Source organism: Ursus arctos, unplaced genomic scaffold, assembly GCF_023065955.2.
Source record: "Ursus arctos isolate Adak ecotype North America unplaced genomic scaffold, UrsArc2.0 scaffold_26, whole genome shotgun sequence".
Lineage (NCBI taxonomy): Eukaryota > Metazoa > Chordata > Mammalia > Carnivora > Ursidae > Ursus > Ursus arctos.
In genome coordinates, this window is record NW_026622941.1 from 43,996,338 (window position 1) to 44,068,426 (window position 72,089).

The window sequence follows — 72,089 nt, forward strand, 5'->3', positions numbered from 1 at the left end:
GGAAGCATTATCAAAAATAAAATGAATTTGAAATTATAATTAAAAATGAGAATGCATACTTATACATCTCTAAAACCTTCAGCTATATTAAACTTACCGTGAAAACCAAGTGAAGAGCTAAACAGGTGTAGAGAAAGAATGCTTTATGCGTAGATGTCACATGTGCTATAATGGGAAGAGCCCTGGGTTTGGAGAGTCACAGTAGAAAACCATGCGTTAGGTAACTTACATGTTACGTGCTGATGGGCAATCACAACATGCCTTAGATTTAGTTTCTAGAAAAGGGCACCACACATCCTACCTAACACAATTGGCTGGCAAGTAGGTGATGGTAACACAAATTTCAATGTCTTCCATAAGAGCAAAAAGGATAGTTTATGATACTGGGAAATAGAAAGTTCAGTTTTTAACCTCATCTTGTACCTCTTAGCAGGTTCTTGGCATGAGCGACAAGGGAGCAGGCAACCACTCAGATGTAACTGGCTTCATTCTCGTAGGCTTCAGGGTCCGTCCAGAGCTCCACGTTCTCCTTTTTCTCGTATTCCTGCTGGTCTATGGCATGGTCCTTTTGGGGAACATTAGTATGATGGCAATCATTGTGACTGACTCCCAGCTGAACACACCAATGTATTTCTTTCTAGGCAACCTCTCCTTCATTGATCTCTCCTACTCCACTGTTATTGCCCCGCAAGCCATGGTCAACTTCCTGTCTGAGAAGAAGACTGTCTCCTTTGTGGGGTGTGCTGCCCAGCTCTTCTTTTTTACCTTCTTCATCGTAACAGAAGGGTTCATCCTGGCAGCCATGGCTTATGACCGCTTCATCGCCATCTGCAATCCTCTTCTTTACAGTGTCCACATGTCAAGACGCCTTTGCTCTCAGCTGGTGGCCGGTTCCTATCTCTGTGGCTGGCTCAGTTCCATCCTCCAAGTCAGCATAACATTCTCAGTGTCTTTCTGTGCTTCCCGAGTCATTGACCACTTCTACTGTGATTCTTACCAAATTGAGAAGATCTCCTGTTCCAATCTCTCTGTCAATAAGATGGTATCTCTCAGTTTGGCCGCCTTCATTATTTTGCCTACAATAGTTGTTATTGTGGTGTCTTACATGTACATCGTGACCACAGTCTTGAAGATTCCCTCCAGGGAAGGGAGAAAGAAAGCCTTCTCCACCTGCAGCTCCCATTTGGGAGTGGTAAGTTTGCTCTATGGGACTGTCTCCTTTGTGTATCTCACACCTCCAAGCAATCCTGAACTTCGTAAAGTGGCGTCAGTATTTTACATATTGGTCACACCCATGTTAAACCCCCTGATCTACTCTCTAAGAAACAAGGATGTCAAACAAGCTTTGGGAAAAATCCTGTGGAACAAAAAAGCTTTATATTAATTCCACTTTCTTATGACTTCCTCATTAATGGGCTCATTGATCATTTCATCCTAAATGCTTTTAACATGGTGTCAAGTTGAGTCACTTAAGAATCCTTTAAATTGACCATCCCAGGATGACTGAATGGTTTTCATGGAAGGAGTAGTAGCAATCCTCTCTTCCCTAGGAGCAGTGTTAGATACTCAGCATCAATAAAATTTACAGCCATTCTATCAACATATTATACTCCCCACTCTTTGTAGGTATAACTCTATGATAGTGGGGACAGTAGGGAAAGGAGGATTTAATTTTATTATTATTTTCCTTTGGGTCTACTTAGGTAATGGGCAGAAAAATTACTTTGCTAGAAAGTTAACCTCAGAATTAGTAGTCTCTTATGATCAGAGGAAGTGTCAACCCAAAGCAGGATGATTTCTGAGTTGTAATATTTAATTTTTTATAAATCTATTCACAGTGCCTTAATTTGTGGCCCATAATTCTTGACTATAAATCAAGGTGTAAGATTTTTTTTTGTGTGCCATCATGAGGTTAGCTCAATAAATCATTGGTGTTTATATCTGATTGTATTTATTTTTAATATTGATTGGTATTGATTTATTATCATATCAAAGAGATGGAGAAAGATATTTCATATCCAATGTACTAAAAACTGGGCAGCCAAATCTACAAAGGGAAAGTCTTTAGTACTGATTTTCTATCTTGAGGAGACAGAAATTGCATTGGATATTTCAAATCACATTTTCCAGTTTGTACTAGTTTATTTTTTCTTTGATAATTGCTATTTACACGTACAAAGTTTTTATTTGCTTTGTATTTGATATTTTATTATATGTGATCTTTTTGTTTTCCTAATATTTGTTAATTGGTGTTGTAATTATAACGAAGTTATTTACATTTGGAAAGTGATATCTTTGTTGTCATGTTGCTATCTATAATTTTTAAATTTAGGTTGTGCTTTCCAATGCAAATTGTAGGCAATTCAAATCTCCAAATATAAAAAATCAACAGAAAAGATTGCAGGAAAAAAGAAAGGGTTCACTCCTATTGTATATGTTTTATTCGTGTACCATGAGGTAAATTTAATGTTGATGGGAAGATGCAGAGGCAGAAGTGAAAGGGTGGTGTAAAATATTTGATGTTCGGTGTGTGTTGCCTACTTCCACAATCTCAGGGTATATTGATATAGCCAATCAATTATGAAAAATCCCAGTGATCTTAGGGAGTACACAACTTGTGAGGTTAGAAAGGAGAGGGCACAATAGGCAACGGGACGGGGAATGGTAGAGTCAAGTACTCTGGTATATAACTTAGTATTAATAAAAATAAGTCTCTCTTTCAATTCTTACCAAACCAACTTAGAAAAATTCCTTTACCAAAGACTACTTTGATATTTTTCTTATAGGACAAAGTGTTTTTTATACTATTCTGAATGTCATCTAGAATTAAAAATAGATTTTCTTTGCTCCAGACCAATATTTCCAATAAATGAATTATTATTATTTCACCATCTTCTGCACTCCAGCTACAAGGATTCCTTTTTCATTTGTTTAATCAAGTGTATAGTAGTCCCCTCCTTACTCATGGTTTCACTTTCCATGGTTTTTGGTACCTGTGGTCGACTGTGGTCCAGAAGCAAATGATCCTCCTTCTGACATCACATCAGAAGGTGAGTGGTCACAATGCCTGAGTCATTCACCTCACTTCCCCTCATCACGTGGACATTGTATCGCCTAATGCCATCACAAGAAGAAGCGTGAGTACAGGACCATAAGATATTTTGAGAGAGAGAGAGAGATTACATTCACATGACTTTTATTACAGTAATTGTTGTAGTTGCTCTACTTCATTACGAGGGTTTGGTTTTAATATTTCCCTACGCCTGATTTACAAATGAAGCTCTGCCGTAGATACATGTGTATAGGAGAAAGAACAGTACATACAGACTTTGGTACCACCTGCAGTTTTAGGCATCACTGGGAGGCTTGAAATGTACCCCGCTGGACAAAGGGTGACTACAGTGTACAAGTTAGGTTTATTTGTTCGTGAAACATTGAAAATTACTTTGGCTAATGTAAGCAAGGGAAATTTATTAGAAGGCTATGTAGGGCACGTGAATGGGTAAAACAACTAGGGAACCAGCCTTATAACTGGGTAGAAACCAAAGAACGCCAAGGGATGAAGAGATCAGAACTGTAGAAGAGCCTGCTAGCAGAATTCAGTCTCGTTGAAGGCTGCATCTGGAATATGGGGACCCCACGCATTTTCAAACCTTTTTCCTTTACTATAAATTAAAATTCTGATATATATAGGTGAAATTTTAAGTACATATGTACCTCCTTACTAGGGGATGGCTAGACTCTTGATTATAACCTTATTTAATTACAAAAAATTGAATCTCCAAAATATAATGGCATACCTATAAAATGGGTGGAGCAATTAGGGACTCTCATTTATTGCTCATGAGGATGGAAGACAGTACAGCAGACAGTTTGGCAGCTCCTCATTAATTAAACACAGACAAATGGTGCAAACCAGCATTCGTGTTCCCAGGTATCTATCTAGCCGATTTGAAAACTTATGTGCACATGAAAATCCAAGGGATAAGTCAGTGTTGGAACCACACTTAATAGGGCTACTGTGGTGGATACATGACTATGCATTTCTCAAAGCCCACAGACCTTCGTGACACAAGTAATGAACCCTCGCAGACACAAATTTTAAAAATTAAGGAGGTCAAGGGATCCGCACATGAAATGTGGACTGTGATCAAAGAATCATACTGCATTACAAATATATGACTTAATTTTAATGAAGAAAATGAGGATAAAGCTGCTGGCCTAATAACTTTAGAAAGCAGTGCTTTGGCTGGAAGATATAAGAATAAATACAAAAGGAACAGTGCATAAACACTGCAGTCTGTTTGGTAATACCGTTTCTCACAGAGAGATATGGTTACAATCTTGAAACTTGAGTTGGTGCATAGTGGAATGGATTACATTAAAGTAAATGCATGGCAACTGGTGGAGACCATCAGATTTCTCACTATTGAAATGGGAGGTTACAGATCAGCAAAGGAGAAGGTGAGGAGAAATCGTGTGGCATGGAATTAGAGTTGGGCCATCAGTATGAGCTCACCTCCAGTTTAATATCGATGCAGAGGAGTAGTTGTAGAAACGATGATAGATTTTTATGTAAACATAGACGTGTGTGTGTGTGTGTGTGGCTGCTTGTTGAGAAAGTCTAGAAGTAATGACATCTCAGTAGCAACCAATATATCTAACAACCTGATTCTGGTTTCTAATTACATTTTCTAGCAAAAGGAACCAGGAATCATTACACAAATGGCTGATTCTAGGGTTGGGCAAGGGACATCCAAGATGATTCTGAAGAATCTTATAGTGCCAGAAAGTAAGGGGGTCCTTAAATCACAAAGAAAAACATGGGGCATTTTAAAAGGACACAGGGATCAATTTGAAAGAGCTCCAAATGACCCAAGGTGGAAACACTTGAGCCAAAAATAAAGAACACAGTTTTATATTATAACTCAAAGTATTAAATAAATATCAAGTCCTTAATACATAATGATTTGAGAATTAAATAAATCTGAGAGAGGAGACAAATTTCTGTACAGAAGAATTCTCAATAATTTACGTAGATACCTTCCAATGTCAAGAAAGTGGAACTTGGCCCCTTTAGTATGAGATGCTCTTAGTGAATCACTTGTGGAGAAGATTTCTATGGAAGGTATGAAGATAATTTGATACTGGAGAAACCTGGAAAACACTGCCTCAGCCAGAGGACCATAGTTTACATCATCAGTGATAAGTCATGTTGCTAGTATGAATTTGCTGATATGATGTGATGAAAAGGGCGCTTTACCTCTCTGATTTTTCTTCTTGTAACCCACACTCAGTTTAACCAGGATAAAAGCATCAAACGAAGCCAAAATTGAAGGACATTCTGTAAATTACCTGACCAGGGCTTCTCAAAACATAAGATCATCCCAAACAAGAAAAGTCTGAGAAACTGTCTGAATCGAGAGATGCGTGGGAGACATGAGAATTAATGCAGTGTCCTGGATAGAATCCTGGGACAGTAAAAGGACATTAGAGGAAAATACGTTTGTGAAATCGGAACTAAGTGTGTTTAGTTAGTAGAAATATACCGTTCTTGCTTCCTTTGCTATGACAAATATTCCATAGTAATGTAAGGTGTTAACAGCATGGGGAGCGTGGCAAGGGGTATGTAGGAACTCTCTGTACTATCTTTGTAATTTTTCTGTAAATATAAAGCTATCATAAAGGAAAAAATTTATTTAAATAAAAGTAATGAGGGGCGCCTAACTGGCTAAGTCAGTAGAGCATGCGACTTGTGATTTTGGGGTTGTGAGTTCAAGCCCCATGTTTGGGTGGAGCTTACTCAATAAACAAACAAATGAATGTAATGAACATATATTTAGGAAAGGGAAATTGACACCAGGCAGGCTATTTTTTTATTTTTTAATTTAGTACAGTCCCACACTTTGAGAGCCCACCCCAGCATGCCCATTCTGAAACATATATTTCTGTTCCTGATACCCAGCAATTATTCTTGGGACTGTCAGAAAACAAAAACAAAATAAAAACTCTCCAACGTGTCCTAAAAAAGAAAAATATTTTGCAACTTCCTGTATTCAGAATCAACTCAGAATTTTTGGATGATATCTATGTGCTTCTCTCTAATTGCATTAGGCACCTATCTTGACATACTGTCATCTGTGGAATAAATGGTAACTATAACTAGTATTTATACATACCATGTATAGAAGGGAAAATGAGGAGGAAAGAAGATATATGATACAATAAGTATGAAAATCACTAACTACATCTATGTTTATCTTTAGATTTGATCACAGATCCATGGCTTACTTTGTCCGGGTTTACTGGGCCATTCTGAGACTCCTAAGATTGGTCTCAGTCATTCATGGTAACTTCTTGTATCCATTAGTGTCCAATGTCCAAGTCCAATATCATGCTCACTAGCCATTACCATTAGATATAATAATATAAAAGAAGGTAACTTATATCACCTTTAAAAATCCAAAATTTTTCTTCTCCACCTTATAGTACCTCTCTATTTCCCTTGATATTTAGAGTTGATCATCTCAATCTATTCCATAATCCACTTCTTTATCTAGTGGCATTTGGAATCTAAAATTAGTACACATTTAGGTGGCTCAGTTCGTTAAGTGTCTGACTTCATCTCAGGTCATGATCCCAGAGTCTGGGATCAATCCCTACATCAGGCTCCCTGCTCAGCAGGGAGTCTGCCTCTCCCTCTCCCTCCGCCCTTCCCTCAGCTTGAGCTCTCTCTTGCTTTCTCTCAAGTAATTAAATAAAATCTTAAATGAAATTAGTACACATTTTAGTTGCTGCTTTTAGTTCAACTGAGATACATTGTGTCTATTGGTAGAAGTATTTCTCCAATGGGTCCTAAAATGTCTAGAGCCCTAGACATAGGAATCTGATATTTTTAAACGGGTTTTTTGGTATAAATGAGAGATACCACCATATCTTTACTTCTTATTCCTCAAAATAGTATATTCTGGTTATCAGTGTAACAACATTATGTGCTGGTCATATAATCAGAGAAAATAATTGAATAATAGTGAACAGCTTGCTAATCTTACAACGGTTTGTTTCTTAGCTGAAGAGCAGTGGTAATTCAACAATTCCACTTTATAAAGCCAATTCTTCTGAGTGGTTGGGTACTTAGGAAAACAAGGCATCTGGAAAGCAAGTTTGATTTTTTTCCTCAGTCAATTTTTCATAGAAAACACTCAAAGAAGCCATAGATATGTGTTAATGAAGGGCCAACCACGTGGCAGAAGCTGGTATGTTGGTAGTGTGAATAACCTGTTAATAGAAATTGCTTATGATCTCAGGCTCTGTTAGTTTCCAGTTCCACTAAACAAAAGTGTGATGATGGAGCACTTCTGGAAATGCCTACTTTATAGTTCAGCTTAAAACGCCCGGTTTTGGTGAGCAGCTCAGGTGCCAGGGTTGCCTGGTGCTTTGCGAGCAGGCATTCAGACTCCACTCCATTCAGAGCTCTGTTGAAAACCAGACTTTTTCTCAAACAAGTACTTGCTTTTTGAGGGAGAAAAAGCTTTGCTTCAAAATGTAAGGTTCTTTTTATTTAAAATCTTATTGGGGCATATCATGGCTCCACCAGGCATATGGATCTGCTATAAAAAGTTGTAGCTTTATTGGACTTACACGACCAGAAGAGCCAAGCAGCAGAGCCTGGACCATGGGGTAAGCTTATTTAAAAAAATTCCAGGTAGGCCAAGTGATTTTTCTTGATACCTCTTAGTAAAGATCACAGGAAACAGTTGCTTTCAGCTAAAAAGGCCCCAATCCAGGTTCAATACTTTGTCCTACATCAAGGGTTTATCAATTCCAGCCCCTTGTCACAATTTAGTTTGCAGGGATCTTGAAAACCTTTCCTTTCCATAAGATATCACACTGTTCCATTACATTGATAACATTAGGCTGATTGGCTATAGTGAGAAAGAAGCAGCAACCAGGTTAGACTTACTGGTAAAACATTGCGCGGCAGAGGGTGGGAAATAACCAACTAACATTCAGGGACCTTCTATGTCAGTGAAATTTATAGGGTGTGGGGCATATCAAGACAGCCATTCTAAGGTGAAGGATAAGTGGCTGCACCTGGCCCCTCTTAAAACCAAAAAAGAGGCACAACATCTAGTGGTGCTTTAGAATTTTGGAGACAACGTATTCCTCATTGGGTTTGTTACCCTGGTCCATTTATGGAGTGACCTGAAAAGCTGCTAGTTTGGGCGGGACACAGACCAGGAGAAGGCTCAGCGACAGATTCAGGCTGCTTGTGCAGAGAGCTCTGCCACTTGGACCACATGGTCCAGCAGATCCAATGATGCTTGGAAGGTCAGTGGCAGATAGAGATTCTACTTGGAGACTGTATGTGGGTCACAGGGTAGGCCTTTAGGATTTTGAAGTAAAGCCCTGCCATATTCTGCAAATAACAGTCTGACCTGGTAGGGCCACTGCTGAATGCTTTTGAGAAACAGCCCTTGGTCTGTTACTGGACCTCGGTAGAGACGGAACATTTGACAATAAACCCCCACGTAACCATGCAACCTCAGCTGCCAGCCATGAACCAGGGGTTTGGCTGACCCAGGAAGCCCTAAATTTGCATGTGCACAGCAGCCCTCCATCATCAAGCGGAGGTGGTATATATGTGACCAGGCTCATGCAGACCCTGAAGGCACAAGAAAGTACCCTGAAGAAGAGGCCAAACACCCACGTTCGCCACTCCTGCTCCCCTGCCGTCCTCTCCCAGCCTGCCCCTCTGTCCTTGTGAGGAGTTCTCTGTGGTCAGCTGGCAAAGGGAAAGACGTCTTCGGCCTGCTTTACAAATGCCCCTGCATAATATACAGGGCTCACCTGACAGTGGAAGGCTGTAGCTCTACAGACACTTTCTGGGACATTCCTGAGGGACAATGGCGAAGAAAAATCTTCCCAGTGTGCAGAACTTCAAACAGTGCACCTGTTTGTTCCCTTTGCGTGGAAGGAGAAATGACCAGGCATGCAATTACACATATTCATGGCTATGTCCAGTGGTTTCCCTGAATGGTAAGGCACTTGGAAGAAACGTGATTGGAAAATGTGTGACTAGGAAATTTTGGGAAAAAGTATAAGTTCCTTGTGTGGAATTCCCCCCGGTGATAGCTCCCTTTTCCTTTTTTTCTTTCTTTTTTTTTTTTTTTAAAGATTTTATTTATTTATTTGACAGAGAGAGACAGCCAGCAAGAGAGGGAACACAAGCAGGGGGTGTGGGAGAGGAAGAAGCAGGCTCATAGCGGAAGAGCCTGATGTGGGGCTCGATCCCATAATGCCGGGATCACGCCCTGAGCCGAAGGCAGACGCTTAACCGCTGTGCCACCCAGGCGCCCCCATCCCTTTCCCTTTTCTGAACCCAGTTGACATGGAGAAGAAAGAAAGATTCATGAACAGCAGAAACAGCTACCATGCATGGTATTTATACATCATGTCTCCATTTCCCTTTCTATTTTCCCCTTGGGGATGGCCCAGACTTCAGAAAAGTGTGTTTAGTTACTGACTGGAGAGACACAGAAACTCATTTCAAAGGGTTTTAAACTCGTAATGATTTTGCCTGTGTTCAATTTCAGTAAGTTTCAATGAAAAGACCACTGAGTGTCTCCACTGAGCGAATTTCCCTGAACTTGTCTGTGGGCTGACGTTACCACAGTTCGGATAATTCTTTGCAGTATTTTCTTTGAATATTGCTTCTGCCTTATATTCTCCCTCTTATTCTTCTGCGATGCCAACCTCCACACATATTAGAACTATTGACTGTGCCCCACACTTCACTTATCCCCCATGTTTTAATTTTCTGTCTTTATTTTGGGCATTCATTGTGTACCTATCTTCCAATTTACAGTTCCAGCCTTGAATTGCTGTTAGAATGATTTATGTTTTTACATTCAGATGTTGTATTGTTTAATTCTGTTAAGCTCATTGATCCTTTTATATAGGTTTCGAATATCTGTTGCAATTTCCATATTGTAATAATTTTATTCATTTTTCTCTTCCCTTGAGCATACTATTAATAATATGATCATAACATCCTAACTCTAATATCTATATCATTCAGTACTTTTTCTGTTGTCTTTTATTGGTCTTATAACTCTATATCTTTACTTGCTTATTTATCTGTGTTCAATGTCAGACATTGTTTTTAAAAATCCTCGTGTGTTTCTGATAAGTTCCTGTTTTCTTTGATGTGAAGAATAGAGGCGAGGCTGATTAGCTTAATCCAAACAGGGATTATTGCCTTGCACTGAAGCTGATTTATTTAGTTAGACCCAGCCTATCTCTGGCTCACTCTTATATCTGATGTGTTGCTCTCCAAAGACTCCAATTAATTGTCTGAAGTGGGGATGGGATGCATGAATTTTTAGCACACAGAATCTGTATACATTATATATATATATATATAAATGTAGCGATTAGGTCCTTAGGACTCCTGCTCTGGTCATCTTCAAAATTTGGCAAATAGTTTGAGGAGGAAACTGCTGGATTTACTTAACTCGTTAGCTTTGAATAACACACAACCTTAGAGATTGGCACAGGTCTTTAGGAGTAAAATTAGCCATTTTTTTGAGGTGTTCAATTTTTCAAGTTTTCACTCTACTTCTACTGCAGTGCCAAAGTGTTTTTGATTTGTTTGACTCACAAAAGGAGTTCCTTACCACCGCCGGACCCAAATTCTCATTTTGACCAAAGGTTGGGTGTAGCAAAAGATCCCCGTGCAAAACACCTGTGGACACTGGTCCCTTCTCTGAAAGTTTCTTTTCTTTCTGGAATTTTAATTTCTCTAGTCCACATTGCTTCTGCAGAAATTTGCCATCTTTAAAAGTAAGACTTCCCCTTGTCTCACATCTGGCTTTCTTCTGAGCTGCCTGCTTTCCCCCTTCAATGTCAGGGGTGCCACCGGAAACACAGTCAAGAAGCTTCTATGGATATGTATTTCTTTCCCATGAGTTCCGTAATCGTGCATGGCCAACTAGGTTTACACCTTCAAAATTTTTGAGGGGCGCCTGGGTGGCTCGTTGGTGAGCATCCAACTCTTGATTTCACCTCAGGTCATGATCTCAGGGTCATGGGATGGAGCCCCAGATCGGGCCCTGAGCTCAATGTGGGATATGCTTGGGATTCCCTCCCTCCTGCCCTCTGCCCTCTGCCCTCCCCCTGCTTGTGCGTGAGCTCTCTAAACAACAAACTAACTAAAAAAACAAATAATGTTAAGAAGAACAAAATAAGATAATTTTTAAATTCAGTATCCCTCATAATAGATTGCTTCCTTTACCAGACTCTAACAAGTATTCCATCCTTCTCTGCTGTTTTCAAAGCCCATGTGAAGAGGTTGTATCAATACCTAAAAAGTGAAAAAAAAAAACTTGTTAGTTTAGTATTTGAATTTTAGACATTTTCTAAAATGATCTGTTTCATGGATGGAATGGAAGTTCAGTGAAAATAGGGACTTTAATTAGTTCAACATGTCATTCTTAAGGCTTAGTGCCCTCACTAAATGGTCCGACGTAGTGCTCAATAATATTTGTTAAATAAATAAATAAATTCAACCCTAGAATTATGGTAGCTTTAATTTAAAATATTATTTAATTTCATTAATTAATTTCATTAATGTACTTACTCAGAAATTTTCTTCAATAGTTTTGTGGTTTTTGTTAACAGTAAGGCATATTCATTATTTGTAAGGCAATGTCTTTTATGTTTAGACTGAGGTTACTGATAGCTCATTTTAATTGCCTTTTTCAATTCAATCTTATAATATTTATCTCTAGTTTTTTGTTTTTAGTAACTATTACACATTGTTCATCATAGTTTAATATCATAGTTTTACGTAGTTCAACATAGTTTATGTATATCTTTGCCTATCTATCATCTATGTACCTATCATATACCTATCATCTATTATCTGTTTTTGTAATTATATTTTGCTTATTCAGTCTATTCCTGGTAGGTATCTGTGTTTTCTCCTCTTTTCCGTTGCTTATTTGTTCTACTGCTGCATGCTGTGTTTCCACATTTTAAACTCTCCATTGTTTTCCACATCTATTAAATTATTTCCTGTCATTTACAAACATTCTGAGTTTTGAGGAAGTTCCTTTATGTATAGTCTATTAATCACAGCCTTGAAAGAGACAACATAAGAATTTTGGGACTTTTATTCATTTGACTTGTGATTCTATTTTTGTTTATATATTTGCATAACTTTCTTTTATTATCAATCTTTTAAATTTTTTTCTTATATTCTTGTTTCCTTTTACTTTTTAGTATCATTACCATAATTAGATTGTTCGTTGTTGCACGGCTTTATATCTTTCTTTTAAGTTAACACTATGTGTGTGTGTGTGTGTGTGTGTGTGTGTGTGTGTGTGTGTGTGTTTAAGATATTGAACTTGCCAAGCAGTCTTTCAAACTTTATTCTGGACTCATGAATTTTCAGAAGTAGCTTTTCCTTTTTTTCTCCTTTTACTTGTTTCTTTTCTTTTAAAGTTTCTTTTTTCTTATTCTCCTTTCTTTTCTTCTTTCCTCTCCTCTTTTTTTTCTTTATTTTTTGAGTGTGTTGGATTAGAGCTATTTTCCATATATTTTCTTTTTTCTTCCATTTTTTAATATGTTCTCCCTTAATTTTTTCTTCCTTTCTTTTAATATTCCAAATAATATTTTGTTGTCTAGCTGTAACCAAGTTTATTTATCCATACACCTACTGAAGGACATCTTGGCTGCTTTCTAAATTGTAGCAATTATGAATTAAGGAGCTCTAAATATTTGTGTGCAGGCTTTTGTGTAGACATAAATGGTCAACTCCTTTGGGTAAGTACCAAGGAGCATAATTGCTGATTTTATGGTAAGAGTATTTACTTTTGCAAGAAACTCCAAACTGTCTTTCAAAGTGGCTGCTCCATAATGTATTTCTACCAGCAATGAATGACAATAATTGTTGCTTCACATTCTCACCAGCATTTGATGGTGTCATTGCTCCGGATTTGCTCTCTTCTTCTCTCTCTCTCTCTCTCTCTTTTTTAGCAGTTCACTGCACTTATAAGGCAGTATGTTTTATACAGCTCCCATTACTACTTTCGTGTGTGACTTATTCTACTGTGCCTTCTGCCTGTTTATTTGATCGTCTGAATTTAAAGGAATCAGTAAAAAAAAAAAAAAAAAAGACTTACCCACATAGTGTATGGTCAACATTTTCCCCAAAAAAGCTTGTGTATGTGTGTGTTATACATATCAAAATCCAATCAGCCAATACCAACGCTGCTTTCCATACAAATGCACTCTTTTTACATTTTCTTTTAAAAGTGTGATGTATCTGTCTGTTGGCAATACATGATTAGTACTAAAACATCATTCTGATTATTTCACACATCAAAACTTAGGGGATAGAAAAGTGGCCGTGAATTTTCTTGCCCCCCGCCCCGCACGGAAGATAAACAAACAAACAAACAAACAAACAAACAAACAAACAAACATCCTGTTCTCTAGATAGCTGTGTTTTTCCTCCATCTGGATTATTTCAAGATATTCTTTCTTTTTTCTGCATTTTGAATATGGATAGTTGTGGAGTTTTTTGGGGTATGTATCCTGTTTGCTATTCTCTAATTTTCCATTTCTGTGTTTTAGTTTCTGTCATTAATTTTGAAAAGTTCTACAGCCACTATTTCTTCAGATTTCTTTTCTCTTTTCCCTCTTGTCCTCTGGTACTCCAATCATGTGCATGTATATGTTACAAGTTGAGATCGTCCCATAATTCTTGGATGCTGTGCTCTGTTAAGTTTTTCTCTTTTTTCTCTTTGCATTTCAGTTTGGTAAGTTTCTATTGGCTGTCTTCAGGAATCACTGATTCTTTCCTCTGCCTTGTTCAATCTACTAACGTGCCTATCAAAGGCATTCTTCATTTCGGTTACAGTGTTTCTGATTTCTAGGGTTTCTTTTGATTCTTTCTTACTGTTGCTATTTCTCCATCTATATTGGTCATCTGCTATTGCATGCGTTTTTCTTTAGAGCCCTTACCGTATTCATCATAATTATTTTCAATTCCCTGTTAGATATCTCCAACATCTATGTTCTATGTGCTCTGGTTCTGTTGCTTGCTTTGTCTCTTCAGAAGGTGGAGTTTTTTTCTTCCTTTGTTACACTTTGTAACTTTTTTGTTGAAAGCAGAACACGTTGCATGAGAGCAGAATCTGATGTACACAGGCCATTAGTGTGCAGATTTATGATGGTCTTGGAAGGATGTGTTTAATATTCGCTGTGGCTGAAGCTCTAGGTACTTCTGAGAAGTAGTCATGTCTTCTGGTGTGCTTGCTCTTGTTTCCTCTTTTAACTCGGCTTCTATAAGTATTCTTTCTCAGAAAGAAAAGGGCTCTACGGCTGTACGTCACCATATTATACTGTATATTGTGTGGTGGTGGTTGTGGCAAAGGCAAAAAATGTTCTGTAATCTTATGTTTATACCTCAATATTTTAGGCCTGTGTCCCCAAGCTGTGATTTTCCCAACCATTTCCCCAGTGGTATAGTCGTCCCTCACCACTGCCTTTGATTTGAGAGATGAAGTTCAGAGAGCACTGGCGCGTGGGTGACGTCCTTTCCCCAGTTGGGATGAGGATATGGCACAGTTCACTGAAGAGTAGGTCTTTGTAATGAAGAACAATTTGGATGTGTTTCAAAATGGTTACTTTTCAAGTTCGTCAGCATGAGGGGATTTTCTTGGCTCTTCACTATAAGAACCTGAAGTCACCCCTGGAGGTAACACCCATGAAAGTGTGGGGTCGTCCTAGATTCTCAGTCTATAGTCCACACTGGCTCCCAGCAATGTGTCAGACTTATCACGTAAGTCTTCCTACCATTTTACAGCTCCAGCACTTGAGTTCCAGGTAAGCAGATCTCGGCCCTGACTCAGAATTTGTTCCTCTCTCCAGTTTGCAGTGTGACAGTTTACCTTGTGACCTCAGTTCTCTGAAAGAACCAAGAAAAGTCATCAATTTTCCATTTGTCCAGTATTTTTTTTTAAGAATTGAAATTCTAAGTTCTTGACATGTCAAGCTGAAACTGTAAGTTTTGTGGTGGTGGTTGTTGCTGTTGTTGGAATTACGAGCCTTATCTAAAATTTATATGGAAAACCAAAAAACCTAAAATAGTCAGCATAATTGAAAAAAATACATAATTGGAAAATATACGATATTTGATTTAAGATTTAATATAGCTTTTGAAGACTTACAGATTTAATATATATATCAGATTGTCAGAAATAAATGGGGGGAGTGGACATGATTTTATTCATTTGTATATTCATTTTTGTGAATTTTTATACAGTAAAGTTATTAAACCATGATCTGTTATAAAGCAGATTAATCAAGAGAATATGGTATTGGTAAAATAAAAACAAATAGATCAAGGGACAAACTAGAGAGTCCAATATATATATGTATGTATGTATATACACATATATATATCTTTTTTCAGTTAACTTTTGCAGTAGGTGCCAAAGGAATTCAATGACAGCACATTATTTTTCAACAAATGATGCTGGAAAAAGTAGGCTTCCATAAGCAAAAATCTGAAACACAGCATATACGTTTCACTAAGTACAAAAGACAACTCAAAACAGAACTTCTTAAATATGAAATCTGAAGCTTTGTAATTTCCACCAGCTGATGAAACCCTGTATCTGTGCAATGACATACTACTCAGCAAACGAGGACTAAACTACGGATATATGCAAATACATGGACGGACCTCAAAAGCACTATACAAGGCGGAAAAAGTGACAGTCAAAAGCTATAAACTATATGATTCCTTTTCCATGACAATACAAAATAAACAAAATCATAGGACAATGGATTAGTGGATTCTTCAAGGGCTATGCGTGAGGAGTAGGGGTTGACTACAAAAGTGCATGAGGAAATGATTTGGAGTGACGGAGACACTATTTATTTTGATTTGTGATGTGCCCAAATCATGTAATTTATGTGCTGACTCTAGCCTCCATGATGGACACTGATTTTTGATGTGAGGAAGACTTTTTCACTATGTAAGAGATTAATTCTTTGCTTAGTATTTTAAAGAAATCAGGAAGCAGCAACAAAAGAATACGACAATAAAATGAAATATGAAAAAGAATGAAGCAGTCCTGGGTAAAGGCCTTTGCTCTCTGTCAGCCCTTTCTTCCTACTTTTCATTTTTCCCATTAATTTTGAGATACAATGCCATTTTCGAGCGTGTCCTCCATATTAATTTAAAGTATGCTTTTTAGGGCAGCTCAAAAGGCAACTCTAATAAAATTCTCAAATGTGCAGAGAGACTTCATGGAACCGTCTTTACAGAATAATAAATTTAACCTAAGTAGTAGTAGGCTAAGTAGTAGTATTAAAAGAGGTATTTTATGTATTTAAATTCATTCTACAACATTCCTCACCTGATGTCATAATGTCTTTGAAACGCTTGCACGTAGTTTATTTCTTGTTACTATTTCATCCTGAAATGGAGCATGACAGCAATTGACCTTATTTTTCTGCTATTCTGCACCACCTGGCTACTCTTCTTGCGTTCCCTATCTTCATTGAAAAGTTCACAGTGGGGTGCCTAGGTGGCTCAGATGGTTAAGCATCTGACTCTTGGTTTCAGCTCAGGTCATGATCTCAGGGTCATGATATCAAACCCCATGTTGGGCTCCACACAAGGGTGGAGACGGCTTAAGATTCTCTCTTTCCTGGGGCGCCAGGGTGGCTCAGTCGGTCGAGCGTCCTACTCTTGGTTTTGGCTCAGGTTATGATCTCAGGGTCACGAGATAGAGCCGGTTGTCAGGCTTTGTGCTGGGAGTGGCGTCTGCTTGAGATTCTCTCTCTCCCTCTCCCTCTCCTCTCTCCCGCCCTAAAGAAAAATGAAAGAGTAGTTAGAACAGTGCTTGTGGGGTGCCTGGGTGGCTGAATTGGTTAAGTGTCTGCCTTCAGCTCAGGTTGTGACCTTGGGATCCTGGGATGGAGCCCCACATCAGGCTCCCTGCTCAGCGGGAAGCCTGCTTCTCCCTCTCCCTTTGCCCCTCCTCACCACTCGTGCTCTCTCTCTCTCTCTCACTCTCTCTCTCAAATAAATAAATAAATAAATAAATAAATAAATAAATAAACAAACAAAATCTTTATTTAAAAAAAAAAAAAGAACAGGGGCGCCTGGGTGGCTCAGTCATTAAATGTCTGCCTTCGGCTCAGGGCGTGATCCCGGCGTTATGGGATCGAGCCCCACATCAGGCTCCTCTGCTATGAGCCTGCTTCTTCCTCTCCCACTCCCCCTGCCTGTGTTCCCTCTCTCACTGGCTGTCTCTCTCTCTGTTAATAAATAAATAAAATCTTAAAAAAAAAAAAAGATCCTCTCTTTCCCTCTCCCTGTGCCTCTCCCCACTCCCATGCACATGATCTCTCTCTCAAAATAAGTAAATAAATAAATAAAATAAATAAATAAATAAATTCACAATGAATTGTGTCTCTTAAGCCACATGCCTGGATGTCATTGTTTTCTCGATTTTCCCCCACAAGCTTGCGTTTTTTGCTCCATCCCTACCTCAAGAAGATTTCACATTTCTTGAAAATGCCCTATTATTATTATTATTATTATTATTATTTACATTCTCAGTACTAATATCTTAGCTCTGGATCTTGCCATTTTTTTTTGTTTGTTCAACTGCTGCAAACCCTGATATCTCTTCAATCTATTCTATGCATTGCAACCAGAGTCATTCTTCTATCTGCTTAAGGCCTTCAATGACTACTCATTCCCATAGCACAAAAATCCAAGTTGATGATTGGAAATAGCTTTAGGAATTATTTCTCAAATTGAGAATGGTAATTTTTAATGTTAGACTTCAGCATGGGGTGAGGAAGGAGGGTATTTATGTGGTTATTATGGTCATGCCAATGTCTGATTCACAGTATATACAGATGAGTAGTTCCTCTCCTTATTTAGAAGCTAAAGATCCATTGAACTAAAATCTTTAATTTATCTCAAAAATACATGCATGCACTCTCTGTTCCTCTTCACCTGACAAACAGCTGCATCTTCCTGTGTGGTGCCAGTCAGGTCTCAGAGACACGATGGTGAAGGTTGGAGTAAACAAATTTAGCCAGATTAGACCTGGTCACCAGGGCTGCTTTTAACTATGGCAAAGTGGATATTGTTGCGATCAATGACACCTTCACTGACCTCAACCACATGGTCTATATGCCCCAGTATGACTCCACCCATAGCAAATGCAATGGCACAGTCAAGACTGAGAATGAGAAACTTGTCATCAATGGAAAGCCTATCTCCAACCTTCAGGACCATGATCCCGCCAACATCAAATGGGGAGATACTGGTGCTGAATTCACTTCACTACGATGGAGAAGGCTGGGGGTCATTGGAAGGATGGAACCAAGAGGGTCATCATCTCTGTCCCTCGTTCTCCTGGTGCTTCATGTTTGTGAGGAGTGTGAACCATGAGAGGTATGACAATGCCCTCCAGATTGTCAGCAATACCTCCTGCACTACCAGTTACTTGGCCCCTCTGGTTAGGTCATTCACGACAACTTTGGCATCATGGAGGGACTCATGACCACAGTCCATGCCATCACTGCCACCCAGAAACTATAGATCACCCTTCTGGGAAGATGTGGTGTGGTGGCTGAGGAGCTGCCCAAACCATCATTACTGCTTCTACTGGCACTGTCAAGGCTGTGGGCAAGGTCATCCCTGAGCCACATGAGAAGTTCACTAGCATGGCCTTTCATGTTCCCACCCTTAATGGGTCAGTTATGCATCTGACCTGCTGCCTGGGGAAAGCTGCCAAAAATGATGACATCAAGAAAGTGGTGAAGTAGGCAACACTGGCACCCTCAAGGACATCCTGGGATACACTGAGAACCAGGTTGTCTCCTGTAACTTTGACAGTGACACCCAGTCTTCCACCTTTGATGCTGGGGCTGACATTGCTCTCAATAACTAGTTTGCTAAGCTCATTTCCTGGTACCACAATGAATTTGGCTATACCAACAAGGTAGTAGACCTTATGGCCCATATGGCTTCCAAGGAGTAAGAGCCCCCTGGACCACAAGCCCCACTGACAGCATAAGTAAAAGAGAGAGGCCCTCAGCTGATGGAGAGTCCTTGCCCCAACTCATCCCCTAGCACACTGAGAATCTCCTGACCTCTACAGTCTCTATCTCAGACCCCTTGAAGAAGGGGAGGGACTCAGGGAGCCCTATCCTGTCATGTACTATCAATAAAGTATATTGGACCCAACCAGAAAATTATATGTGCATGGGCAGACACTGCTCTCAAATCTTAAAAAGAATTAATTCAAGTTTTAAAATGTTTGGGATTCTGCACACGCACACACAGATGTATGTCTATGGATTTATACATATTATGTGTCTATACTTACATACAAATATTTATGGGGCACCTGGGTAGCTCTGTTGGTTAAGCATTTGCTTTCGGCTCAGGTGATGGTACCAGGGTCCTGGGATCGAACCCTGTGTTGGTCTCCCTGCTCAGCAGGGAGTCTGCTTCTCCCTCTCCCTCTGCCCCTCCCCCAACTTGTGCGCTCTCTCTCAAATAAATAAATCTTAAAAAATAAATACAAATATTTATATATAGACATATATAATACTAGATATATAAAATATAAAAAATATATAATATATACATAGACCATGTATGTGTGTGTAACTAGTTACGTCTATGTCTAGGAACTTTGGAGAATTGATTTCTGATGTTTTAATGATTTTTTCTTTTTCTCTTCCTTTATTAAATAGTAGAGTTACAGGAATGTTGGTTCCTTTTGTAATTTGTCTAAGTAAATTGTTGGTTTCATTCTATTGTTAAATATTAAAGACTGTAGAAGTAGAATGCCAGGGAAACCACAGAAGACATAAATACTGTCGTGGGTCTATATATTCTGGAAAATGAAAACGAATAAAGCAGATAGCAGTGAGAATCACTGTGAGAAAGTGGAAACTGGCGAAAGAGATGGTACTAAAAATGGTTTATTTTTGCTAGAGCCAACAGCCTTCCAACCCCTTATTCACTCATTCATTCATTCATTCATTCGTTCGTTAACTAAAAACATGGTCCATTAGATTTGTGGACTCTAGCAACATGATAATAAAATGATAATAAAATTTTGCCTCATTCAGATTGCATATTACTCTCAACTCAGAGTACTTGCCCTTCATTAAAAATGCAGCAAATCAACAGATCACTCAACTATGTGATCAGTGAATTACTTAAGATATTATCTTTAAAGATTTTTTATAATCTCCTTAGTTCTTTAAAAAAAGGAAAAATATTTTTGAAATATTAGTGTGAACATTAAATATGAACATACTTTTTGAAAGCCTCTGAAACCATGACCTCCAATATATATCTGACACATTTCTCACCAAAATTACATTTACAATAAAAACTTCATTATTTCCTAATACTTTTAAAAAATGATATTTCAATTAAAGCATTTGATATTAGTTTTGGAAAGATGTATAGGGATTTTCGTATCTTACTGACAATGTGAATGTTAGAATCAACTTCCTCAGAAAACTTACTGTCAATCAAGAGGATCGTCTTTCTTTACCATCTTATCCCCTTTCTCTCTTCTGCCTTCCTTCGTCGCTGTCTATCATATATACCACACATATAATATATATTCATTTAGTTAGCATTTGCATGTTGTTTTCCACATTCCTGATTTTCACTTTTGCGCTTCTGTGTACTTGGAATAGTCTTACAAAAGCAAACGTGTATTGTTTCATTTCTTTACAAATTGCTCCATTAAAGAATTTATAATAAAAAAATTACTTACCTTTCACTTTATGGTTTTATTGTGTTAAATCTGCTTGATAAAATGTAATTTATTCCATGAATGTAAAATGGTAAGAAATAGGTGAGTGCTCACGGACAGTCTCGTCTATGAGCAATCAGAAAAGAAAAGTCTCTAAGTAGAGACGATGTATGGTAGAGCTCTTTACATTAATGTATATATCAGACCAAGCTGGAAATCAAGAAACCAAAGTCAATCCATTTACCCAGGATCTGGTTAGACTCATAACTATTGTCTCTAGGCAAACAATTTTGTGTAGTGATACATTGCAGCTGAGGGGCTCGGTGACTGTAGGAACCAGGCTTGGACGCATTTTTCACTGTACCTGCAAGAGTCATTTTCTTGGATAGGGGTGGGGGAGGTAGAACCTGCCGTGAAAGGGGCACTGGAAAGATAAAGGCAGTATGTAGATTTGCTAATAAAGGAAAGCTGAGGCATAAGTCATGTCATCATTTCCAAGATACTCTCTGAAGTCTACGTGTCACAGCATTCTAGATTCTAAGTTTGTCATTTTCTTCATGACAGTAGAAAAGATGACTTTTGTAGCAATTGAAAGAATCTGATTATAAAAATGAATTTTCTCGGGATAGCTTAATTTACCTTTATAGACCATGGTTTTCCTTTTAAATATGATTGGCAGGATAGGGAAATCTTCAGTGAAAGATTTTCTTTTCTTGGTGACAAGAAGAAGAAATTTTAGAGGTATTGGTTAAGCTACACATTTTTATTTGTTTCACATAAAATAAATTTTATATTTGTATGTGGTGTCAAGTCAGCTTCTTATAGTACAGCAAGTTGCGTTTTTGTATAAATTTATAAGCCACCTTGCTTTGATATGGAAACAGTAAAGATTACTGACATCTAAAATTTAGTTACACAGGTGAAGACTGGCCATTTTCTATATAACTTAAAATAGATAGGACCCGGCTTTTAGGCTAAGAAAAAGAGATATTAATGATATATAAAAGTGTCTAACTGAAAGAATGAAATGAGGTGTTTCAAGAATTTATATAGTAAAAGCTAGAGGGTTTTTCGTTCAGCTTTGCTTTCCGGGGTATGTATACTATATTTTGCATAATCACATTCATTTATTTGAAGAAAAGGCCATTCTCCGGACCATGTGTTTGAAGGCTTGCTTCACCTGCTGGTTTCTTAGTGTATATATGAAAGGGTTCAAGAGAGGAGCCACTGAGGTAAGGATCACAGCTACTCCTTTGTTTAAAGTCACCCTTTCTCTTGCGGAAGGCTTAATGTACATGAAGATGCAGCTGCCGTAAGAGAGGGAGACCACTATCATGTGGGAGGAACAGGTGGAAAAGGCTTTTTTCCTTTGACTCGTGGAAGGAATTCTCAGAACCGTCCGGATGATGTATGTGTAGGAGAGCAGAACAAGCGTTAAGGTGACCATCAGTGTTACCACTGCTAAAATAAATGCCATGAGTTCTAGAAAGCGAGTGTTTGTGCAAGAAAGCTGTAGAATTGGAGAAGAGTCACAGATAAAATGATCGATTATATTGGAGGCACAGAAATCCAACTGAAGCAGCAGGATTACTGGTGGAAAGATGACCAGGAATCCTGCAAGCCAGGAGCTAAAGACAAGAAGGACGCAGACTCTGCTGCTCATGATGGTGGTGTACTGGAGAGGGTTGCAGATGGCCACGTAGCGGTCATAGGACATGGCGGCCAGAAGGTAAAATTCTGTCACCCCCAATAAGATGAAGAAAAATAGCTGAGCCACACAATCGTTGTAGGAAATGGTTTTGTTTCCCGTCACGATAGTGACAAGGAATCTGGGAATGCCGACAGACGTGAATGATATTTCTAGGAATGAGAAGTTCCGAAGGAAGAAATACATTGGAGTCTTCAGGTGGGGATCTGTAAGGGTGAGGGTGATAATGATCAGGTTCCCCGTCACACTGAGCATGTAGGCACCAAGAAGAAATATGGAAAGTACAACCTGCCACTGTGGGTCATCTGTCAACCCGAGAAGAATAAACTGTGTTACTGCTGTGTGATTTCTCATTATTTCCCTTCTTTATGAGGGTATTCTTTGTTTTAGCTGAAAAACAGATGAAAAAATAAGACAGAAAAGAAACTGAAACACACACATAAACATGTACAAACACATTTTAAAAATCATTGCTGTCTTTTGCTTTTAGAGAAAAATGACTTTGTAATAAAAGAAACAAAATACCTTTAAAGTTTATTTTTTTATATCATATACTGGTTCATTATCTCTATATTTCCTTAATTGTATTTTCACATTTCTCAGTATAAATCTGTCTTCTGCGTGTTTCAATGTATTCCTGAAAATAAGGAAAGAAAATGGAGATTAAAACCTCTGAGACTGAAACCTCCTCAAATAAAACTATGAGCTTACCCTCAGCGTACCACAATATTCTTTGAAGGTATTTTTAGTTGTTGCTTTCCTCTCTATGTATTTAAAATTTTTTCTCTTTTGGATAAACATTTCTTTCTCTTTCCCTGTTCAAACTTTTACCATCTACAGAGACCACTCTAACGTGTCCCTGATAACAGTTTACAGATCTAATTCCAATGGCTATGCCATAAGACATTCTAATTTTAATCACTAATCTGTTATAATAGTCTCTTCTAAGACTGTTAATATGTTTTTCTTACATATATTTTTATACGTTGCTCAACCTATCATGAATCTCTCATATATAAAGCAGCATTTTTATTTTAAGTCCTAATTATATTTTTGTAAACTCTAAGTGTTCTCACTTATTTCTAAAGTAACTCAGGCACTTCTCTGAGCATTGCCTATTCTTTTCTTGAAGGATGATAAAAGGGAATAGTTCAACATTCAAGCTAAGTTTTAGGAGGCAAAGATTATTATTTTTTCTTTTATTTTTTGTTCTAGTACAACTCTGCGTGTTGTTCAGGATTTGTTTGTTTTTCCTGTTTAAAGTTATTATTTTCCATAAAAGCTTTCAACGTGCTGTCATCTAAAACCATTTGAAACATACTTAACTGTCCAGACAGTCTGGCTGAGGCTGAAATGTCTCATTTGTTTTCTATATCCTTCAGAGGCTTCAGAGCTTTCAAAAGGAATAATATTTTCTGAGGATTAGCCAATTAATATAACATGTTAATAAAGTTACTAAAATCTTTTACCTGCATAATTGCTGCAGGGAATGATTTTTTTTTTTTAAGAGTAAGACATTTCATTTTATTTATTTTTTTTCTTTTCTTTTTTTTTAATAATAACATTTTTTTATTATATTATGTTAGTCACCATGCAGTACATCTTTGGTTTTTGATGTAGTGTTCCATGATTCATTAGTTGCGTATAACACCCAGTGCACCATGCAATACGTGCCCTCCTTACTACCCATCACCAGCCTATCCCATTTTATTTTTTTATTTTTTATTCTTATATATATATGATTTGCAAATGACACTACAGATAAAGGACTGGTATCCAAGATCTACAAAGAACTTCTCAAACTCAATACATGAGAAACAAATAAATCAAAAAATGGGCAGAAGATATGAACAGACACTTTTCCAATGAAGACATGCAGGGAATGATTCTTACTTTCCATCATCTGTGTATCCAACTCCTTGTGGTCATAAGAAACGCATCTTTTGGCTTCTGCCTCTATTTGATGGATGCTAACCTTTCCCGCGTATAGATGCACATTGTGTAAAATTAGACATCAAGTCTATCTGCTCAGTGTTAAGATACGTCAATTAAATTGTTTTGAATCTTGCACTAAAAGAATACATTTTGTGTCCTGAAATTGATTATATTAAAGTGATTATTGAAAGACACCTAACGATACCTAGATAAGAACACAAAAATCATGCACATGTAGTCCTATCAATCACAAAATATCTACGTTACAGTAAACAAAAATGTTGCTTGAAACTATTAAATTGTAGTAGTTTTAAAATTCTCTTCGTTTTTATATTACATATAAACTGTGTGGCTCAATTTTATTCATATATAGCATTGTGCACGATGGAGAATACTTATATAAAGCATAAACTTATACTATAAAAGCTAAAATATATTCCTGGAAGAAACAGTTAAAAACATACTTTTATGGTGAATAGGCCTGGTGTAGTCAATGCTATTTATAATGGCTTCTTTAATTTATTTAAACATAGTGCTTTGGGATTTTTCAAAAGCCTTTGCAATCTGTTTCTCCTCTGTCATTTTATATTTCTAAACAAATATTCAAAATATTGATCATAAGGACTATATCCAAGAGCCCCTCTACTGTGTTTATAAAAAGGGTCTACATTAGCCCATTTCTGTCCATCAACCCAAATTTCTCTAAGGATCTGAGATCTTAGAATATCCTACCTATTGCCATTAAAAAAATTATTATCTTGATACTTAAAATGAAATAAATTATAGTTGAAATAAAGGGTAATCTATTGTCTTCCAAGCTCAGTGGACAAAATGATGTGATCTTAGTAATGTTGTGCAGGCTAGCCATAATTTTATCTGCTTCCTTCACAGTGGACTCAGGGGATTAGGTGAATGAATAAACAAAAGGTACTATGGTGATTGGTGTTCTCAGAACACTAGCATTAAACTATAATCCAAATTAGCACACAATTTAGAATAGAATATTTGGGTGAGAGTGGCCTGAGATCAGAGCAGAAAATATATAGACTCCTTTAAACTTTCATAGTAATTTGTAACTTCGCAAGGAGAAGAAACTTAATAATGGCGTAATAGAGATGAGTCATTTCTCAAGGGCAACAGACTAAGTTGTGAACAGTGGGTGTTTCTCCAAACTTAGGGACTATACTAAGAATTCACTGTGGTGATTTAGACTGGGGCTGAGGTCTCTATCATTCTACACCATAAGAGATGTCAGGCGTGTCTTTAAAGTTTTACATTTTCCACTGAATGATGACATAGTACAGTTGATCATGATGAAAATCATTACCATTTACTCATTCAGTGATTACTTCTTAAAAAATCTTTATTTTCTTTATTTTTACAAGAATTACTTTTTAGATAGTAATTATGTGTTGGGTCAAGCTTAGGATTCTGAGAATACAGAGATGATAAAGACAACTTTCTGCATGAGTTTCACTAACAGAAAAATGTGAGAATTATTTTTGAAATCTCAGATTCTGTATTTCATGTCCAACTGAAACACTATCCCACCCGCCCACCTGCATCATCTCATTTCTCGCTGCATTGACCTAAAATGACATGTATAATATCCTATTTACATTCATCATTTGAGACTTATATTTAGTTGCTGCTTAATCAAGGAGTTACATAAGACATTTAAATAGTTTAAATTAAGTGGAATTTGGGATTATTTGATGACATTAAAATGCTAGAGACTCTCTGAACAAAGATTTTAAGATATTTTTACTATTTCTTTGGAAGACATGAAGTTATTCAAAGAATATGATGAAATAACACAGAGTGCACTAAAGGAGACTGTTAGAGCAGAACAGCTATTTTAAATGAAAGTATATTAATCTATTAATGATAAAAGTCAATAATTTGAATAATGTGCCATAAACATGCCCATGTTTCATTAAAAACATTTTTGCAATTGTATTTATGTGATGTTTATGCGTAGGCCAAAATATTATTTAAAATTATACATTATGGTGAATGTGTCATTAAATAAAGATATGTGAAAAATCGCTTTACTGTATTTGACTTCATCCTAACTTGATTATGTAGGGGAGGAAAGATAATTTTCCTTCTATTTTTCTAGGTTCTTGAGTGAGACTAGCCTCTATAATAAAAGACAGATTAACAAGAGAAAAACAAACAGAAGTTGTTGTTGTTTGTTTTTTGTTTTTGTTTTTTTGTTTGTTGCTTTTTTTTAGAGAGAGTGGCCATATGCACATCCCTGTGCAGGTGAGGGGGAGGGGCCGAGGGTGAGGGAGAGAGAGAACCCCAAGCACGCTCCACGCCTAGTGCAGAGCCGGAGCCCCACCTAGGGCTTCATGTCAAGACCCTGAGCTCATGACCTGAGCTGAAATTAAAAGTCCAAAGCTTAACCAACTGAGCCACCCAGGTGCCACAGAAACAAACAGAAGTTTAATAACTGAATAACTCCCCCAAATGGCCCAAGGCCACTACCTTAAATAACTTCTTCAGCTACAGCCAAAGGAAGATGTTGTGGGATGGGGAGGGAGCCACTTATAGGAAGTTATCAGGGGAAGCACAGTGAATGAGGGTATGGTCATCACATAGATTTAAGTTGCCATCGTCTCCTTCAATAAGAATTTGTAGAGATCTGGTCATCCTCCACTTCCTGGTAAAGAGGTACAGAGACACCGTTGCACATGGGGATTTCCCTTATTAATGTAAATGTCTCATGAAAGACTAAGTGCTACTCAGTTTTCAGAGCTTTTCCTTTGTCCCTATTTCTTAGGAATAACCAGCTCAAAATGATCCTTATGCCAAAGAGGCATATCGATGGTATATACTGCTCTTTAATTACATCTGCAAAGATCCTATTTCCAAATAAGGTTATACCTATAGTTTTCCAGTGGACACGAATTTTTGATGGGCACTGTGCAAACCAGTACAGTACCCCAGACGAATACAGCTGGCCCTTGAGTAACATGGGCTTCAATTGCACAATTTCACTTATATACAAATTTTCTCAGTAAATATATTGAAAAAAATTTTTGGAGATTGGCAACAATCTGAAAAAACAAACTCTGTAGCTTAGAAATATCAAAAAATTTAAGAAAAAATTAGGTATGTCATGAGGGCATAAAATATATGTAGACACTATTCTATCACTTACTACCGTAAAATAGACGCAAATCTATTATAAGAAGTTAAAAATTTTCCTTTGCTCATTTGTTTTGTTTCTTAAAATTCCACATATGAGTGAAATCATACGGCACTTGTCTTTCTCTAAATAACTTGGAATGGAGGTAGGTGGGACAATGGATTAAATAGGTAATGGGGATTAAGGAGTGTACTTGCGGTCAGCACAGGGCGATGTATGGAAGGGTTGAATCACTATATTGTACACCTGAAACTAATATTACACTGTATGTTAACTGAGAATTCTATAATCACTTTTTAAAAAGTTAAAATTTATCAAAATGTATGCACACAAATATTGGCAGACCATACATGGCCCCGTTCACAATGGAGGGGAGTGTAGGCAACATAAAGATGTAGTATTAAAGCATAACTGCGTAAGATTAACTGTAGTACAGACCGTACTGCTGTGTAATTCCATAGCCTCCTCCTGTCGTCATTATGGTGAGCTCAAGAGTTGTATCTCTCTTTATTTTTTTAAGATTTTATGTATTTATTTGAGAGAAAGTGAGAGAGAGATCACAGAGGGAGAGGGAAAAGCAGACTTACTGCTGAGCAGGGAGCCCAGTGCAGGACCCTGACATCATGACCTGAGCCAAAGGCAGACGCTTAACTGACCGAGACACCCAGATGCCCCAAATTTCTCCTTAAAAAGCCATGTGACCCTAATGCCTGAATGTGAGCTGTTCATCTCTGATAGAAATTGCTTATCACAATAAAAGGTGGAGTCTTGCAGTTGAGTTCTTCTCATTGTGTTTAGTGCAATGCCATAAACCCTGAATGACACCATGAATCCCACATGAAGTGCCACTAGTGATGCTGGGAATGCTCCTAAGAAACTGGGAAAAGTCATGACATTACAAGAAAAAGTTGGATTGCTTGACCTGTAGTATAGATTGAGGTCTGCACTTGTGGTTGCCACCATTTCAAGATAAATTAATCCACCATTAAGGACTACTGTAAAAAGGGGGGGGTCATGAAGCTGTCATTGCAGCTATGGCAGCAGCCATGAAAACTTTGCACTTTTTGCAAAATACCTTTGTATCTCATATTGAAAATGGAGCTTTTTTTTTTTTTTTTTTTTTACTAGTATAGAGATTGTATTCAAATTGCATTGAGGTTTTACAGTCCATTGCATGTTTGTCACAATGTAACTGCAGTGTGGATTTTTGACCTCGTCGTGTCCCCGACATGCACAAAAGCTCTGAAAGCAGGATTTGATGAGTTCATCTGAGCTGACAGCCCAGAGTCTCTCTCCAAGGCCAAGCAGGGTGTTCACTGAAGGAACGGTCCCTCAGAGCAGCCACTCAGAGTAACGGGTACGGCCTCCCCAAACGTTCCCAATCTTACTCTCCCCGGAATGGGCAGAGTGAAGAGCAGTGAAAGGCGAGATCATTAGAGAGTCACAGCTGGCCGTACATTCTAATGATTGGGAGAATGCTCGGAAGAATTTTACATATCAGACGCAAGGAATAGTTTGTTACTTTTTCAGTGATCTCAGGAATTTGCCAGACACCAAATCTCCGTTATTCAACTCCATTTAAACAAACAAATAAAAAGTTCATGAGCATTTCCTCCTTATTTTGTTACGAATACATGTGTATATGTTAATGTGATCTAAGATGTACGGACTTTCTACCGTAATATCCACATATCGTTTTCCAGTGTCGTCGAGATGTTTGATGTCTAACACTGTGTACGTGTGAGCTGTACAACAGGATGACTTGTTATATGCCTGCATTATGAAATGGTTACAGTAAGATTAGTTAGCAAATCCGTCACCCCATTAGCTCCGTATTTTATTTATTTATTTATTATTGATTCATTTATGGTGGTGAGGACATTTAAGATCTATTCTCTTAGCAACTTTCAGGTACACAGTACAGTACTGTTCATCATAGGCAGATACTGTATTGGAGGCCCCCACAACTTTCCTGTACTAGAAGTTTGCACACTTTGACCACTCTCAATCATTTCCCCCACCTCTCAGCCCCTGACAGTCATCATTCAACTGTTTCTATGAGTTTGGCTTTTAAAATTCCACATATATGGGGCGCCTGGGTGGCTCAGTCATTAAGCGTCTGCCTTCGGCTCAGGTCATGATCCCAGCGTTCTGGGATTGAGCCCCGAATCGGGCTCCCTGCTCAGTAGGAAGCTTGCTTCTTCCTCTCCCACTCCCCCTGCTTGTGTTCTCTCTCTCTCACTGCCTCTCTCTCTGTCAAATGAATAAATAAAGTCTTAAAAAAATAAAATAAAATTCCACATATAAGTGATATCACATGGTATTTGTCTTTCTCTGTCTGACTTATTTCACTTAGCATAATGTCCCCAAGGTTCATCCATGTTGTTACAAGTGGCAGGGTTTCCTTCTTTTTTTTTTTTTTTTGGAAGATTATATTTATTCGTTTGAGAGAGAGAGAGAACAGAGAAGAAACAGAGAGAGCGCAAGCAGAAGGAGAGGTCGAGGGGAACAGAGAAGCAGACTCCCTCGGAGCAGGGAGCCCAACGTGGAGCTCGATCCCAGGACCTGGGGATCATGACCGGAGCCAAAGGCAGACACAAGCTTCTGAGCCACCAAGGGGCCCCAGGATTTCCTTCTGTTCAATAGCTGGATGCTATTCCTCTGTATATAGGTCACATCTTCTTTATCCATTCATCTGGTGATGAACACACAGATCCAAGGGAACCAGAGGGGAGAGATACTCAGGAACTAGGGAGGGTGTCTGAAGAACTTACAAAAACCCGTTATTGGAATAGTCATTTTTCAAGATTTATAAGGCACATGGGCAGTTAGGGTAGATCGTAGTAACAGTATCCATCAAATAAGAATCTCCCTGCTCTCCTTCGGGCTTCCTGCACTCTAATTATGGAAGGTTAGCAAGATGGAAGAGAAGAATTCCTCCAAATTGAAGCTTGGTCCTATTCTACTAGTGCTGGTTCCTTTGGTTCAGCAAGCTCCATATGTGTGATGTGTTATAAGTTGTGACATAGGTGCTTACCCACCTCCTTGGTGAACTTTACACCATGATATGACATCTATTTTGATATGCAGTGTATATCACGTATGTACTTCCAGATAAAATATCCATCTCATTAGCTTCATACACCACCGCTTTCCTTTAATCTGTAGATCTATATTTATCTATTGATACTATCACAGAGAAATCCGCCAGGGACGGTCCAGGTCTACAACTTCTATTACCCTATTAAATGATCAATACTTCAGTTTCTGCGCTATTAAATGAATCGTATCATATGTAAAAGTTGTTTCTATTCAAAACATAAAATACCTATTACCCATATAAGCTTGTTTTCCAGAGATATCTACTGTTAACATTAATGTTTCTGAATATATCTGTATAAATATTATATTTCTTTTCAAGGGAATTATGCAGCATAAAGAGAGACAGGTTATTTTCTTTAGTTTTTATTTATTTATTTATTTATTTTAGAGAGAGAGAGAGAGAGAACATGCGCGAGTGGAGGGAGAGGCAGAAGGGGAAGGAGAGGAAGAGGGAATGAATCCCAAGCAGCCTCTGCGCCGAGGGCAAAGCCAAAGGCAAGGCTCAATCTTATGACCCCAAGATCATGACCTGAGCAGAAACCAAGAGTCAGTTGCTTAACTGACTGAGCTACCCAGATGCCCCCAGAGACAGGTTTTAAATTTAATTTTTACCTATTTACTAATTTTATTTATTAGTTACATTGTTTTTTTTTTTATCATTCATTTTCTTTCTTTTCATACACGTCTCAGCTGAAGGCAGACATTTAACTGACAGCCACTCAGGTGTCCCTTGTCATTCATTTTCTATAACATGAATGGAACAGATTCAAAATGAATGAAAAAAATTCTGCCTTTTTTCCTGAAGATATATGAAGTCTTACTCCCATGCAGACATATAAGATTTTTCACAAGCATGAATTTTGATTAAGTTCTTTTTTTTTCTTTAAAGATTTTATTTATTTATTTGACAGACAGCCAGCGAGAGAGGGAACACAAGCAGGGGGAGTGGGAGAGGAAGAAGCAGGCTCATAGCAGAGGAGCCTGATGTGGGGCTCGATCCCATAACGCCGGGATCACGCCCTGAGCCGAAGGCAGACGCTTAACCGCTGTGCCACCCAGGCGCCCCAAGTTCTTTTTTTTTTTAATCTGTCTCTACTGCGCATTTGGTTTTTATTTTTTTATTTGTTAAAGTTCCATGATTAATTACTTGCGTATAACACCCAGTGCACCATGCAATACGTGCCCTCCTTACTACCCATCACCAGCCTATCCCATTCCCCCACCCCCCTCCCCTCTGAAGCCCTCAGTTTGTTTCCCAGAGTGCACAGTCTCTCATGATTAAGTCCTTCAGCTATAGTCAGACACCACCTCAGCTGCTCATTTGGTTTCAGAAGCATCAGTAGGATGCTTCCAGCTCGCCATGGGGCTTAGTTTGGGAAAGACAGGTCTTCAAACTTGGATAACCAACATAGCAGTAAAAAATAGGGAAGAAGGATGAGTCTTGGAGGGATTTTCAAGTGATAAAAAAATCAATACTTTTATTGATGAAATTTAAAATACTGAATGGAGAAAGTTTAAATATCACCATCCCAGGCCTTCGTTAGAAAACAGAATCTATCATTCCAGCTCTGAAAAACGTAACTCTTATAAATAAATGATTAGTGTTTAACACCCCTGTAGTTAATACAAATTGTATATTTGTATGAAGTTAAACCCTATGAGTATACAAACTGACCAAATTATCTTAGGCTTCTACAAATCTTCTAGTGCAATATCCTTAGCTTTTATAGAAAGTTGCTACCACGTGTCACTACATTAAATCTTTGCACCCAGTATAAACATATTATTTTGTCCATAATAATAAGCTCTACACATGAGGGTTTTTTAGAATTTAATGCTAAGAAAACTTTTCTTTTTTTGAAATGTTGCTATAGTACTTTTTCTCCAATAATGCAAAAAAATTTAAAATAATGCAAAGAATACTTTTCTTTTCAGCCGTGATTATCATACCTTCAAAGAGAGTATTTGAAGTGAAACCATAGAAAATATTCTAGCTAGCCTATATAAAGTTTATACTTTCATTAATTTTGTATGAGATTGTCATTTTTATTTTGCTGATTATAAATATGATATAGTTCTTTATTGGTTAAAACACTTGTTTTGAAGCCAGAATTCCTGGATTAGAATTTGGGCTCCTCCCCTTGATATTAATTGCTCTGCACCTCAGTTTTATCATCTTTACACTGATAAAAATAGTACATAAGCTGTGGAGATCAGTTGGTAAAATTGATTTGAGAAACAAAATATGCAGTCTGTATAAAAGTGCTTAGAAGAATGCTGGACACAAAGTGAATTTTCAATACTTTTAATAAATTATTTTATCACTAATTTTGTTGCAAATTAATCCAAATTATTTTAGAATAAGGAAATACAAATACATTCAATAAATAAACAATAAATGAGCATCCGTAATGCACAACAAATTGTGGTAGCTAGAGGGCCTTATAGAGAAATTCATTCCATCTTAAGGCAGCAGAAAATCCAGCTGGAGGGGCGCCTGGGTGGTGCAGTCGTTAAGCGTCTGCCTTCAGCTCAGGGCGTGATCCCAGCGTTCTGGGACCGAGCCCCACGTCAGGCTCCTCCACTATGAGCCTGCTTCTTCCTCTCCCACTCCCCCTGCTTGTGTTCCCTCTCTCGCTGGCTGTCTCTATCTCTGTCGAATAAATAAATAAAATCTTTAAAAAAAAAGAAAAGAAAAGAAAATCCAGCTGGGAATGTAAAATGATATGCATGAGATAATCAAAGTGTAAATAGGTACTACCATATATGGGGGTAACTATAATTATATTGAAAAAGCATGTGAAGAAGTGATGCCAAAGTTGGTTACAGTAGCAAGACAATGGTATATTTTGGACAGATAGGAACTGAGTCTTAGATGTTGGTAGGATTTAGAACTAGACTCAAGGAGAGAAAATTGGAGATAATTCATGTGAGGGTGCCAAGGCTAGACAGAGCGAGATGAATGGATGCAAAGTGAGGCAGCCTATCAATTTCATGAGGTTATAATTTGGAGAGTAATAGAAAGCCTAATTTTCTAAATAGAAATTGTGAACTAACAAAATCTCTTAAGAAAGGAATGACATGGGGCTGCCTGGGTGGCTCAGCAGGTTAAGCGTCTGACTCCTGATTTCAACTAAGGTCATGATCTCAGCATCGTGGGATAAGGCCTGTGGAGGTTCCATACTCAGCATGGAGTCTGCTTGAGATTCTCTCTCTCCTTGTGCCCCTCTCCCCACTCACACTCTCTCTCTCAAAATAAATAAAATCTTTTAAAAAAAGAGAAAGGAATGACATGATTAAAATAGTATTTTAGAATGCACAAATCTGGAACCTTAAAAAATATGAATGCTGAGAAGATAATCACGTAAGATTTAAAAATTATTATTATTATACTCATTGAGATGAGGAGGTTCCAAATTTGAATTATCACTGTAGCAGTGAAAATAAGGAAAAAAAATGAATGTGAGGATTATTTCAAGCACTAGATTAAAAATATTTTCTTATATAATAGAAAACAATGTTATTACTTATGGAAATTTGATAATGAAAAATGGAGCTCATTAAAAGTTGTCACAATCAGTGACAGGCAGAAAGGAGCTAAGATGGTGGAGTAGTAGGCAGACCCTAGCTTTGCCTCATCCCTTGCACGGCTAGATAAATATCAAATCATTCTGAATACCCAAGAAATAGATCTGAGGGTTGATGGAACAAATTGCACAACTAAAGGGAGAGAAGAGGCCACATTGTGGAAGGTAGGAGGTGCAGAGACGTGGTTTGGGGGAGAAGTGGATCCCGGGTGCTGGGGAGAAGAGGGATCCCTGGTTGTGGAGACAGAAGAAGGTAGGGATAAAAACACCTTGATAAAAACACCTGTACTTCTCTAAATGAACTAAAGGGATTCCTAGTCCATCATCTTCACTCAGCATTCAGGAAGACAGATACAACAGGTTGTCAAACAAGATTATATTAAAGAAAGGGCAAATGTTAATAATAGGTAATAAAAATCATGGACCCATAGGCAATGCCACTAACAAAAAACATGGTCATATCATGCTTAAGGAGGTTGTTATTTTATTGGGGATTAAACATTGTTTGGGGTGTTTAATTTTGGCATTGTCATTGGTAGTTTTTATTTTTAAAATACATTTTCTTTCTTAGACTGAAATAAAAAGAATTTAGATCTCTGCAGTTTTGCATGCAAAAGTTCACAAGATAGAAAAGAAATATAAGTTCAGGTAAAAATAATTTAAAAACAATCACACTTCTTTTAGTCATAGAATAAGACCACCAAGAACATTTCCTACACATATAAAAGATATTTTTCTTGCATTCCAAAATGTGGTATGCCATAAATTAAAGATTATCAAGATGAGAATAAACCTCAATAATTCATATTCCATTGCTTGGAAGCAGATTATGGCTAGATCAAATTGGGAATATAACTAACTCTTTTTGTTTTTGTTTAGTTTTTATTTTAATTCCAGTTAGTTAACATACAGTGTAATATTAGTTTCAGGTGTGCACTACAGTAATTTAACACTTCCCTACAACACCTAGTGCTCATCACAGCAAGTGCCCTCCTTAATCCCTTCACCTTTTTAGCCCATCCCCTCACTCACGTCCCCTCTGGTAACCATCAGTTTGTTCTCTGTAGTTAAGAGTCTGTTTCTTGCTTTGCCCCGCTCTCTCTTTTTTTTCCCCCTTTGCTTGTTAGTTTTGTTTCTTAAATTCTACATATGAGTAAAATCATATAGTATTTGTCTCTCTCTGAATGACTTATTTCGTTTAGAATTATACTCTCTAGCTCCATCCATGTTGTTGCAAATGGCAAGATTTCAGTCTTTTTTATGGCTGAGTAGTATTCCGTTATATAATTATGGATCTATAGATATACATATACATACCACATCTTTATCCATTCATCAGTCAATGAACACGTGGGCTGCTTCACAAAGCAGGAAAGAATATCCAATGGTAAAGAGGCAGTCTCTTCAACAAATGGTGTTTGGAAAACTGGACAGCAACACACAAAAGAAAAAAATGGAACCACTTTATGTCATACACAAAAATAAATTCAAAATGGATTGAAGACAAAATGTGGGACAGGAGACCATCAAAATCCTAGAGAACACAACCAGTAACCTCTTTGGCATCGGCCATAGCAACTTCTTTCTAAATATATCTCCTGAGGCAAAGGAAACAAAAGCAGAAATGAACTATTGCATGGAACGTTACATCAAAAACTAAGGATATACTGTATGGTGACTAACGACATAATAAAAAATTATTATAAAAAAAGGAAATGAACTATTGGGACTTCATCAAGATAAAAAGCTTCTGTACAGTGAAGGAAGTAATCAACAAAGCTAAAAGGCAACCTTCAGAATCAAAGAAGATATTTGCAAATGATATATCTGATGAAGAATTGGTATCCAAAATCTATAAAGAACGTATCAAATTCAACACCCAAACAATGAACGATCTGATTAAAAATGGGCAGAAGACATGAATAGGCATTTTTCCAAAGAGGACATCCAGATGGCCAACAGATACATGAAAAGATGCTCAAGATCATTGATCATCACAAAAATACAAATCAAAACTACAGTGAGATAACTAACATTTAAAATATAGTCCTAGTAATGTGCATTGTATTCTTTCTTTTCTTTTATTCTGCTGCTTAGAAGGCCTCACAATCATAAATCCTTCACAATCTCTATTTTGATCATTTAATACCTAATATTGACTATTTATAATTCTTTTATGAACAGAAGTGCACCTTTTCATAGTCCACATTCTACAGTTTTGTATAAAAGCAATAAACAGTACTACTCTACCATAGTCTATTACTCTAGGTTAGGATATCCTTGAAATATTAATATATTACTTTCATCGATACAACGTCCATCAAAAAAGTAACATTTTGTTTAAGAACTTATATTTCTTCTTCTTCTCTATCTTTTCCTCCTTCTGCTTCTCCTCCTCCTCTCTTAGAAATAAGTCCAAAGGACAAAGTGTATGTCTTGTGCATCTGCAGAAAGAATTTTAGCATGTCTTAAAAGTGCTTCTTATTCCTCTTAAGTCTTTTTTTTTTAATTCCAAAAAAATGCATGATGACTGTCTCTTGAAACTGCTCTATATAGATTTATGCCTAAAAAGTTTCATTCTATTAGTTCTAGAATAAAATATAATCATACTCCTGTATGTTAACCTGTAAACCTAATTCATCTCCCACCTCCTACTAAAATGAAATTACTGTACAATTATCTGAATGGATTTTAAATATATGGTGGAGCTCTGGTACAAGAATGGAGACTGAGAATGGTTCTATATTCCCTTCAGTCATTTTCCTCTTGATTTGAATGTATATGAATTAATTTTATCCCTTTCTTTGAGAAAGTGGTTGGGAAAGGAGACACACAAAAGAAGCAAAAGAAATCATGAAGACTTTGGGATCAAGGAATTTTTGTAGACAATGGAACAACAAAAAACAAAAAAAATCTCTTAACAATCGTTGGAGAGTGGAGAGTCAAAGAGAAACTCTATGCTCTCTAATTTTGATTGCTACTCTATCACTCATTTTAATTCCAGTAAAGACATTTTGTGGATTATTTGCTGGTTCTTATTATCTTTGCAACTCCTTGGAAAGATACATGCCATCAAAGAAGAAAAGATGTTTAATGTCATCCTTAATTGCTAGACAACTTAATTGACAATGACTGTGTTTTCATAGAAAAATAACAGTAACATTTTAAATTAATCGAAGCTGTCTTGATGCCTAAGAGTTTGCTCAAATCCAAATAGGTTAACTTGAATGCTTCCAGAAACCAAATACCGATTTATTTTTTTTTAACATTTATTTATTTTTTCCTTCAAGGAGAAGTAACTCTTTGTCCAGGCTCTGCTCTAGACATTATCTTGTCCTCGCCCAGATTGCTTCTGTCAATACCACCCTGTCAGGATTCAACAAATGTCATGTTCATTATGATGCCATATTGCAGTAATGCTTTGGTGCACGGCATTCCATAAGAAAAGAAGTAAGGCAGTGCACTCAACCCAAGAGAGTCAGTAGAGTTATCATGCACCTTGTCAGACCGGATCAGGTGAACTTACGGAATGGTGGAGTCACTTATTGAAGACCCAGTTGTTGGACCTGGCTCTCAGCACTTCACAAAACTGGGTTATTGTCTCTAGGATATGGTCTATGCTCTGCATTAGTGACCAATCTTTGAAGCTATTTCTTTCATAATCAGATTATTGATCCAAGTACAATGGGTCAAAGTGGGAATGTCATCCACCCCTATAAAACCTACTAACCCACTCTGTTGTTGTTGTTTTTTTCCTTGCTACCCCTATGACACTGGACTTTGCTGAATTAGTATACTTACTAGTCAACAGAGGGATAATTTTACTGGGGACACAACAGTTACTCCTGCCTGCTGGGTATTTATTTCAATGAACCAACGGGTAAACAAAATGCTTTGTATTCTTGAAGCAGCCTCAGCCCCTCCAACTAACATAGTGGTCTTTAAATTTTATATCTATAGACCATGCATTCTTTCCTAGAAAGAACAGAGCACTCCTGCTTGTTATGAAACAGGAATCAGAGCCCCTTGCACAACCTCCGAGCACTGAGATAACGTCTATAGCTGGCACCATCGAGTCTGCACGTAATCAAGAATTGTTATAAACCCCTGCACTCCTTTTACTGATTAACTGCTTTAAACCCCTGTAGAAATGCCTGGGCCATGCAGAAACCTTGGATTTGGCCTCTTGACAAGAGTCTGCCTTCTCCCTAGGTGGCTGGTCTCCTGAATAAAGCTCATATACTTTTCCAGTCAACACTCGTCTCTTGAGTATTGGCCTTTCATGTGATGAAAAGAACTCTGGTTTTTGTAACATTCTTTTGGGTAACTGATAGTGACTAGCAAAAGATATTAATAGAAAGGAGAAGGGGAGGTCAATAGCTGTAAACCAGGGAATTTTCCAGGATGCCTCCTAATGCCACCATGTCTGATGGCAAATATTAATGAACAAGTATAGCAGTTCAACATGGCAGGATCACAAGAACTTTGATAACTTAGAACTTAATGAAGGTTCATGTCACCCCACCAGGTAAATAGCTTCTGGATACTGAGGTTATTGTGAAGACCAAGATAAACATGGAAAGAAAATATCACCTATTCCCTTTGACCAATTGCATATGTGAGGACTTTATGAACTATCACTAATTTCTTTCCTACCCATTCTTCTTTCCTTACTATATATTACATAAGATGTATTTATGGCAGTTAGCTTAATACTTTGATTTTTCATATGCAAATTGGGATTTTTTGACTGATACAGAACAATTTTAAAAATTATTTGAAGTGTAATCAGTGACTGTTGAGAAATAATTTTTTAAAAGATTTTATTTATTTATTTGAGAAAGAGAGGGGGGTGGAGGGGAGGGAGAGGGACAAGCAGTCTCCCCGCTGAGCGCAGAGCCCAACAAAGGGCTAGGTCCCCCCACCCTGAGATCATGACCTGAGCCTAAATCAAGAGTCAGATGCTCAACTGACTGAGCCACTCAGGCCCCCTGGAGAAACTATTACTTAACGTAGGACCCGAAATAAACAACCGTCGAGCAACTAAAGTTACAAAGTAAAACTAACTTTACATCCGGTTAATCATTATTTAACCTGTACTTAAGGAATTAGAGGGCATTTGTTGGGCTCTGCACCACACCATTGTCATGTAATTGCACTTAGTATCAATTATCATGGACAAAATATAGCTGAAGAATAAATGTAGACAGGGGTGAAAATGAAATGAACTTTATTTCCCCACAAAATATGTTTCATAACATAATATTTCCTTTCATATTTGTTTCTGTTTGCCTATCCAAAACTTTGTTGTAATGAGAAATTGAAATGCTTCTTTTTTGGTGAAGAAATTAAGATCGAAGGATCTTTTGGTCCCTCCCAAAGGAGTAACACAACAACAAAAGAAAGAAAAAAACTTCCTGTATGTATTTTGACACCTATTAAGTTTAGGCTCTTTTTTTCCCTTTCTTTTTCTTTTTCTTTCTTTCTTTCTTTTCTTTTTTTTTTTTTTTTTTTGTCTCTTTCTTTCTTTTTTCTTTCTTTCTTTCATCTAGAGCCTCTGTGGTCCTCATGGATCTTGGCTCTGGAGCCTGGGTACCTTACTTATGCTGCCTTCTCTCCCAGGGGAACTATCTCCCAGAAGGTAAGAGAAACCTCACTGCTGTAATTATTTGAAAAAGTTACACTGTTATGGCAAAATCAAAGCCAGTAGAGATGCCTGCTGCTGATATTCTGGCAGATGATCAGAGATTCCAGATGGCTCAGGACCTCTACTTACATATCCAAGACAATCTACCTTCCTTCTTTCAAAGCATTCAGCATCCAAGAATGCAGGACAGAGAATATCCCTCGGACTGATTCCTCAGATTCACCTTGTATAACTATAGAATATCATTCCGGGAACTCTCTCAGTATTAGCAAAGCATCATTTGGAAAATTCACCGTGTGTCTCTTCCACAAAGGACTATAGCATTTTTCAAGAAATCATCTACTAAAGGAAAGGACCATTATTTAAACAGAGAAATGAGGGCAATTAATCCAGTTTCTCTATGGGAAGAACTAAAACTGGGATGATAAACATGCATTTGGAAAATTTGGGGGGAGGGGTTCATTTTATCTTGGCACAGTGATTACACAGCGCTTGCAGTGTAGTCATTAATTAACTTTATGCGTACTCTTTCTAGAATTAAAACAGTAACAAGAAGAAAGCATGAGAATTCTGCTGCTTTATTTTCAGAATCTGACAAATCACCAAACAATATAAGGTAAGACTAAATCTGAAAACATGTGAACTCTGACAAATAAGTCACAGACTGAACACTTGTTTATTGGCTAGTCTGGGGAAAACTCTCCTTTTTCAGGTCTTCAGGCAAAAACTTATTAACATTACAATGAGTTTGATAGGAATAAATCTGGAAAATTAAAATGATCAGTGTCCTTGCCCCTAGGCAAGATTAAAGGCAAATAAATAAAATATATTATTTTTCAAAAAATATTCATGACTACTTCAGGCTCCCTTTTCATGGCTTAAGTATCTTATGCCTCCTTAGGCCCTAAGTATGATCTATTTAAAATTGCTCCTTTATAATACTGATGCCAATAGGCCAAGTCTGAGGAAGGACCGGCCAAGGAGGTTCTGGGCTTCACACAAGATGGAAATCAAACATGAGCCAGCGGGAGGCGAAAGCAGAGTTCACTGAAGATATATATGTCTATGTCTATGTATAGAGAGAAAGATGGAAGGAGCATCTGGGAGACTCAAAAGGGCAAAGATCATGAGTGTCATCCAGTCTGCTCTGGATCTGAGGTTTTATCGAGGGTGGTGGTCTGATGTATGTGTCCTCTCAGACAAATAGGAACTAGTTAGAACAAAAACAAGGGGGACGCCTGGGTGGCTCAGTCGTTAAGATTCTGCCTTCAGCTCAGGTCATGATCCCAGCGTTCTGGGGTCAAGCCCTGCATGGGGTTCCCTTCTTAGCAGGAAGCCTGCTTCTCCCTCTCCCACTCCCCCTGCTTGTGTTCCCTCTCTCGCTGCCTCTCTCTCTGTCAAATAAATAAATAAAATCTTAAAAAAGAAAAAAGAACAAAGACAAGGGCCCAGGCATTGTTCCTTGGAACCAGGGGGTGTTGGTGAGGAGATGCTTAACTCACTGGTCTGGAATATGTGTACGATAGCTTCATAAGGTCGTTCTCACCAGGTCTTTCCTTAGATGTTATTTACTCTAGAAAATCATTAATTCCTTATCCCTTACACAAAGGACATAGGTTATTTTCATCATTGACTTGCAAAGTCAAGTGGGGGTGCAAGTCCTAAAAAGAATAGAAGCAGGAAAAGAAGCAAAGAAAAAAACCCACCTTTTTCTCTTATGGGGTCCCTTTAGTTTCCTTGTCTCATTACAATTATTTGCAGATTTAATTTTTAATGGAGCTGGCAAATAATAAAAATATGACAATAAGACACCATGCCATTTTTCTGTCTGTCATCTTTCTCTGACAAAATATTATATTTCTTTCAGATTTCTTTATTCTTTTTAAACTTTTAACAGTTCTCTGATTCCTTCCCTCAACTTAGAATGGTCTACTTCAAAAAGCCCATTTTTTATTATTAATTTTCAGCCTAATTAGCATTGATTAGTTTGGTGTGCATTGTGGAATTAGTGCAGAAAGATACCATAAAATTAACAATAGTTAATATTTGTCAAGTGCTTACTCTGTCTTAAATGGTGCTGTTATTTACAGGCATTATCTAAGTATATACTCTCATGAAAACTTTGCCAGTTATATTTTCATCTCTTCTTTATATGAGGATACAGTGGTATAGTAACTTGTCAGGATGGAGATGTATGGAATTTTCCCTCCTTCGGTAACTGTGTCTGCTTGTAAGTAGCCCATTGGTCAGTAGGGCTTATGGCTTCAAGAGCCTGTTTGGGTCAGCTCAGTGGTCCCTGTGGACCTTTTGCCTTGCTCAAGTTTCCATTGCTCAAGCCTGTTGCCTAAAAGCAGCCTCTACACATAACTTGCCCAAGTTCCCATTTAGAAAATGTGAGAAGCAGTGCAGAAACTTACTTCTATTCAAGCCTGAATCCATGCTACACCAGTCACATTACAGAGTCTACAAATTTTCTCTGATTCTGCATGTTCAGTGATCATTCAACATATGTCTATATAAGAAATATCTCCTGATTAATTGCCATTTGCAGACACAAAAGGTTATGTTGGAGATACATGGAGGACAAGTTGCAGTTTTGATCTCAAGGAAGGAATTATTAATATTTAATAGGAATATAAATATGGCGAGAATAGCCACTATCCTTGAGAGCATGTTGTATGCAGAGGAGTTTTAACCCAGGTTCAAGAACAGGGGAATTGATTGTGAAGATAAGAAACTTCCACTGGACTCTGTAAATGGAAGTACCCACAGCGGAAGGAACTGGAATGGCACGTTATCAAAGACGGTCTTGCAGTGATCAAGAATGCCTGGATTCTGGAATCTGGTTTCTTAGCTTTCAATCCCCATTCTGACCTTGGTAGGAGGCTTTCAAAAGATTCCACTCATGTGTGCCTCAGTTTTCTCACCTAGAAACTAGGGAATATGATAGTACTCACCTCATCTTACCGTTATGTGAATGAAATGAACTACTCTGAAAGCATTTAGAAAAGTGTCCGGCATATAAAAAAGTGCCACATATTTGTTTGCTATTATGTTACTACTGTCATCTACGCAGAACCATGCATACAGAGCCCTGAGGGGAGAGAAAGAGGGACCGTGCTGTCAACACAAGCAGTTCAAAGCTTTATTGAGCTGTCTAGTAAATGAGGTATGACGGCTGTGAAAGTCACACCCTGAGTAAATAAGAAAGCATCATTAATCCCTCATATGTACCTTTGTTCAGTATCTTTTTCTAAAGTAACTCTTCCATCTAGACCCACTCTCGGCCGCTCCTTAAGAAAACTATAAGCTGCAGGCTGAGGAAAGGGAGGGAAATCGTCTTTACGAAAGGGCTTTGGAGGCCCATCTGGGAGAGAAATCCTAGGATGCGAGTCCTGATAATTTCTGTGTTTGTGGACAACTTTGATTTTAGTGAGTAAACAACGTATATCAGAATTCGAAGTTTCCATTACTCACAAAAAGCAATTGTACCTCTTAAGTTGTTTTTTTTCCCTTAAGATTTTATTTATTTATTTATTTGAGAGAGAGAGAGAGCACAGGGAGGGAGGGCGAGGGACAAGCAAACTCCCTCCTGAGTGTGGAGCCCAACTTGGGGGCTAGATCTCACAACCCTGAGATCATGACCTGAGCCAAAATTAAGAGTCAGATGCTTAACTGACTGAGCCACCCAGGTGCCCCCTCTTAAGTTGTTTTTAAATTTAGTGACTTTCTTTATATCTGCTGGTATGTAATATAAACTAAAGTTTCAAAGTTAGGTTTTCCAAAAGTAGGTTACTGAATTCCTCCCCTAGTATCTCCAAACTCCAGAATTGCTTTCCAAAGGTCATTTATTAAATTATTTGTGCTCTCTTGCAAACTCTGTTTCCTGACATTGAATATATTGCCTAAATCATGAGTCAGTCACAGACACAGAGGAAACATTTGCAAATGCAAGAGGCATTTTGAGTGGAACTGCATTGCATTAGACTCAGAAGAAAAAGATGTAATTCCACTGCTTGTAGGACTAGAGCCATGAAATTAATCTTTGAGTCATCATCAGTTGCAATGGGCTTAAATTTAGGTCACAATAATTTATAAATTTAACAAGTAATGACTATAGAATAACTTTATAAATCCTAATACTGTAAGAGATTATTTGTAGCTAGGATCAAAGCCCAGAGTTCATTTGTTTATTTTTCCTTATGTCTCTCAGCAGATTTCTGCCATGGGCGACAGGGGGACAAGCAATCACTCAGAAGTGACTGACTTCATTCTTGTAGGCTTCAGGGTCCGCCCAGAGCTCCACATTCTCCTCTTCCTGCTCTTCCTGCTTGTGTATGCCATGATCCTTCTAGGGAATGTTGGCATGATGACCATTATTATGACTGATCCACGGCTGAACACACCAATGTATTTCTTCCTAGGCAACCTCTCCTTCATTGATCTCTTCTATTCTTCTGTTATTGCCCCCAAGGCCATGATCAACTTCTGGTCTGAGAGCAAGTCCATCTCCTTTGCAGGCTGTATGACCCAGTTCTTTCTCTTTGCCATCTTCATGGTGGCCGAGGGATTTCTCCTGGCAGCCATGGCTTATGACCGCTTCATTGCCATCTGCAACCCCCTCCTCTACTCTGTCCAGATGTCAACTCGTCTCTGCATTCAGTTGGTGGCTGGTTCCTATTTTTGTGGCTGCATCAGCTCAGTTCTTCAGACGAGCATGACATTTACTTTGCCCTTTTGTGCTTCTCGAGCCATTGACCACTTTTTCTGTGATATTCGCCCACTTCAGAGGATATCTTGTTCTGACCCCTTCATCTATAGGATGATTTCTTTCTCTTTATCCAGCATCATTACCCTGCCTACCATAATTGTCATTATTGTGTCTTATATATACATAGTGTCCACGGTTTTAAAGATACGCTCGTCTGAGGGACGTAAGAAAGCCTTCTCCACTTGCAGCTCTCACCTAGGAGTTGTGAGTGTATTGTATGGTGCTGTTTTTTTTACATATCTCACTCCCGACAGATTTCCTGAGCTGAGTAAAGTGGCCTCCTTATGTTACACCTTAGTCACTCCCATGTTGAACCCTTTGATTTACTCCCTGAGAAACAAAGATGTCAAAGAGGCTCTAAAAAAACTTTTAGAGATGAAAAATACTATTCTTTGATTATTATTTCTTGGCTATTGAAGGTGTTGTGGCTATTTCTTTCATACTTCTTGTGACCATTAATGAAAGTTATTCTCTTGAACATCATAGAAATATTAACAGAAGCTTTTCCAAGGTGTCTCATGTCCCACATATTACTTCTTTTTTTCCCCTCAGAGACATTGTTAATCTAAAACATCCTCGATGTTGGAGGTGTCCTGGACATTAAGGAAGCATTTTTCAAGGTGAACCCTGCCACTGATCTAAAATAACATTTAATTTCATTGAATTGACTTCTATCTTCTTATGCCTTGCTGCTAAAAATGATTTTTATATTTTATTATAGTGTAGAAACAGTACATGTTAAACAGTTCTTGAATTTTCACTTTGAATCAAGTATTTACTACGTCATATATTGAGAAAGAGTATAATGAAAACACAAAACAGTCAACCTTCATAATATACATTAACTGAAAAACTGTTTATTGCTACGGAGTGCTCTGAGGCTCTCTAGCTACCGGACCCTAACTAACACGAAGAACCAAGTGAGAGAAAGAGAACGGCAAACACTTTTGAGCAAACATTCCCTCAATTTGGATCTTCATAACTTTTTTACTGTGTTAATTATTCTAAAGGAATTTTTTTTTCATGTTTCACCCAATGGAATTTTTTTTCATTTTTTATAATAATTTTTATTATATTATGTTAGTCACCATACAGTACATCCCTAGTTTTTGATGTAAAGTTCGATGATTCATTAGTTGCATATAACACCCAGTGCACCATGCAATACATGCCCTCCTTACTACCCATCACCAGCCTATCCCATTCCCCCACCCCCCTCCTCTCTGAAGCCCTCATTTTGTTTCTCATAGTTCATAGTCTCTCATGGTTCCTTCCCCCTTCTGTTTACCCCCCCCCTTCATTCTTCCCTTCCTTCTCCTACCGATCTTCCTACTTCTTATGTGCCATAAATGAGTGAAACCATATGATAATTGTCTTTCTCTGCTTGACTTATTTCACTTAGCATTATCTCCACCAGTCCCGTCCATGTTTCTGCAAATGTTGAGAAATCGTTCTTTTTGATGGCTGAGTAACATAGAGATACCACCTTATGCCAGTTAGAATGGCAAAAATTGACAAGGCAGGAAACAACAAATGTTGGAGAGGATGTGGAGAAAGGGGATCCCCCTTACACTGTTGGTATGAATGCAAGTTGGTACAGCCACTTTGGAAAACAGTGTGGAGGTCCCTTAAAAAGTTAAAAATTGAGCTACCCTATGACCTAGCCATTGCACTACTCGGTATTTACCCCAAAGATACAGACGTAGTGAAGAGAAGGGCCATATGCACCCCAATGTTCATAGCAGCATTGCCCACAATAGCTAAATCGTGGAAGGAGCCGAGAAGCCCTTCAACAGATGACTGGATTAAGAAGATGTGGTCCATATATACAATCTAAGGAAAATTAAAAAAAAAAAAGAATAGCAGGGAGGTAGTCATTAAATAATGTGTGATCCAAAATTTACTCTTCCATTCTTTTGAATATGTATTTATTTGATTAATTTTATCGACTGCCTGTGTAATATATTCTGGTTTTGGGATAAGCTTGGGTCTAAATAAGGTCGTTCTTTAGGGAGCTTCTAATTTAGTGTGAGAGTCACATCCTTGCTCAGACAATTATAATCCAGAGATGTGTGTGCCAAAAATACACAGAGATGGTAAAGTCGGGTACCTGAGGCTGGTGGTTGGTAACAAGGGAAAATCTTCAGGGCTACATGGAAGATATATTTAAAGAGAGTAAGATTGGAGTCAGGGAAACAGCTGTATCATTTCATATGATTGGGGAAGCTTTGAAGTATGCCAATGTAAATTTTAAAAGGCTGATTTGAAAAACTGCAAACAAAATACACAGAACTGATTAACTGACTAGTATGAGGAGAGTATTCCAAAGCAGGTGTGTTTCATGTTTTTGAACTTGTATGATGTGCCTGGTGATGGTAAAAAATAAAGGACCTCTCAGCAAACTAGGGATAGAGGGGGGTTTCCTAAAATTGAAAAAGAACACTTAAAAAAACCTACAGTTAAGATTATATTTAATGGTGCAAAGTAGAAGCTTTCCTGCTAAGATAGGAACAAGACAAGGATGTCTCCCCTCACCTCCCCTTTTCAGCATCCTTTTGAGATTCTTAGGTAATGCGAAAGACAAAAAGTAAATAAAAGTGTTATGGGCTGAATTATGTCTTCCCAAATGCATATTTTTAGCCCTAACCCCTATTATCAAATATGTGAATATATTTGGAGATAGGGCTTTCAAATAGATAATTTAAATAAGGCTGTTACGGTGGATTCTAATTCAATCTGACTGGTGTCTATAAGAAGGAAGTAGGGTACACAGGGAGACCCCAGGGCACACGTGCACTGAGGGACAACTATGAGAAGAAAGAGCAAGAGGCAGACAAGGAGAGAGACCTCAGAGGAAACCAAATCTGCTGGCATCTTGTTCTTGGACTTTCAGCCTCCACAAATGTGAGAAAATAAATTTGTTGTTTAAGCCACCCAGTCTATGGTAGTTTTGTTTTGGGAGCCTTGGCAAACTATTCCAAAAACGTATACAGAATGGGAAAAAGAAAAAAAAAACAACAAACTCTTCTTTTCACATGATATCTATGCAGAAAATCTGAAAGAATTGACAAAAAATGTCCTGAAACCGAGAGATAATAGAAAGGTTGCTGGATACATGGTTACTATATAATAGTTAATTGCTTTCCATACACTAGCAATGAGCAAATGGAATTTAAATTAAAAGCCCGATACCATTTATATTATCCCCACCCTATACTGTATACATAAGTATTGTCTAGTAAAATACTTATGGGGCACCTGGATGCCTCAGTGGATTAAATGTCTGCCTTAGGCTCAGGTCATGATCCCAGGGTCCTGGGATTGAGCCCAAAATTGGGCTCCCTGGTCAGTGGGGGGTCTTTTTCTCTTTCTTCCTTCCTCTGTGTGCACTCTCTCTCTCTCTAGCTCCCACTCTCTCTCAAATAAATAAAAATCTTCAAAAAAAAAAAAAGTAGACTATGGATTTTGGATGGTAAAATAAGTCAATGTAGGCTCATCAATTGTAGTAAATATACGAGGCTGGTGAGGGAAGTTGATAACGAGCTATTAAGCTGTGGAAGGACATGGATGAATCATAAATGCACAATCCTATGTGAAAGAAGCCAATCTGAAAAGGGTACATACTGCATGATTGCCACAATTTAACATTCTGTTATTGCATTTTTAAACTCCAGAATATGTTTTTGAAATAATTTTTGTATTTTTGTTGTTGTTTGCCTATTTTTTTGTTTACTATTTTATTGGATTCTATTTGTTCCCCCAATGTTTATAGCAGCAAAGTCCACACTAGCCAAACTATGGAAAGAGCCCAGATGTCCATCAACAGATGAATGGATAAAGAAGATGTGATATATATATATATATATATAACATATATATATATATATACACATATATATATATATTATATATATCAGTATTAGCCATCAAAAAAAAAAATGAAATCTTGCCATTTGCAATGATGTGGATGGAACTAGAGGGTATTATGCTAGGCCAAAGAAGTCAATCAGAGAAGGACAATTATCATATGATCTCACTGATATGTGGAATTTGAGAAACAAGGTAGAGAGGATCATAGGGGAAGAGAGGAAAAAATGAAACAAGATGAAACCAGAGAGGGAGACAAAGCACAAGAGACTCTTAATCATAGTAAATAAACTGAGGGCTGCTGGAGGGAAGGGGTTGGAGGGATCGGGTAACTGGTGATGGACATTAAGGAGGGCATGTGATGTAATGAGCACTGGGTATTATATAAGATAGATGAATCACTACCTCTGAAACCAATAATGCATTATATGTTAATTAATTGAATTAAAATTTAAAATATTAAAAAAAAGGATTCTGTTTGCTCTGAGAAGCCTTTCACGTCACTTCTCAGAGGTACAACCTTAGGCTTGTGCGTACTCTTGGATGGCAGTGGTTTTATCAGGCTAGTTTGGGCTGTGTCCTCCCCTGATCATTTTATTGGATGTGCCTCTGTAGGTTTCCTACCCAGCGGGGAGGTTCCATTAATTCTTCTTTTGTTCTGTTGTTTTGAAAACATTGTGGGACATATGCTTCTCTATTGTCTGATCCAGTTGTTTTGGTCCCCTCTGCAAGGATAGTCTTTAAGGCCAGTCTTTGAGGTTTGCTCCAACCCTAGGAGGGCCTGCTTTGCTGTGTCCTTCCCTGGTTCTCTGGTAGACTTCTAGTTGGTCCTCAGTTAGCTTGTTGCTCTGTGGAGCTACCAACCTCTCGTAACGGCTGTTCACCAGATGTGTATTGTGTTTGAGAGTCCCGTATACTTGAACTTTCCCACACCTCGTTCCAAATAACGTCAGTTCACTTGAGGGGCGCTTCGGAGCCCTCTGTTACTATGGCCTGCCTTTCATTCTGGGTAAAACCAGGAGCAGTGGCCCAGTTCTCTCAGAGTGACACCCTGGCTTTATGAGGAGGTTTCTGGGTGAGGCCAGTAGCCTATAGTCTTCTAAGCTTATCCCTCTTGACAAAAAATCTCTATCCTTTGACCTGGAGCAACTGAAACTGGGGACCCATTAGTCTTGGCCTATTGTACCTGGGGTAGAGCTTCTAGCCTATGAATGGGTCTTGGGTAGAGGAAGAGATCTCCAGACACTGTAGCCACTCTTGTCTTGAATAGAGCTCCTTCAGCTTGGAGCTGGAGGAAATAAATGTTTTCAGCCTGCCACTCTCAAGGTGATTTGGTAGCCCATGCCTGGGATCTAGGGGAAGAGGAGTCCCCCTATGTTCTTGTATGAACTTGCCTATGTGCTTATCATGCTGGGCTGGGAGAGGAGAGGGAGGGAGTAGGCCCTGGCTCAAAAACATACATGTGCGTGTTCCTATTGGCTTTATTCACAGTATTTAAAAGGTGGAAACACTTCAATTGCCCATCAATTTTAGAGTGCATAAACAAAATTCAGCCATATATGTACAATGGGAAATGGAATACTATTGAGCAATAAGAAGAATGAATTACTTAAACAGATGACAAAATAAATAAATTTAAAATTCACATTACTCAGTTCAAGAAGCCTACCAGAAGAGTGCATACAGTACGCAGTTTATATATAGAGATATGCAAAACACAGCAGATCACTGATGATGTAGAAATGGAACTGGACAGAGGTATGGACTAGCAAGGGGCATGATAAATCTTTTAGAGGTGATGAAAATATTCTGTGTCCTGTGGTGATGGTTTCATTGATGTATAAATTGTTCAAATGCATGGAATTGTACACTGAATAAATACAGTTCATTTCACACAATTATCCTTCAATGAAATATTTGAGAAAAAATAATGGGCAAAGAGTTTTGCTTTTTGTTTTCTTGTTTTGTTTTGTTTTTTTAGATCCAAGGACTTCATTTTAGAGTAATGACTAAGAAATGTCCTTTTTTTTTTTTTTTGACTTAAGATTTAATTTGGGCCTAAAACACAGGAATTTACTGAAGGCAATAGAAGATATTTATTATATAAAAAATCTCACCAGTTAGAATGGCAAAAAATGACAAGGCAAGAAACAACAATTGTTGGAGAGGATGTGGAGAAAGGGGATCCCTCCTACATTGTTGGTGGGAATGCAAGTTGGTACAGCCACTCTGGAAAACAGTGTGGACGTCCCTTAAAAAGTTAAAAATTGAGCTACCCTATGACCCAGCCATTGCAATACTGGGTATTTACCCCAAAGAGACAGATGTAGTGAAGAGAAGGGCCATATGCACCCCAATGTTCATAGCAGCATTGTCCACAATAGCCAAAGCGTGGAAGGAACCGAGATGCCCTTCAACAGATGACTGGATTAAGAAGATGTGGTCCATATATACAATGGAATATTACTCAGCTATCAGAAAGAACGAGTTCTCAACATTTGCTGCAACATGGACGGCACTGGAGGAGATAATGCTAAGTGAAATAAGCAGAGAAAGACAATTATCATATGGTTTCTTTCATCTATGGAACATAAGAACTAGGAAGATCGGTAGGAGAAGAAAGGGATAAAGAAAGGGGGGGTAATCAGAAGGGGGAGTGAATCATGAGAGACTATGGACTCTGAGAAAATAACTGAGAGCTTCAGAGGGGAGGGGGGTGGGGGAATGGGATAGGCTGGTGATGGGTAGTAAGGAGGGCACGTATTGCATGGTGCACTGGGTGTTATACGCAACTAATGAATCATCGAACTGTACATCAGAAACCAGGGATGCACTGTATGGTGACTAACATAATATAATAAAAAAAATTAAAAAAAAAAGAAAAAAAATCTCAATGCAAAAAGTAGGCTAAAACCTTCTAATATAATTGTTGTTAGTGTAGCAGCAGTTAAGTGGGGATTTACCACCATTAGCATTATCATTTAAATTATCAAAACTTTACTAGTGGGCACCGGGGTGTCTCAGTTGCTTAAGCATCTGCCTTAGGGTCAGGTAATGATCTCAGGGTCCTGGGATCAAGCCCCGAGTTGGGCTCCCTGCTCAGTGGGGAGTCCCCTTCTCCCTCTGCCCCTTCCCCTGCTCATACCCTCTCTCTGTCTGTCTCTCTCCCTCTTAAATAAATAAAATCTTAAAAAAAGAAGACTTTACTAGTTATTAACAATATAGTCAGCTATAATTATATATTCAGTGGGAAGTCATTAGATGAGTTTGAAGAAGCTCCTTACATGAATAATATTTTAAATAATTGTGTGATTTAAGTACTAACCGTGATGTTTTTAAAAAAACTATTAATTCTCAAATCAAAATATTAGCTCTATAGTATTGAAATGACTTTTTACATGACTTGCACTACAACTTTGATTATTTCATGAGCAGCCTTATAGTGTATATATATTACTTAGAGAATTACATATATATATACATTTATGTGTATGTATGCATTTATGCATATATTTTTATTAATCTGTATTAACTTGATAGTTATCATTATTTTTCAATCTCATCCCTACTTTCAGAACTACACTGTATAGCACATGAATCTTAATGGAATTGAAAAGTAAAATGAGAAGAGCAAGTTCCAAACAGGAGTGAGAACAGAATATACCTGAATGTAATTTCTGTAACAATGACAAAAATTACTTGACGTTGGGAAAAGAAGGGAAAAAATCAACATTGAAAAATTACCGTTCATATCTTCTCATGGTGAGGTCTGTTAGCTCCTAGCTTAGCCCGAGGATTCTTTTCTGAGTCAGCTGGATGACACTGGACATATATTGCTCTGGGGAGTGGTATAACCAGTGATCGGTTCTTGGCGTTCTTCTCAAAGGTATCCTGGGGTGTACGTGTACGTGTGTGAGAGAGAGACAGAGACAGAGACAAAAAGACAGGAGCAGAGGGACAGAGACCATGATTATGTTCATATTTGTGTGTGTGTGTGATGGTGGTTGTGGGGGGTATAGCACATGGTGCAGATAGACGAACATTGTTCTAACAGTCAACACTGTTGTTAGGGTCTCTTACCTCAGTTTGGTAAAGGGTCACTAATATCCAACGGATGATGATTTGAAGGCTGGGGAGCTTCCTTCCTTGCTGGTTCATCCCATTATAGGACTAAGAGCATTGGCATGAAGGATTCTGCATTGTACACACGGGGAGGGTTTGTAAAATATGCCTCTTTTAACCTAAAACCTTTCTGCTTCATCTCAGGAGAGCACAGTGCGCACTTACTTAAAAATCCTCACGAAGTTTTTCTACTTAGTGAGTCCCCTGTTTTCCCCCGTATTTTAAAAAATGTGGGTGAAAGAGGTGACATTTATTGATATATAAGAGAGGATTCTTAGGGAAAGACATGAGTAGAGAGACGAATAGATACCACATTTGATGATAAGATACCATTTTGCATTTAACTGGGGTCTCTGTTCTTTTTGTCTATTTTGAATCTTTTCTATTCTCAGCAAAAAGAAAAATAAAGACTGAAATAACAAAGTAAGGTAACTCAAGCTCTGTCTATGGAAATGAAAACATAGGTACTCCTGGAGACTTGGGGATACCTCATGGCAGAGAATGAAGGGAAAGGGACAGAGAAAGTTACTGTTTTCCTCTCTCAGACTTAACATCAATAGTAATAAAGGCATGAAGAAAAAACAAATCTGGCAGCGAATAAATATATAGATTTAACAAATTTGTATGAAATTTATGTAATTGAATCATTCAAGTAACTCTGAGATGTAGATACTGTTATATACCCCATTTACAGAAGGAAATTACAATATAGAGATAGTATGTAACTTGCCCAAAGCTGCATTGGCAAACACAGAATTTGAAAGCTTGGTATGGCACCTGAGCCTATTTTCTTAACTCTCTCTTTTTTTTTTAAGATTTTATTTATTTATTTCACAGAGACAGCCAGCGAGAGAGGGAACACAAGCAGGGGGAGTGGGAGAGGAAGAAGCAGGCTCATAGCGGAGGAGCCTGATGTGGGACTCGATCCCGGAACGCCGGGATCACACCCTGAGCCAAAGGCAGACGCTTAACGACTGCGCCACCCAGGCGCCCCTATTTTCTTAACTCTTAAGTTAACAATGAACTATTATTACCCAGGCTTTTTTCCTCGTTTTATGCGGTAGCATTTCTCCAGCAGAGAAGCTCGAACATCAGAAGTCATTATGCACTTCTACATCATTCTCATTTTATCAACCATCAGTCAATATTCAGCTTGCTTTACCTGCCATTCTAAAGGTAGTATGTTCTCACTGTCACTAAGAAGACTGCCTTTAGTAAAGCCATCATAACATTTTACTTGAATGACCACACACTTTCTAAGACTACTGTCTTCTCCTTGTGAATATTTATCTTCCATAAAGCTATCAGTATGATTTTTCTGAAATGCCAAGTTGAACAGAATACTGTCTTTCTTCAAAATCCCCCATGCCTATCCCCTGTCTACAGAATGAATGTCTTCCTTGGCTTGACATAGAGGTCTGCATGATTTCCATGAATTTCCTTTTAAGGCTTATCCCTCACTCTTTTGTCTTGTGCATTACAAATGACTTATCAAACTTCCTGCAGTTCACCATATGGTTATTTATTTCTCTTTGCCCAGAAACCTGTCTTTTTCATCTTGCTCAATTCTACCTATTTTTACAAATGTATCAAGGAAGATTTCACTGACCATCAAGACCATTCACTTCTAAAGGCTGCACTCTTTTTGTATACTCCATAAATGTCTTTTTCACTGGGTTTCCATGTGGCATTTTAGTTCTCTAGCCAGCTATTTTCTCCTCATCTGATTGTGAGCTTAACTACAGAAATTATTTTTACCTAGGGATTTTCATACAGCAAAATGTATATCAAAATTCAATAAATATCAATTTGGTGAATTAATTCTAAGGCATATAGAACAAAAAATGAATCATCTTTATTTTTGGTTCATTTTCATTGCAGTGTTCTTGTAAAAACGAGGATTTTTCAAGAATAATTTAAGCCACAGAAAACTGTGAAATATGTGTGTCACTCATTGAGCCTCTGGACAATTAAGAGTGACTCACATGTCACCCTTACAACTGTGTGCACCGCAGAGTAGCTGTTTCTCTCATCCAGAACTCAAAAAGGTTTCTTCAGTAAATCTGATATTTTGTTCTGTCTTCTTATATCAGACTTTGTTACTTCTACCAATCATATACATATTATAAAACACTTGTTACTGACTCAAGATAAACATCCCAACATCATCCTCAGAGTGTCAGTAGCAAGCTTGGAATATATTTTCCCTAAAATTGAAGTACACGGCAATCATTATCTTTACCCAAATGAAGATGAAGTCGGAGAAAGCCATTCCACTCCAAAATCAACAGTCAGGAAAAATACCATCCAAATGTATTCTTCAGCTGAAAGTACATGGGATTCAAACAAATAAACTTTCTAGAATTAAATATTTCAAAATCATGTGTGCATTCTTTCCATCAATGCCTTCCTAAGTTGTCATAATGTCCAGGCCTTTCAGTTATATCACTGTTAAGATAGAATTAAATAAAAATATTTTTGTCCCCAGGATCTTTCTCAGAGCCTCTCTGACATCTTTGTTTCTCAGGGAGTAAATCAAGGGATTCAACATGGGCGTGACTAAGGTGTAACACAGAGAAGCCACTTTACTCAGCTCAGGAAACCTGTCAGGGATGAAATACATAAAAATGATGGCACCGTACAACACACCCACGACTCCTAGGTGGGAGCTGCAAGTGGAGAAGGCTTTCTTACGTCCCTCAGTGGATTTTATCTTTAGAACCGTGGACACAATATACATATAGGACACAATAATGACAATTATGGTAGGCAAAATAATAATGCTGCATAAGAAAAAGGAAACTATCTTATGAAAGTAGAGATCAGAGCAAGAAATCCTTTGAAGTGGACGGTCATCACAGTAAAAGTGGTTGATGGCCCGAGAAGCACAAAAGGACAAAGTAAATGTCATGCTCGTCTGAAGAACTGAACTGATGCAGCCACAAAAATAGGAACCAGCCACCAACTGAATGCAGAGACGAGTTGACATCTGGACAGAGTAGAGGAGGGGGTTGCAGATGGCAATGAAGCGGTCATAAGCCATGGCTGCCAGGAGAAATCCTTCAGCCACAATGAAGAGGGCAAAGAGAAAGACCTGGGTCACACAGCCTGCAAAGGAGATGGACTTGCTCTCAGACCAGAAGTTGATCATGGCCTTGGGGGCAATAACAGAAGAATAGAAGAGATCAATGAAGGAGAGGTTGCCTAGGAAGAAATACATTGGTGTGTTCAGCCGTGGATCAGTCATAATAATGGTCATCATGCCAACATTCCCTAGAAGGATCATGGCATACACAAGCAGAAAGAGCAGGAAGAGGAGAATGTAGAGTTCTGGGCAGACCCTGAAGCCTACAAGAATGAAGTCAGTCACTTCTGAGTGATTGCTTGTCCCCCTGTCGCCCATGGCAGAAACCTGCTGAGAGGCACAAGGCAAAATAAACAAAAGTAATCCAGGCTTTGTTCCCAGTGACATAAACAGTTTCTTAAATGTAGAATAAATTATTTACATCTTAATTAAATATTGCATATAAAACAATTTTAATGTCATGAAGGATCAAGAATTTGCATTAGATAATACTAGACTTATGAAACTGATACTCAGTTATGGGAAAGAAATTCCGGGGATTATTCTATTTAAATCATAATTTTGCTGAGAATTCAGTCAGTAAGTAGCATTCAGTATTGTCTAATTTTAATCACATTTGAAATTTCTATTCTTAACATTTTTGTAGTTAAAGAATTTTCATTATCTAAAATAGTAGCATTATGAGAATCTAAGAGACGTGACATGCAATCTCTATGACAGTGTTTGTAGCCTATGATAGCCCAGTGTTTGAATCATTACAGGACAATAATAAATATATTTTAAAATATTGTTACCTTATTTATCTCAATTTCTTTAGTTTTAATTATTACTGTATCCATCTTTGAAAATAGACTAAAAACAGATAAGTTATTTCTATGTTAAAATTAATAAAATTTAAAAACCACTAATCTTAGATTAAATAAAATGCTCTAAAGCTCTTTCTAAATAAATGGTCATTTCCTCAGATCAAGTCCATCCCCCCAAATAAGGCATTTTTATTGCCTCATTATAAGTATTTTACTTCCTACTAGTAGTTGTTTAATAAAATATACCATAATCAGTAGCTCTTTTTCTGAAGCAGGGAGAAGCTGACCAACATTCCAGTTCTTACACCGCAATGATGACTTTCTAGCAAAGTCGCATCAATTAATGGGATCTTGCTCTTTAGTCAGGGCAAGTATATTTAGGGGATATATATAAAGGGAAGTTCCTTTCATAACAGGCTTTATCTGTCTTAAAATAAGGCTAATGAGGTAATCACGGGTATTAAAGTACCTTGGCAACTCTGTCATCTAGGTCCATCATATTTGTTTGAGTATCAACAGTGCTTGCTTATGATGGTCTTACTTATTTTTAGTCCTGTGAAACCTTTCTCCAGGATATTCTAACACTAAGGTTTTGCTCATCCTCTGATCGATTCCACTGGGAGAGGAATATCCTTAAAGTCAATTATGGAGACATTAAGTGCAGGCTCCAGGGCTGTTGTCCATGAGGACTGCAGTAACCTCAGATACAAACAAATAATCTAATCATAGTCCAAGTATGAGAAACTTTTCTTTTCTGGTTATATGTATCCTTTGGGAGTTTCCTTTGGACTTAATTTTTTTCATTAACAAAGAAAAACTTTCTGGTAATTGTCATAGCATACATATTGGTAGACACAGAGAAACAGATTTAAAAGTTTGTACTATATGAGAAAAGTGTTAGATAAGTGAATATTTTACATTATGTAGTAAATTAAATTCGTTATCATTCAAAAGACACAAAAATTCACTCCACCTTATGGTTTACCTGTATTTCTTGATGTAGACATATTTTGTGATATGATAAATATTGTGTAAATCACAAAGTCAAAGTCAGATAATTTTTTGTGGCTTCTATGCTTTCCTATATTCAAATACTAAACAATTAGAAAATAAAAGAAATTATAGTATTCAATAAGATTATTTTGAAATTCCTTAGTGAAATATTTTAAAATACATTAACTATTTTGTGATGAAAAGACTACATTAAAACCATAGACATAATACTCTACTTAATGGGCTTAATATTTTGAGGATGCCATTTTTTCCTGAATATTACCATAAATTAATTGTAATCCTACTTTTTAAATCCCCTTTTAATTAAAAATTATTTCTAGAATTTATCTAGAATTTTTCAGTGTATGGAATACAAAATGATATAGGGCAAGATCTCATTATAATACAGTATTAGTTAGGGTTTGTTCAGTGTAGGAATAAACAGGTTAGTTACTTAAACAGGAAAATATTAATTAAGGTGAATTGAGGCCTATCAATTTGGAAAGGCTGGAGGAACTTCTGGGTAACACTTTTTTTAAAGATTTATTTATTTATTTGAGAGAGAGAAAGAGTTCGCAAGTGTGTGCACATATGCATGAGCAGGGGGAGGGGCAGAGGGCAAGGGAGAGAACCTCAAGCAGAAACTCCCCGCTGAGCCTGTGACAGATCTTGATCTCATGACTTAAGCCTGAGCCAGATCAAGACCTCATGATCAAGACCTGAGCCAAAATCAAGAGTCAGACGCTTAACCGACAGAGCCACCCAGGTACTCCTGGGTGATACTCTTATAATAACCCTTAGGACAATTTGGGATTAACTCACAGAAAGAGGCTACCATTAGAGATTTAAAATTTAAAATAATTATTTAACAATTTAAAATTTAAAATAATTTAACAATTTAAAAATACAACACCTTAACTATGACCCAGGGGTCAGATACAAGGAAGCAAAAAGATGTCACTCCTTCCTCATCCATCAAAATTGCTTCTTAGGAAGTTGGGGATTCAACAATGCTGCAGAGAAAAGCCATGTTTCCATTACTTGTCTACTGGTAGAAAAAAAGTCAAAATGAAAGTCGATCTCCATGTCATTACCCCATTCTAAATTCAGAGTTTGTATAGATCTAATTGGTAGAACAAACTCTGGGTCAAGAACCCTTGTGGCAGGAGACATTTGAGCTTTCCAATCTCTCCATCTAGAAAGCACGAGAGACAGAGTTTGAATATCTAATCTGTAAAATGTACCAGAATCTAATATACTATTTTTATCCTCAAGCTACCCACAATAACATTAGCAATAACAACATGCTATTTCTTACAATTACCTAAGAGCCACTTACTGTCATTCACAATCGATGGGACATAAACCCTCAACAAATTCACTGATTGAAACCGTTCAGTGTATGTTCTTAATCATAGTCAACCTAACAGAGAAATCAAATGGATTTTTAGGAAGTGTTTGTTTCTAATGTCTATGCCCATAAAGTTTTCTAGCTATCTAATCAAATTAAATTTTGATTTAGTTCGAACTAAATTATAATGAATTATGGTATATCTAAGCCTCATAAGAAAAAGTAGTACTTAGAGGGATATACAAAGCCTTACTTGTAAATATGAAGAAAGGCAGGAACATCTAGATCTTAATAATAATAATCTTCCTAATAATGTGAGATAGAAAACGGCAAGTCAAAACAAAACAAAGAACGAAAATAAATAATATAGATAAAAATTACTTAATTAGAAAGAATATGTATGATACCAGCTAGTCACATGACTTTAACATTGATTCTTTGAAAGATTAGTAGTGTGTATAAAATCCTAGCCAATTTAAAAAGGGAAAAGAGCAACATGAAATCACAAGGATCAGGAATGAAAAGGGGATGGCACTACGGAGTCTTCTGATATTAAAAAAAAGAAAACATTTTTAGCAAAAATTGATGATTTTTTAAATAAAAATATTTTAAATAGAACAAAATTATGTGTAAAAGAGAAATATGAATCTAAAAATATCTATTAAAGAAACTGAATCTTTATTAGTGTTATTCCCATGAAGAATTAATGGCTTCACCAGTGTTTACTTGCAAACATTTAAGAAAGAAATAAGATCATTTTTACATAAACTCTGTCAAATATAGTCATAAAGGAAATATTCTCCTACTATATTTATGAATCTCTCATAAGTGTCATATGGACATTTAACTAAAAAAATTAAGGAAAAATAATGAACAGGCATTCAGTGACAACTGAGAAAATATTACCCATATAACTGGAAGAGGGGCCAGAAAAATGATGTAAATTATAATGGGCAATTTTTTTTTCGTATTTGATGACAAATCTAACCACACAGATGCAAGAAAATGGACAAAATCCCAAGCAGGATAGACAGAAAGAAACCAAATAAAGCACGTCAGAATAAAATTCTGAAGATGAGTGAAAAAGGGACATTGTCAAAGTAGCAAGATGGGGGGGAAGAGACATCACACACAAGCAAATCAAAGTTAAAGCATACACTTGTCAGAAACAATTCAAACCAGAGACAATTGAACAACAACTTTAAAGTGCTTAAAGATGGGAGGGCGGGAGACCAAACCAACATGCATGTTCAGAAGAACAGGCTTCAGAATTGAAGGCAAAATAAGGAATTTTCAGAGAAAGGAAAAGTAAGAGAATGCCTTATGCCAGCTTTGTGCCATAAGAAATACCAAAGAAAGTTGTCCTAGCTAGAGGGAAATATCATCAGGATAGAGTGGGAAGGATCTCTAGGATCCCGGAGACGCTGATTCCCCACTAAGAGCAGTGCTGAGGATGTGCGAGAAGAAGTTTCTCTCTCAGTATGCTCCTCGGGGTTTCTCGTTTTGGTTGTAACACAGGTGGCCAAGCCCCACCACGGTTCTCACTCTTGAGGGAATTCCCAGTCTTCTGGGATCTGTAACAGCACCTCTCCTCATGCTTTGACATCATGGATGGAGGTAAGACTGCCCACTCTGGCCAGTCGCTGTTACTTCAAAATCCCCTCCCCCCCCAACTCTTCAACAGACTGTTTATTCTCCGTGTAAAATTTCTTCTAATACAAGCATGATGTATTAACGGTAGAGATAAGAAATGAGTTTCTAAAAGTCAGGGTTGTTATCGACTCCAATGAAAAACAGTGAATTTCCCTCTGTGTAGCTCAGGAAGTTAGAAGAAGAATCCAATCCTGCTCATCGAAAGTGTTTAATTATTATTATTATTTTGTTCAGTGAGTAGAAGGATAGTTCTCATGTCCTCTGGAGAGCCCTTCTACTTCCCCAAGGCCTGGTGAGTTTCTAATGAATCATTTCTTCTCTCACTTTCTTCTGCATTCTGATCAAAGTACGTTACTGGTGAGAAAGACTTCTGTGCCTTGTTAATATCTTGAGAGGGAATGCACGCCACTCTGGTTTCCCTCCTCATGAGAAAATTTCTCTCAGGACCCATCCCAGGTCTGCTTGTTGTTTTAACCAATGAAAAAGTACAATAAACTGAAAGAGACAGAGAGAGAGAAACTACAATTGTTGCTCATACTTGTTCATCTTAGCAGTTGGAGTCTGATCTGACCTGGGAAGAGATGCCATCCATGTTGCAGGAAACCAAGGTGCACTTCTTTTCATACTCTTGTTTCTTCATGATTTCACATATAGTAGAGGGTTACAAGGTAAGAAATAGTTCGTTCTTAAGGATATTTTTTCTATCTAATTTATTCTCAACACATCCTTTTTTTTAGATTGCTTTAGTTACATCTTTCTTTTTTATTTCAATTTTTTCTGTTGAAACCAGAAATTTTAGGCAAAATGAGTTTAAGGAAACCATGCACTTTTTTTAAAAAAAGATTTTATTTATTTATTCGACAGAGAGAGACAGCCAGCGAGAGAGGGAACACAAGCAGGGGGAGTGGGAGAGAAAGAAGCAGGTTCCCAGTGGAGGAGCCTGATGTGGGGCTCGATCCCATAACGCCGGGATCACGCCCTGAGCCGAAGGCAGACGCTTAACCGCTGTGCCACCCAGGCGCCCCCACCATGCACTTTTTAATTGATAGACCATACCTGAGATTATTTTGATGATTCTTCTGCCTTCTAAAATCAATCAGTCAACATTTCTGTTAACTTTTAATTTTTTTAAGAAAGTAGATACCATAGATACTGAACCAAATTGAGTCTAATATACTTGCATCATCCCAACCTGTCTTCAAAGAATGTCACAATTAGTGAAACCATAGCAGTGGCAACAATAAAGATGACAAGAGATATTATGAGACATTGTATAATTTATATCATATGTCTTTTTATTATTATAATTACACAATTTACATAATTATTTTCTATATTTACAGAATTATGATTCTAAAATTATAAAAGATATTTCCATAGTATGTGAATCTTTGAATTGTTTGCAAGTTTTCTTTTTTATTTTGTGATAGATTATTGAATAGTAAACCACTCTGCTGCTCAATCTCATGCCTCTAGGGAAGCTTTTTAATCTGTTTTTGTCTTAATTTCTCCATACATAAAATAAAATAAAAAATTACTTCCTTTCTCTACCACCATATTTTAAGGACACTTATGGCCATAATAGCATATGCCTAAATAAATACAATGCAAACTTGTTTAAATACATATTTCTTCCTTTTTTCCCATTTTGACCTATATTTAAATTGTCCTGTGTTTCTTCTGTCTTCCATATGCACAGATCTTTGTATTTTTTTATTAGATTGGTTTGTTTCTGAAAGGACAGAAAAATCTCTACCCAAGATCTTAGAATTCCCCACCTGCATTCCAACCTGCAAATTCCAAAGGGTGAGAAAGAAGGAATAAAGGAAGGAAGGAAGGAAGGAAGGAAAGAAGGAAAAAAGGGGAAAGAGAAAAAACAGTCTGATGAAATCATGTTTAGAAAATATACACAAGAATCACTTCTGTTTTGGGTAGATGAATTGTGCCACTAAGAGTCACGTCACCATAGAGACAAAAATAATGGAAGAAATAAGAATATGAGGTTAATGTGTAAAAGGATGATGCTTTTGTCAGAATTTTAAGTTTTTCTTTTCGTAATATAAGAAAGATGAATATAATATTTGTCTATTATTTTTCTATAGTAGATAAGGAAACTAATTTTTTAAAAAATAAAAAGAGGCCATCAATTTAATGGATTTTCACTCCAAGTGAACTTTTAAGTGGATTATAATGTCTGTGAGAAATATCTTCCAGTAGAGGAGGCAACTTTCAGTGGCAGTAACTGATAATAACTCAAGAAGGGAAAAACAACAAGCTCTTGTTTCTAGACAACTTTCCTAGAATCTCCCTTTCTCCAAAGTACGCTTAGAGGACAAATCTGCATTATTTGCAAAATAAGTATATTTCAAAGGCTGACCAATCAGAATAAATTCTTTACTTTTTAAACATAGCAATCTGTTCTGTATTGGTATTTTGTAATTTATTGGGAACAATATGATGAAATTTTTTCTGTGCTGGTTTTTAGTTATTTTTTACTAAAACGAGTATTCTGATCACTCATTTCTTTCATTTCTACCATCTCTCCAGTTCCACCTACATCTCAGCCATGAAGAGCGAGCTTAATAGGAATTACTCAGAAGTGACCGAGTTCATTCTGCTAGGCTTCGGAACCCCTCCAAAGCTACCAGTCCTCTTACTCTCACTGTTCTCACTGATCTACTCGGTCACTGTGCTGGGAAATACCAGCATGATAATTGTCATTAAGATGGACTCCAGACTTCAGATGCCCATGTATTTCTTCCTTAGAAACTTGTCCTATTTAGATCTCTGCTACTCCACAGTCATTGCCCCCAAAACTTTAGCTAACTTCCTGTCTAATGAAAAGAAGATTTCTTACAACGGCTGTGCAGCCCAATTTTTCTTCTTTGCTCTGTTTGTCACAACTGAAGGCTTTCTTTTGGCTGTCATGGCATTCGATCGATTCTTAGCCATTTGCTCCCCTCTCCTTTACCCTGTGCACATGTCCCAGAAAGTCTGTGCTCAGTTGGTGACGGGATCCTACATCTGTGGAGGCATCAACTCCATAGTCCAAACAGGTTTCACCTTCAGTTTGCATTTCTGTGGAGAAAACAGACTGGACCACTTTTTCTGCGACGTCCCAGCCCTGATCAAGATCTCATGCGATGACACCTCTGTGAACGAGATTGTGCTGTTCATTCTCTCAGGCGTCATCATCCTCACCACCACAGCTGTCATTCTGGTTTCCTATGCTTCCATCCTCTCCACTGTCCTGAGGATCCCCTCCCCCCGCGGCAGGGGTAAGACCTTCTCCACCTGCGGCTCACATATAGCCGTGGTGAGTCTGTTCTATGGGACCGTGTTCTTCACGTACGCCCAGCCCGGGTCCATCTCCTCCCCAGAGCAAAACAAGATCGTAGCTGTGCTCTACACATTGGTAATACCGATGCTAAACCCTCTAATATACAGTCTGAGGAACAGAGATGTGAAAGATGCTGTGAAAAGAATACTACACAAGAACTGATTCCTTCCCTGATGTTTAGAAAACCATGAGGCAGTGGGCACGGCCTGTTTTCTAAGGGTCCCAGTTATCCTTGTTCTTGGAAAATTAGTATATCAAAGATATTTTTATATATGGCAGCAGGTGTTTTTCTAAGTGTTGCAAAATGGTATTTCTGTGCTTAAAATATATGAAAGCATTGTTTTCAATTTTGGATGTGATAATATCTTCATTTCAATTTTACTTTAAGAAGTAAATAGTAAAAGCTGCAATTATATAATAACTAAAATATTACATCTGTGTGAACTATTCTTTAACTTTTCTATCCTACAAAGCAAGTACACTGGTATTTGTTTGGGAAAGAGAGCTGCCGCACCATGTACGTGGCAGAACAGAATGGTGATGGTTACATGGAACACTTTTGAGTAAAGGCCCCTTTCTTTCCCAAAGATCCATGTATATATATTTTTATATATATATTCATATATATATCATCCTTAGAATTACTACTGCTATAAAAAGAGCACCCCCAGTATATTTGAGAAACAATTATTCACATGGAAAATATATGGCAATACCATTCTATTAATTTTTATTTCCTCATTTTTTTTCTTAATACAAAATGATATATTTTATAATAAAATCTGATACATAAAGAACACATAACATTATTATCACTGTTTTTCAAATGAGGAAATTGAGGCCGTCGGAGACTAAGTAACTTGATGAAGTCAAAACTCAATGCTCGTATGGCTCCAGAATGTTTATTCTTCAAATATATGTTGCAAAGCATGGGGAATGTTCTGAAAATGTAGTCTCACAATCTAGACACAGCTGTTTCTGCAGGGAGGGTTAGATATGCGGCCAGTCCTGTCATTGATCCATTGTCCTGTCATTATCTTAATTTTTTTCTTGTTTTTAGAGAGAGAGAGCACACAAGCAAGAATGGGGGGGGTGCAAGGGAGAGGAAGAGAGAGAATCTTAAGCAGGATCCGTGCCCACGTGAGGCTCGAGCTCACAATCCTGAGATCACAACCTGAGCTGAATCAGACGCTTAACCAGCTACGCTACCCAGGTGCCCCATATCCTGTCATTATTTGTGCAATAATTTGTGTTCATTTTCTTTTGAAATTTTAATCAGTTTTGCATGTGAAGTAGTATAACATTTGTACATAATTTTATTTATTGTTTTTTCTCTTTTCTCACATGGACTTACCCATTCAAAAATTCAATATTTTCCAATATTAATGTTTTTATATATTATATTTGAATTTTAGTTATTATAAAAGTGGTTTTTTTTCTATATGGTGTGGACTGAGGCCTTTACTCATATGTTTTTCCATCAGTTATGAATGTTTTTAACATTTAGAAAAACGTAGAGAGGAAATAAAAGTTTTGCCCAAACTTGTCATAACATATGGCTCTTTTAATATACTACTGAATACAATTTTCTAATGCTTTAAAATCTTGCTTTAACATGATAGGTTAGTTCCATAATATTCTCTTCTAAAGTAACTGCCTAATTATTGTGAAATAAATGATAAGATCCAGGCAAGGACCCAGAACTGCGCGGGATTCCTGGAGGGTTCTGGCTCCAGAAGCAAACCCTGGACACAGCTGCGAGTGCTGCCATCTGGTGGCTGTCGTCCACACTCCCCCTAAATCTGAAGTGAAGATTCTGGATGCTGTAATAGAATGGGACTTCCAGAGCAGTGGTTACGAAGTCAAAGTACTTCCTAGTTACTTAGTTTCCATCCCCACCATATTGTCCTAAGCAAGGGAGATTGGTTGACCACAAGTAGATAGGTGCAAAGTTAGCCTATCCGTCCCTCTCTCCTGAGGTAAAGTTGTCTGGCATTGCCAGCCCTGCTTTCCCTCACCTCCTTTTGTGCTTTTCCCTCACCAAAAATAAGTCCTGTAAAATCCCAGCCCTTGTTTCAGAAAAGGGCTGTGTAGAAAATGGAAAATATTTGCCATTTGTATTGTTTCTGAACTTGTCTTATCTTGAGATACATTTTCATAGGATTTTACTGAATTTTATCAGAACTGTTGTGTAGTATGTTTATCATGTCTTAACATCATTAAAAGATGGTGACTTTGTCCTCCTTTTCTGTTTTGAACAAGAGATTGTGTAACATTGAAATTAATTTTCTCTTTGAAGGTTTGGGAGAACTGACGGGAGACGCCATCTGGACAAAGAATTTTTATTATGGGTAGAGTTTGACTAATGATTGAGTTGCTTCAGTGGTTACCAAGGTGGGGATAATTGAAATATTTAACAACTTGTTCAGTAATGTTTGTATACCGGTGTTTAATATATCAGTCGATACAAAACAGTCCCTTTAATCTTATTAAACTGCTTACCTAGTGGTAGTTTTTAACACAAATCATTCAAAAGGTTTCCACGTCATTACCCTTCTTTTTTTTGTTTTTAAGATTTTATTTATTTATTTATTTATTTGAGAAAGAGAGAGAGAGAACACGAGCAGGGAGGAGAGGGAGAGGGAGAAGCAGACTCCCTGCTGAGCAGGGAGCCCTACTTGGGGCTCCATCCCAGGACTCTGGGATCATGACCTGAGCCAAAGGCAGAGGCTTAACTGACTGAGCCACCCAGGCACCCTTCTTTCTTTCTTTCTTTTTTCAAATTGTCGGGAGAAATCTTTGGTCTGACATGCTGTCACTGAATGCGATTTGATGCAAGGGGACTGGACTAGACCAAGCCATTACAATAGTTGTTCCATTAAATCGAAAGTCATTAGTTGATGTGGTGTTTGAAAAAGTAAAATTTTCTTTCAACAAAATTGTTCATAATTTTGAATCTCCTGAAGCTTCTGCTAAACTAATATTAATTACACTTAAAATTTTCTAACTCTTCTTGTTCCTGATATTAGAAGTCACTCGGTCTTTCGTCATTCTGGGTGATATAACCTATGGGTTTTGTATAGGTGCCCTTTATATGACCTGGGAAATTGCTGAGAGTTGTTATCAGACATGAATGTCTGGTTTTGTCAAATGCTTTTTCCATGTCAACTGATAATATTTCATATATATATCATATATATAATAATTTCAACTTTGAACAACACTGGCTTGAATTGTGTGGGTCTACATATAAGCAGATTTTTACAGTACAGTACTGTAAATGTATTTTCTGTTCCTTATGATTTTCTTAGTAACACTATCTTTTTTTTAGCTTCCTTATTGTAAGAATACAGCATATAATACATATAACATACTAAATATGTGTTAATTGTATGTGTTTATGTTATCAGTAAGGCTTCTGGTCAACAGTGGACTATTAGTAAAGTGTTTGGGGAGTCAAAAGTTATATGTGGATTTTTGACTATGTGTGGGGTTGGTTGGCACCCCTAACTCCCATGTTGTTCAAGGGTCAACCACATATACACATGCACATACACACACATATACATATGCATACGTATGATATGTATTTTGTATATCACATATATTTATATATAATATATAATTTATATGCATTTATATTATATATAAATATATTTTTTTCATATATAACATATATTTATTTTATTAAATATAATTGAAATCTATTTGGTTTTGTTAATATAGTAAATTAAATTAATTTATTTTTGAATTTTAGACCAACTTTGTATTCCTAGGATAACCTCTACCTGGTCATAGTATATTATAGTTTTGCTCTTTTCCTAGATCGAATTTACTAAAATTTGGTTTAGACATTTTGCATTTATGTTCATAACAGATATTGACTAGTAGTTATCTTGTCCTTTTCTATCTGGTTTACCACTAACATTACACTAGTTTCATAGGCTAAATTAGGAAGCATTTTCTCATTTTAAATTCCTTGGGAAAGCTTGTGTAGAACTGTTACTAGGTTTTTACTTAAATGTTTGGTAGAATTCACCAGCCAACCAAATCAGAGTTTTCCTTTGTAGGATTATTTTTAACGCCAATTTCAATTTTTTGAAGTGTTCTCAGTGAAATAAATCGGGGTAATCCCTGGACTTATCACATTTCTTTCCAACCTTTCAGGAATCACAGTTCTTTATTGCCTCCAATGTCTTGAGTGTATATGCACATATATTTGTATGTATATGTGTGTCTGTGTGTTATATATCTGTATCTATCTATATCTATCTATATAAATTACTAGAGAGGGTGGTGAAAGCCTGAGTGAGAGAGAGAGATGTTCTCTTGTTGATTTAGGCAAGAGAGTGAACCTGGCTCCTATGAGTTTATCTTGACCAGAATCGGAAGTCGAGGTATATCTATTTTCCAAGTCAAATTAAAACTTTTTTGTCAATCAGCCTGAGTAGGAGGAATACTTTAACTTTAGTTAGATTTTTTTTTTTTTAATTATCTGTTTAACTAGGGGCTTCCATAGGTATGGTCAATGTGACTGTTGCTTCTCATTGAACATTGAATAGTCCTCTGGATTAAAATTAAATTTCCCATGGATAAAACTGTTCTACTGTTGATAAAGCTGCCTGCACAGGCTGCATGATGTTCGGGGAAGAAACATATATTTCTGTTCCTTTTTTTGAAGAATATCTCGCTTTCTGAAGACCAAATTCTTTTGGGGATGACACTTTGATTCTTAAGACCGCTTCTCTTAGTTCCAGCATTTTGTATGCTAACTTCGAGAATTCTCTTTGATTCTATGTCGAAATGATTTGTGTGTCCCTCATTCATAGACCAGGAATGATTCCTTGTTTCCTTTCTAGGAATCACTGCATCAGGAGTGAGTCACATGCCTTTTATTTTTGAAAATGTAAATCTCCACGTTTGAGTTCACAGGTTGAACCTTTTTACCCCATCGGCGCTGCTAATCCTCTTTCCTGGACAGTGAAACTACATCCCACTCTGCCACTCTTGAACTTTGGGAAGACAAACATCTTCATGCCTCAATAAAAATTTACTTTCTTCAAACCAACAAAGTTTTTTGAAAATTTGTTTTGCTGCAAAGGATTACAACTTTCCTCTTCAGTGGGCAGGCTCTTTTATCTTTTTAATTTTTTCTTGTTGTTGAGTAGTCTTAATGTAATATCATTGCTGCTGTTGCTGTTGAAATGTAGCTTAATGTTTCATAGTATATGTGAAATATAATCATGATGATCCCTTGCATATATATATAGGGCTGTTTTTTACATATTTTAACATTTAATCCATATAACAACTCTATGAGAAGATACCATTCATTGTTATCTCCAGTTTCCAAATGAAGAACATATGTGATTGGAAAATGAAAAAAAGAAGTGGAGACTGTGAAAAGTATATGCAAAATAAGAAATTTAAAATGTTTGATACCTGGTATTGAGGAGAGATTATGAGTGCTGGTAGAGTTGAGTATGTAAGCACTCAAAGATTAATAGATTTAAGTAAAAAGTCAAAATGAGATAGAGACAATGAATATATTATGTAAGAATACTCGACTCGAGGGGCGCCTGGGTGGCACAGCGGTTAAGCGCCTGCCTTCGGCTCAGGGCGTGATCCCGGCGTTATGGGATCGAGCCCCACATCAGGCTCCTCCGCTATGAGCCTGCTTCTTCCTCTCCCACTCCCCCTGCTTGTGTTCCCTCTCTTGCTGGCTGTCTCTATCTCTGTCAAATAAATAAATAAAATCTTTAAAAAAAAAAAAAAAAGAATACTCGACTCGAGTAACTACAGCAGTATAGAAGGAGTGTTACAGAATTTTAAAATAGTTGGTAGCCATTATAAGGTATTTTATAAAATATGATTTTATATACACAACAAATGTGTAAAAAGGAAAAATAAAATAAATTTAATATTCCTTCTGTACCATGTATTGTGTTGATATTAATTGACTGAATGATGCATATTAAAAAATAATTTGCAACTATGAATGCTAAAATATAACATATGTTCTTTACTTTAATTGTCCAATTATTCTTAACTTGTAGGTATATCACTTGTAACTTTTATTACTAATAATTTTAGGTTAGGAGTTGTTTTTAGAATTTGATATAAATCTTAAAACTTGTCATTTAAATGCACAAAATTTTATTTAAAATTATTGGGGTTTCATAATATCTCAGAAGTTTCTTCAAATATTCCAGATCCAGATATTCAACTATATATAAAATACACTGTCTACTTTTACGTCATTGTTTAAAAGGTCTTTTAGAGCCCAAGATAAAAGTAGATGTACAGCGTGGAAATGTAAAGAAAGTAAAAGAATGCCTTGGAAGTGGGGGTGAACCTGGTTTATATAAACCTGTAGTGATCTACTTTAAACATCCATTGCATCAGAAAAGCAAGAAATTAGTTGTATTTATTACACATATGTGTTGGATAAAGATAGAAATTCCTGGAGGTAGTATTTGTAAAACAATACCATGAAGGGTTATGAGTATCCTTTTAGAAGAGACTTCATAATTAATGATGATTTTTTAAAATTTTTATTTTGTTATATTAGTCACCATACAGTATATCCCCAGTTTTTGATGCAACGTTCCATGATTCATTATTTGTGTATAACAACCAGTGCACCATGCGATATGTGCCCTCTAATTAATGATGATTTTGATTGACTTTGAGTGAGACAATCACTATTCTTCCAGGAAGCAAGGAGAAGACCAAATTCACTGATTCTCAAACTTCTGCATAGGGACTGATTTCTTTAGTCAGTTGGAAATCTTAAAATACAAATGAATGCTTCTCTACACTCATTTCACAATAGATAATTTTCAATGTTCAGATTAATTAAGAATGAGGTGTGATCTAGGAATCAATATTAAAAGCAGAGCAAAACAAGCCTCCCCCGCTGATTCTGAGGTATGGGGACGTTTGCAAACACTGACCTAATTGACCTCCAGGGCCTTCTTACTTTTCATGAACATCACACATTTGTATATATATATTTCTAATCTCCCTCCTCGGTTTTAAGAATAACTATATGGCTAGATCAAACATATAGCAGATAACACAGGAATTTTCAGCCCTGCCTTTGCAGAATATAGAGTAAGATATTTCTTGAGGTTCAAACTGAACACCCAAACTAAGATTCTCTTTTAGTTCAAGTAAGTAAAATTAAGGTACATGAGACTTAGAAATAAAAAAAGTCTACTGATTGAGTGTACTCAGATAGTAGAAGGAGTCTAACACATACTGTGAAGCCCTTTTGTAGTTCACTACAGTTTTCTCAGAGCTTCCTTTAAAGGAATGATCAGCTATTAAAATTCTTCAACGATCCTTGTTTGGAAACTGCTGGATCTCAAGTAAGGTACATAGTTATTGAAAGTCAACTTTTTCTGAAGATCATTTTCTTAATTTGGCAAACATTTATTTTTTTCCATTCAGTCTTTCATAGATCCATTATTTGAGCACTTTTTCTTCTCAGATGCTACATATTTCATTTAATTTATACACATCATTTAAGTTAATCCTTATAACAACAATCCTATGAGGTAAATATTCTTTTTTTTTTTAAAAGATTTTATTTATTTATTTGACAGAGAGAGAGACAGCCAGCGAGAGAGGGAACACAAGCAGGGGGAGTGGAAGAGGGAGAAGCAGGCTCATAGCGGAGGACCCTGACGTGGGGCTCGATCCCACAACGCCAGGATCACGCCCTGAGCTGAAGGCAGATGCTTAACCACTGTGCCACCCAGGCGCCCCTATGAGGTAAATATTCTAAAATACAGTTTGCTAATGAGAAAACTGAGGCTCTGTGGAATTTGGACAATTTGCCTAATATTAGTTAGCCAGTGAGTAGCAGGACATGGATTAAAACTCAGATTTATATGAATTAAAATCCCATACTTATAACTAATAAAACATTTTGACTTCACACACACAAAAATAGCAACAGAAGCTAAATCAGTTTCACTTATGACTCTACTGTACTTTAATTTTATGTAAATTTCTAAATAAAAACGTGACTTCAACTATGGTGATAAGTTCCTTGAAGGGAAAAAAAATGTCAGTTCAGAAATTAAATAAAGTAATGGAACCACAGAATCATAACATAAAATTTATTTTA

The 72,089-nt window shown here is 37.3% G+C and overlaps 5 protein-coding genes and 1 pseudogene across 5 annotated transcripts; 4 read left to right on the forward strand and 2 right to left on the reverse strand.

Moving 5' to 3' along the window:
* The first annotated feature begins 442 nt into the window (after positions 1 to 442).
* LOC113257346 (olfactory receptor 9K2-like) lies at positions 443 to 1,384 on the forward strand. The gene has a single exon (XM_026501547.1). The coding sequence runs from the start codon at positions 443 to 445 to the stop codon at positions 1,382 to 1,384; it is 942 nt and encodes a 313-aa protein (XP_026357332.1).
* A 16,721-nt stretch (positions 1,385 to 18,105) lies between these two features.
* On the forward strand, positions 18,106 to 19,085 carry LOC125282307 (glyceraldehyde-3-phosphate dehydrogenase-like; annotated as a pseudogene).
* A 2,866-nt stretch (positions 19,086 to 21,951) lies between these two features.
* Positions 21,952 to 22,890, reverse strand: LOC113257345 (olfactory receptor 6C75-like). The gene has a single exon (XM_026501546.2). It carries the CDS (start codon positions 22,888 to 22,890, stop codon positions 21,952 to 21,954), a length of 939 nt encoding a protein of 312 aa, XP_026357331.1.
* A 21,242-nt stretch (positions 22,891 to 44,132) lies between these two features.
* On the forward strand, positions 44,133 to 45,131 carry LOC113257344 (olfactory receptor 9K2-like). Its single transcript, XM_026501545.3, has one exon. The coding sequence runs from the start codon at positions 44,190 to 44,192 to the stop codon at positions 45,129 to 45,131; it is 942 nt and encodes a 313-aa protein (XP_026357330.2). The 5' UTR covers positions 44,133 to 44,189.
* A 10,033-nt stretch (positions 45,132 to 55,164) lies between these two features.
* LOC113257343 (olfactory receptor 9K2-like) lies at positions 55,165 to 56,184 on the reverse strand. Its single transcript, XM_026501544.3, has one exon. The coding sequence runs from the start codon at positions 56,125 to 56,127 to the stop codon at positions 55,165 to 55,167; it is 963 nt and encodes a 320-aa protein (XP_026357329.2). The 5' UTR covers positions 56,128 to 56,184.
* Positions 56,185 to 63,178: 6,994 nt separating this feature from the next.
* On the forward strand, positions 63,179 to 64,114 carry LOC113257453 (olfactory receptor 12-like). The gene has a single exon (XM_026501604.2). The coding sequence runs from the start codon at positions 63,179 to 63,181 to the stop codon at positions 64,112 to 64,114; it is 936 nt and encodes a 311-aa protein (XP_026357389.2).
* Positions 64,115 to 72,089: the final 7,975 nt, after the last annotated feature.

What these genes read in the sequence shown, in the direction of transcription:
- LOC113257345 (XM_026501546.2), bottom strand. Translation starts at nt 22,890, where the DNA reads ATGAGAAATCACACAGCAGTAACACAGTTTATTCTTCTCGGGTTGACA.
- LOC113257453 (XM_026501604.2), top strand. Translation starts at nt 63,179, where the DNA reads ATGAAGAGCGAGCTTAATAGGAATTACTCAGAAGTGACCGAGTTCATT.
- LOC113257343 (XM_026501544.3), bottom strand. Translation starts at nt 56,127, where the DNA reads ATGGGCGACAGGGGGACAAGCAATCACTCAGAAGTGACTGACTTCATT.
- LOC113257344 (XM_026501545.3), top strand. Translation starts at nt 44,190, where the DNA reads ATGGGCGACAGGGGGACAAGCAATCACTCAGAAGTGACTGACTTCATT.
- LOC113257346 (XM_026501547.1), top strand. Translation starts at nt 443, where the DNA reads ATGAGCGACAAGGGAGCAGGCAACCACTCAGATGTAACTGGCTTCATT.